This window comes from Eretmochelys imbricata, chromosome 17 (assembly GCF_965152235.1).
Source record: "Eretmochelys imbricata isolate rEreImb1 chromosome 17, rEreImb1.hap1, whole genome shotgun sequence".
Classification (NCBI taxonomy): domain Eukaryota; kingdom Metazoa; phylum Chordata; order Testudines; family Cheloniidae; genus Eretmochelys; species Eretmochelys imbricata.
In genome coordinates, this window is record NC_135588.1 from 11213624 (window position 1) to 11285712 (window position 72089).

General features: G+C 40.9%; 1 protein-coding gene across 1 annotated transcript; it reads left to right on the forward strand.

Annotated features, from left to right (window-relative positions):
• Nucleotides 1-4878: 4878 nt before the first annotated feature.
• WSCD1 (WSC domain containing 1) lies at nt 4879-46819 on the forward strand. Its single transcript, XM_077836798.1, has 8 exons — nt 4879-5305; nt 13312-13426; nt 16260-16444; nt 27045-27166; nt 38585-38762; nt 42405-42569; nt 44604-44804; nt 46467-46819. The coding sequence occupies exons 1-8, from the start codon at nt 4879-4881 to the stop codon at nt 46817-46819; spliced, it is 1746 nt and encodes a 581-aa protein (XP_077692924.1).
• Nucleotides 46820-72089: the final 25270 nt, after the last annotated feature.

Consider the following 72089-nt stretch of genomic DNA (forward strand, 5'->3'; position numbering starts at 1 on the left):
TGTACACGAGAGTGGATGTAATCAATATAGCTGAGCTCCCCCTCAGCGCTCACCCCTCCCATTTATCTCTAGTCCACGCACCAAATCTGGTCTGTAGGTTAAATGTTTGTGAAACTCTTGGGAAATCCATCTGCAGTAAATAAATAACAACAATAAAAAGCTTCCCTCTTAGTCAACTCAGTGGGAGCTGTGCTGAGCGTCTTTTAGATTGAAGTTGTTCTTCTGCATATGTTAGATGTCTTGTGCGTTCTTTGCATGCTCAATAAACAGGTGGCAAACATAAGGCTAACTCATGGCTTTCCATACTGGTGGGTGGAAAGAGAGGATGCTGGTAGTCCCTTTCCAACAGTGCCCTGACACAAGAGGCAATCATAATGTGGCTCTTTGTGCTCCGAGTGGAAGAGCAAGGCCTGCTAGCACTACCAGCGGCACTGCATAGCCCAAAGGGGTTGAGTCTGGCCAGACCCTTCTCCCCAGACACCTGATGGGCATCACTAAGGAGCAAACATGACACCTTTTCGAGGCAGGTGTAGCAGGTATCGCTGTTGAGTGAACCACCCTCGGTGGTCCTAGATACATTGGACTTGGATCCTCTCCCACTGTTTTACACAGCTTACCTAAATATGGAGTGACTCCATTGAAGTATGTGGAAATAGAGCAGTGTAAAATGATTTTAAGTGAGAGCAGAACAAGGTGCATTATACAGTGTTTGGGCACAATGCCTCCATCCATTTGCACTCAGCTTCTACAGCTGCTTCTAGCCACCGCCATTTTCCAGTGGATCTCAGAGCCATGATGTAGCTCATAGGGTGTTGCATTATTTCAATGCCACCATTACACCATTGCAGGGGGGGAAGGCTGGGGAAAAAAAAAAAGAGGCGTACGCTGCCAGAAGGAGACTTTTCTGTGATTAGCTGACACAAAGAAATGCAGGTGTTTACAGTTCCCGTGCTAAGGGTAGAGATAAGACACTGGTAGCACTATCCTGTTAAATATGACTTCCCCTCAACTTATTACCAGTAATACCCTAACCTTTCAGAGTCATTGGTATTTAGCACTAATCTCTGCAAGTTCTGTCCCCCTTGACATCCATATAATGGATAAAGCCTCTGAGGTTGGAAATAGGTGTTTTTTTCCCCTTTGCCCCATAAACAAAAGTGTGAATATCCATGTGTAGGTAGATAGGGCATTGAATGGGGAACTGGGAGACCTGGATTCTGCTCCAGGTTCTGCCACTGCCCTGTGGCCTTGGCAAATCATATCAGCCCAGATCCACAAAAGGTATGTAAGCCCCTAATTATCTCTTGAGACCTGGACCAGCCCGCTTTGTGCCTCAGTTTCCCCATCTGTAAAATTGGTCCCTTGTAAAGCACTTTGAAATCTTTGAATGAAAAGTGGTAGAGAACTACCACCTATTGTAAACTAAGTATTGTGCTTGTCAGAGATGTGTGTTTTATTTCTTTTCCACCCAGCAATGCATTTTATTCATGTTCCTTGAACATTTTCCGGGACCTTGGTTTGAACCATTTTTCCTAATGATTACTGGAACTTTTTTCGAATATCAAAGAAAACCTTTAATTAAAAAAATGGGCAAAAGTATTGTGAATATATGAAAAAAATCTATATATTCATGTCTCAGTTGCTAAGAAAAAAGATCATAAAAACATTTGACTATATATGATTGCAATAATCATTGCCTTAATAAAGAGATCATAGTATTGAATGCTATAGCATGTTAATAATTGCAGTTATGAAAATCTACATTATGAATAGGCTTGGAAGGATTAGATTTATTGGTAAATGTTGGTAAATGTCAATTTTGCTGCATACACACACGGAAATGAAAAATATTTCCATCAATAATAATAAAAATTTATAGATGGGCAAAATAAAAAAAAAAGTGGGTTGAGATCTTAGAGTTTAATTTAAGGATATGTACTTGGTATAATTTGACATGTGATGTTGACACTTTGTATTTTAATAGTTATAAAGCTTTAACTTTTTGAATCTCAACATCTATTAAAAATTATCTGACCCCCCCGATTGTCTCACCCCTCACAATTTCCTGCAACTGTGAACATTTAAATCAATGAAAATAGGAAAAAATGCTTACAAAACAATTTTGCACAACTGTGAAAATTTAAATTAACAAAAATTCTTAAAGAAACATTGATATTATCTATCAAAATTATTAAAAATATTAATTCTGACAAGCCTTTTTATGAATGGACTCAGACTTTTGTGGATCTGGGCTGATGTGATTTGCCAAGGCAGAAGGAACCATCATGATTATCTAATCGGACCTCCTACACACACCACCTACTCCTGTAATGGGCCCATAACCTCTGGCTGAGTTACTGAAGTCCTCAAATCTTGATTTAAAGACTTCAGGTTTTCAGAGAATCCATCATTTTCTCTAGTTCAAACCAGGCAATGACCAAGACCCCATCCTGCAGAGAAAGGTGAAAAAGCCCCCAGGGTCTCTGCCAATCTGACCCAAAGGAAAATTCCATCCCAAGCCGAAATATGGTGATCAGTTAAACACTGTGTGTGTGGGCAAGTCCCACCAGCCAGACACCAGAGAAAAAATTCTCTGTAATAACTCAATGCCTTCTCCATCTAGTGTCCCATCTCCAGCTGTTGGAGATATTTGCTAATAGCTGTCACAGGTGGGCCCCCCATTCCCTTGGGAAAGCTGGTCCAGAATATCACTCCTCTCCCGGTCAGAAACCTTGTCTAATTTCAGCATAATTATAAGAGTAATAATCTGCACTATGTAATTATTATAAATAATCTTCTATTAATCTCAGTATTTATATAATCCCATTGTCATTTGAGCACTCAAAGGTTTTGATCAAAGATGTTAAATAACTTAATATTAAGGGTCAAATCTTCAGCTGGTCTCAATCAGCATTACTGAATGGAGCCATGCTGATTTGCACCAGTTGAGGATCTGGTCTTAAATAGTTTATCAAATATGATGTGTCTTTTGGAACACATTGAATCTCTCAAAAGTTTGTCAGCTGAATTATGGATGTGAGCTGCAAAGTTCCACAGTTATTATTGGTGAGAAAATGAGAACTGCTTGTGAAGTTTGACGTTTGAAGAAAATGAAGATATGAACACAGCAAAATCTTACCCCATGTCTCAGATGCTACTCAGCCCTGTGGGATTAAGAATTGGATACTTTGGTTTTAAATTAAGATGACCTCTCTAAATCAGGTCATCAAAAACCTAGTCAGCCAAATCTGCAAAGTTGGAATGTATTGACCTTTTTTCCTAAACCCAATCTGCTATTTAGGAAAAATAGACTAAAAGGGGATTGGACAAAAAGAATAGATGGTCAGATGAACTGTAATATCGTTTTGAATGAGAAAGGTTTACCTTTCATTGATTGGTGGTTAATAAGCAAAGAGATTACACAACTAAGCAAAAAGAGAATGAAGGAGAAATTTTACATGATCATATATGTTTTAGCAAGAGGCATATAGAAGCATCCTCAGATATTTAATCAGGAACTGCAAAGTGTGGAGGAATGCTATGAAAAGAATGGCAGATGAGTGGACAGCAAGTTTCCTTGTCCTGATGCTGGTTTGGAGGGTTTCTGAATGCAAGTTAAACAAGAGCCATAATATTTTCTTTTCTGGAACAAACTGCATCTTTTCTCAGTGCTTTCATGGTTCTACAGAAGAGCAATTAACCAGGAACTCAGGCAACATATGGCAAGATGCCCATTTTTATTTGTTTCAGAAGGTTAAAGGTTACCTAGAGCATAAAAGAGCTTTTTCTTGCTTGGACAATCCCGTCACTGTGTAGATCAGCATAACTAACAGCCTGGCAAAGCCCCAAAATAGTCTAGAAATATTTGGAAAACTTTAAAAGAAAATATAAGATTCCATTAAATTAAAACCTATACATATATACATACTCCCATCCACACCCACTCACACAAAAGGTACATAGAAACATACACTAGATTGAAATTAGTGGAAACTTTAGCTTTCTTTTAAGTTTGCAAGGCACAAAAATACACTCTCTCTCTCTTTCTCTCTCTCTCTCTCTATTTATATACTGGAGCTATCCTTCCAGCATAAAGCCTCATTTTATTGTGATTCATGGAGATTAAGAATTATTCTCTTATCCTTTGAGAGCTGATGCCATTTCGTTTTTCTTCACCATACACCCACACTGCTGTTTTCTTCTGATCTAGATTTGTAGCTTAGCTACTGTAACACTGAAAAGAAAGTATCCAATAATATCTTCCTATAAAGATGTCTATATTGTGACTACCTGGTTCCAGTCAGTAACAAAGACCGGAGATGTCAGCTATTTACCAAAGGAAATAAAAGGACTTACTGTTCCAAACATCCTGAGGAGACTATTCTAATCATGCAGGTGTTTCGTATACATTTCAAGTTTAAAATAAAGAAAAATGTAAAATTAGAAATCTGTAACTGGATCCTTTTTAAATCAGTCATTGTACCAGGATTATTGTCTTTATATGTTTAGCTAAAATAAAATAAGGGGGAAAGAACTCGACATGGTAAGTGTTTGCTAATGGGATCAGAGCCAACTTTATTTTTCTTCATATTTCAGGTTTCCTATCCTTTTGGAATGTGATGTTATAAAGTGCAACTGGTCACAGTTATGGAACTGTTCATAAGTTCACCTGAACCAGATCAGCTGCCCAGAAATCCCACAGTTCTATGGATATAAAGCATGATGCATTGTAGTTGCTGTTGCTACTGAAAAAGACAATTTTTATGGGGGAGGATACATTAAAGTGATGGGATGAACTTATGGGAGGAACTAATACAATTTCAAACAGTGATTCCAGGGCCGTTCTGAAGGTGTGAAGTGCCCAGTTTCAGTAAGGGTATGGCCAAACCTTTTTTCAGACTACAGAAATTTCTTCGGCGGACCCAGTTTCTGCTCTTCTTTCTCACAGCAGCTTACCTAATGGCTGGCAGCCTTCTCCTATTGCAGCGATCCCGCTTGGTTATCCAACAAGGCACACGTGGGACCTCGAATATTCAGGTCTCACCGGTTTCCGACATGGTGATAGGAGTCGGAATCCTAGATACCAGAACAATGCAAAACCCTCGTTTGAGTTCTAAGCTTCTGGTGGACATGGATGTGCTCCATGACCCAACATCAGATCAGAGGTACGGGCCACGGTGGCTAATATCCCGGAACTCAGAACTGAGACAGTTAAGAAGAAGATGGTTTCACAGGTTCATTAATGAACAAGAACCCATGCAAGCAACGGGATCTAAGGTGACGCAACATACAGGTGAAAACAAAGGTAAGGGCTTTTCCCAACTTCCATTTTCTGTCACGTAGGACTTTGTTTCAGGCAAAGATTGATACCGTTCATAAGCATGTGAGAGTTATTCTGACTCCTTCCAAGAATGTATTTCTGTATTAGCTCTTGAGCATTTACAAACCATTTTATACAAACTAAGTATATGTATGGTTTCAGAGGCTTCTAAAACCGTGTTATTCTGTATCAGTAAAAACAATGAGGAGTCCTTATGGCACCTTAGAGACTAAATAAAGGACTCCTTGTTGTTTTAAGTATATGTATAACAGCCCAAAATATTTAGGATTCTGCAATCCTCACTTGTTTGAGTAGTACCTTACTCCAAAAGTAGTCTCACTGAATTTAATGGAACTTCACAGAGATAAAAAATGCTTCATGTATGATTAAGGAGGTCAGAATCTGGTCATAAATGAGGAAATGGTTACAAGCAGTGCCCCAATCATAATCCAACTCTATGATTGAATGTTCCTTCATGTATGTAAAGCTGTAGATTCTCCTATGTCTGTCCAAATATACGGCTGCCAATGCAGCCTTCTGTGAATGGTTTCTCGGGGTTGGACTGTATAGCGCAGATTTATTTTATTCTTCCTTCAAGCAAGTGGAGATGAAAATTATTAAATTGGTTTTCTCCTCCCAGGATCATCACGAAAGAACAGAAAATCCTGGAACTGATTGAACTCTTCCTGGGTATTAGAAGAGTTTGCTGGAACATAACAACATGAAAGCAAACTGAAAGGGGAATGTACATCATTGCAGCAATGCTGTGAATTAGAAGCCAAAGCACAGGGTACAAGATTGTGTGTTTTCACCTCACGGTTTAATAATAGTCTAAATGGAATGTCATCAGATTGATATAAACTAAATTCACCTCACGGTGAGCCTGATTGTGCCACCCTAACTCATGCTGAGAAATACATACATGTGCTGCCCCATTGAATTCAGTGGGGAAACAGGCATGACCAAAGCATGAGTTAACACAGCAGAATCAGGCCTTATATTTTCTCTTTTTGTAAAACACAGACTAGTCTCCTTGGGCTTGATTGTACCTTTAAGGCCCAGCCTGGCATTTGGATCAGTGCAGAGCTGCACCACCACAGTGAGGGTACTGGAAACCACTCTGCCTCTCTGAGCTCCCTGGTGCATTGTGGGAGTGAGTGCAAACTGCTACTCCCCTTTAAGGGGTACAGGATACTCTCCCCATGTGACTGTCTGGTTCCACAGGCTGGTGTGGCATGGAGGGAGGGGAAATGGAGCCTTGTCTTGCTGTACTCTCTTCCCCACTTTCGGGCACTGTGTGACCTTGAGGAAACCTTGCACTCTCTCTAGTGTGTGGAGCTGCTATTCTAGACAGTCTTAAAGAAGGCTTCACAGTGGGATGAAGGCTCTATACTCCCTCCCCACACATTACGCAGCCAGAATTTCATAATCGCGAGCCTCATTTTTAGAGCATCCCCAGCCAAAGGCTCAGGATGCGGCCTGAAAATTCATAGTAAAAAGTCACAATGATTTTATATAGAATATCAACATATAGAATATCAAGTTAGGCACCTAACCCTCACTGGTTTCAAAGGGAGTTAGGCTCTAACCTGCTGAGGCACTTTTGACAATCCCATTAGTTTCCCATCTGCATCTTTTGGAGCCTAAATATCTTTGAAAAGCTGAAAAACCTATTAGAGTACATGGGAAGACTCCCACTGATTTCAGTGGGAGTTGACTGTAATATAGCCAAGGCCTCTACAAAAGAACAGGTTAAGATGGATTCAGTCAGCTGCATTAAAGACAGTCAGCCTTAAACAGATGTAGGGCAGGAGTAATGTGATCAAACGTGCTGCTTCATTCTGAACAAGCTGAAAGTGATAGGAAAGCCCTGCTCATAAGACCTATCAGGGAATTACAATAATCAGAAGGATTTGAGTGTCTGGTACCAGGTCACTACAGGATAAAAGAAGAGCACAGCCATTATGTGTACCATTATATGTTGAGCTCATTGTAGTCATCTGTAGCAAGTCCAGTAGGACGCTGTAAAAGTGAATGCGAGTTTTCAACACCCAATGACAGGGAGCCAAGTCTTGCCTAAGTATGTGGAAATAGTGGCAAAGGCTGCCACAACAACATGACATGGGTACTAATGACCCCATCTAAACTTCACTAGCTTTAGGCTGAACTGGGAAAGGCTGTGGTCTTCTGGCATGTTCCCTGACCAATAAAGACCTAGAGGAAAGGGACTCCAAATAACTAGACGTCACATTACCAACATTAATCAACAATATGAAGAGCATGTAATCCAAAGAAATAATATTGTCCAAAATTTTTGTCACAAAAAGATGCCTACTGGCTGCGCCCAATGTGGACATTTTTTGAAACTGAGACAGGAAGTTATGATTAATGGTGAAGAATAGATGGATCGAAGTATTGCAGATGGAATTCTCAGGCTCACGGAGAACCAGATTCTAACAGGACTCAGGGCTTTACAGAGTAAAACTTCACAGTTAACTTGCTTGGGCGGCAAAGATCATAAGGGTTTACGCAGTTTAAATACCATGGAGTCTAAGGGCATGTCTACACTTACCGGTAGATTGGCACTGCTGCAATCGATGCAGCGAGTGTCAATTTAGTGGGTCTGGAGAAGACACGCTAAATCGATGGGAGAGCACTCCCCCATTGATTTGTGTACTCCACCTCCCCGAGAAGCATAAGGGAAGTTGATGGGAGACACTCTCCTGTCGACACAGTGCAGTGTAGCCACCGCAGTAAGTGGATCTAACTACGTCGACCTCAGTTACATTCTTCATGTCACTGAAGTTGCGTAAGTTCGATCGATTTATCGCAGTAGTGTAGACCAGCCCTAAGTGAGATTCAGCAGACTGCACTGTGTCCGTAGACTGTGGACTTCAGACCAACAGAAACTCCTAGACTAGCAAGAAACACAAAGCCAAGCTATTCCTTACATGTCTTGTGGTTGACTCAAACTTGTGACTGACCTGAGAATGTACCAAAACACTTAGGAATGAATCAATTTTTTTTCAGCTAATAATTCTTCTCTGACATTGGTTCCCACATACTTTAATGTACTTCTGTCCAAAGGATGATTGTTGGTAAGAACCAACTGAGTCACCTGGGAGATTAGTATTTAACAACTCAAAGGATCTCTTTTTTGATCGTAAAGACAGTACATACCCTGCTTTTGCTCACCCAGTAGATGACTGGTGATTTAGCAAGGCAAGGGCACATCCAGTACACGGGCTTGACAGGTTTGTTGTATCATGTGACGAGATTTGAGGGGAGGGGAAGAGACCTTCATTGAACAGGTTCACATTATGTTCACTTCATCCAGATTCCCTGTGATTTGTGCTTTCATGCTGCACATTTTTACACCCCATATAATTCTGATGAGTTTCAAGGTTCCCTCTGAAATAAACCTGATTTGCTGGCTTTGATAAATGCTCACACGCCCCATGACTTAAAGTCTGGATGGTGGAAGAAGCTATTAAGATGATAGCTCTGATTCTCCTCTCACTTACGACAGCTGTATGCTGTTCTAGCTCTCTTGACTTCAATTGATTTGTTGCAGATTAGCTCTGGTGCAGGTGAAGAGAGGGCGAGACTGATTGGAGAACTGAGAAAGGGTGGCCTAACGTGTAAGGTGCTAGCTTGGTAGTTGGGAGATACTGGTTTATTTCCCTGCTCCACCGTAGACTTCCTGTGTGACCTTCAGCAAGCTACTTAGTGCCTCAGATCCCCATTTTACAGATTGGGAAAACAGAGGGGTGCTGTGAGGATAAATACATTAAAGATTGTGAGGTGGTCAAATACTACAGTAACGGGGACCATAGAAGTACCTAACATAAATAAGTATCTAAGGTTTGCTACCTACACTCACCAAAGATTTGACTTACTAGCTATTCAAATGCTATGCTTGAGCAGTTGTGGGGTGGACACATCAGCTAAACATTTGAGCAAGCCCACATGCTATCAGTATGAAGCCAAGAATGGAGGTGTATACAAATAAAATAGCCACTTTAAGGCGATGTGACATTTTATTGAAAGGAAATCACTGTGTGGAGTTGAAACTTCAGCAGGCATTATAATCACTAAGTATTTCATTATATCTTGGAAGGGATCCATAATGAAATAAAGAGCCAGTAAGTTTACTAGGAGAGGGGGAAAATAGCACACTCTATACATGGAAAGTTTAATTTTTAATTGATAGTAATTTCCAAAGACTTGTTAACAATGCTGTTATTAATATGGTCACTTCATGTACATTTGAATATTCAAATGATGAATATTCAAATGTGCATAATCCAGTGAGCTACAGCAATAAATAATCTCTTGGCTCTCTTTCAATTCGCAATTATAACATCAGCAGGGCACTAGATTAATGGCTGGTACTGGCATCGGCATTAACTAAGTTTATGGATATTTCAACATTAATGTATTTTAATGTAATCATTTGAAGAGCTCATAGTTCAACAAGGCCAGGATTTACAAAGGATCGTAAGGGTAAAATTTTCAAAAGCACCTAAATCCCATTTTCAAAAGTGACTTAGGGCCAGATTTTCAAAGCTATTTTGGTCCTAAAAGAGTCAGATTTTCAGGGCAAAGAGGGATTTTCAAAGGAAAATTAGGCTATGGGAATTATCAGTTATAAATCAATGGGAGTTAGGCACATAATGTACTTAAGTGCTTTTGAAAGTCACGCTTGGCACCTAGCTGCATCTAAATACCTTTGAAAATCTGGCCTTTAGAGCCTTTGAAAATTTTACCCTAAGGAAATAAGGCACCCAGGACGAGATCCTGAAAAGGATGGGCCTAAAACCCATATCTGGGCTGGAGCACCTACTGAGATATGGGCCAAACTCACTTAAGCACCTTTAAAAATCCCAGTCTGAGTTTCTTGAGCAACAGTTTGGCCATTTAGATTGTAAAGACACCTTGGTGTGAAATTACTGTCAACACAATACACCTGGATCATTATTTTAAAAAATAATTTTCTGAGAGGGAAATTTTACCCTGGTGCAGAGAACCAGCGAAAGGTCTGCTTTCCTACTAAGATCATCACAGCATCCGTGATGCTCATATAGTCTTATTCAAAGGATACAGTCTCCTCAACTTTGGTAGGGCTGGAAAAAAATTTGATTTAAAAGGGGAAGGCAGTGTCATGTTGTGTATAGGATGCTAGATGTGGTTCTATTCCCAAAAGGGGGTCAGCAAAATTTTTTGACAAAACTTTTTTTGTTTTTGGTGAAAAAAAATATACATATTCTATATGAATCTATAATCGTTTGTGTCTAAACTCCACCCCCAATAATTCCCCTCTACAAAATCAAAACATTTTGTTCTGACATTGTCAAAACAAAATGTGAGGTATTTTTTTAATTCAAAAATGACTTTGTTTCCAAATTCGTTTTATTGTTTAAAATGTTTTTTTTTTTGAAGAGCTCAAAATCAAAACAAAACTTTCTGTTTGACTCAAAACTATTTTTCCTCCCCAATTTGACAGAAATTTTGAAAACTGTCAGATCCGGGTCAACTCAGCAATGCCCCTCTCACTCCCCCTCCTCATTTTTGTGGAATTGCCAGGTAACTGAAAAATCAGTTATTCACACAGCTGTAATTTACAGCTTTGCCACTGACTTGCTGCGTAACTTTGGACAAGTCATTCCACCTCTGTTTCCCTCCATCATCCTTAACTTTCTTGTCTATTAGGATTCTAAGCTCTTCCAGGCAGAGAATGTCTCTTCCGGGTATTTGTACAACACCTATCACAATGTGGCTCCTAAGTATTACTTCTAATACAAATAATAATAAATCGTGTGTGGCTGTGCAGTAGAAGATATTTCCAGCTAATAATAATGCATATTTCTAGGATACTTTTTAAGAGATCATATGGCTTCATCGGAAATTATTGTCCCATTTCATGTTATTCCCCATTTGACAGACGTTATCACTGAAACACCATTGCATTCTAAGGTCATGTGGGCTGAGTGATCATATAAGTGAGGATTAAGGCAGATATTAATAAGTAGATAAGAGAATTATAGGAGTCTTCAGTGATGGAAATTACTCATAGAGGCTAGAACCAGGTATAATTTACATTAACTTAGATTCTCTTACGCTATCTCTGTGTTTGACATGAACCCATGTTACATTTTCAGCAGCAACTGGTGGAATCAAGCCCCTGAAGTCAAAAGGCCCCATTGAAATATAAAAAATTCTTATTCCAGGTGCATAACTCACATCTCATTAACAGCCTTTTGTGGGTGTTTATTCACAGCTTGTGGATTTTCTAATTGCATGTTTGCAAATTACCAACGTGCAGTTCTTTGAAACTACTGTGGTGTGTGTGCCATTGGAATGTTGGATTTATCTTCTTAGCTCTGAATTCTCCATTTGACTCTGGAGTAACTCCCCCCACCCTGTAGTTTTATTTATTACTCTTCAGAATGGTTTTTATCAATTCTCATCTTATTTTCCCTTCCTGTCTATAGATTACCTGATACTTGTATCCTCTAATATTTATATTTTAATAGGAATCAAATTCCAGAATCAAGTTTCCTCTCATCCTTTATACCTGATGACTCCATGTACCTGAATGACTCCACTGTACATTATAAAGCCTCTTCATATTTCTTCTGGTGTGGAATTCTTTTCCGTATATCACAGGCTACACGTGGTTTTCATGTAGTCTGTTACTGACATCAAAAAGACAAGATGCTTAATATAGGAGATAGGCTAACTGAAATATTTTGCTTTCAAACGCTAAGTAACGCCAGGTGTATTTCAAAGGTCTCAATAACAGCGATGGGAGAGGAGGTGTGGTTCAATAGCATCGACAGACAGATAGCTCCATAGGTAAGGCTAAAGTTATCTTTCCACTACAGACTGAGTTTTCAATACATCCCTACCTATTTCAGAAAGAAACTCATCTTCCTGACACTTCTCACATCTCATTTCATTCCAGGGTAGAGTTTTTCAGGGAAGATTTTTAACAATCCAAAAAGGGTTTTCCAAGTCATGGTATTTGTGGAAATATACTTTCCCTTCACTCTGAACATTTTTCCTAACTCATTTTGTTGGCTTGTCATAGGCCATATCTTGACCAATTGCTGCAGCTGCTCTGAGCTGGTCTCCTGGCCCAAAGCCGCTACAGAGCTAGCTTACCTGGCTAAGGGGAATCCCAGGGAGGCATAAGGGCCAGTATGGCCAACACTATTCCCCTAAATAGGTGGGCTAGCTATAGAAAGAAGGTGGAGTGTTGTTGCACTTTGTGAGTGTTACTGTGGCTTCTGGCTGGTGGGGGCTGTTACAGCCAGGTGCAAGTTAGATGCTGCCATAACTTGCGCTGGGGGCTTAACTTGGCCCTGGTCTGGCCCCAGGAGGGATGCAGGATAGGCTGCATGGAAGAGGATATAGGGTACTGGGAACATAGATGGGGCAGGGGACAGAAGTTGTGGAGGTGTGATGAGGACTCAAGACAGGATGACATAGAAAGGTGGATCAGGGATGGTGACCAGGATGGATGGAGGGCTCTGTTGCCATGGGTGATGGACAGAAGGAACTACAGAAGGGAGTAAATGAGTGTGCAAGGGTCTAGGAAAAACATCAGGATCTTATATTTTAAAATAATGTATGTATATAAGTTTCCTTTTCTCTTACATTTCCCTCCCCTGTCCACTCCCCACATACCCTACCAGATATAACCCCACCAGCATTCACAACTATCTCCTTGCCTTTCTGTGGTGAGCCCCATCCTGACTTTGCCCCATCTCACGCAACCTTAACTTTGCCCCCTAGTAACAAAAGATTTCTTAGGGGAGTTGAATGTCAGCGCGACTAGTCTACGTACCAGCCCAGGCTACCAAACATATTGCTACTGCCTGAGCAAACAGCAAAGCGCCACGTATAACTAAGGGCCTTGAATTTGCAGTTGAATGTTCCAGAACGTAAGATTATCTCTAACTCTTGTGCTATTTCATGTACTTTAGGCACTTACGTTGGATGCTTCAGTGATGATTCCAGGGAGAAGACATTGAAGGGAGCTGTGTTTTATGACTTAAGAAAAATGACAGTATCTCATTGTCAAGAAGCTTGTGCTGAGAGGTAAAGAGAGATTTTTCACTGCACTTTCAACTGTTCTCTGATAACAAAGGGAATTTAGAATTGAGTTCACAAGGGGGAAGCACGTGCATATATTAAAGAGGAGACAAACCGTTTTGAAAAGGTTGTTTACCTCATGCCTCCAAACATAAGGTTGCTTGGCAACACTGCAAGAAGGGGACTCTTTCACCTCTGCCTAACCACAGAAGGAAAGCCATTTTGGGGTCAGTGTCCTTCCCCAGAATTACATGGGAAATGAATGGAGAGTGCAGGAAATGTTAGTTGGCCCAATTTGTGGTCTAAACTGTAACCTGACCTACATACTTGTGCATGGGGAATAAGAGGGGGGTAAGAACCTTGGGTCTGGGTGCAAAGCTACTCCCCTGCTTACCTCAACTCTGGAGCAGGGGGTCAGAATGTTGGCTCTGCCCCCAGGCTCACTGGCCAGATTAGCTGAGCCAGCATGTGGGTCAGTGGTAAGAATTTATGGCAGGTATAGGCCTGCACTTCTCCACCAGCCTTTCTGCTCCCAGGGGCAAAAGGAAGGTGTGTCTCAGGCACATTGCTTCCTAAGATGCATCATCCCAGGAGTACCCTTATGTGCTACCCATTGTTCAGGGCAATGCCTACAGTCACTGTGTAATCATGAGAGACTCGCTCTTGGGATATGCTAATTCCTCTAGCTGTAGCGTTTCCGGTTAGTGGGGCCTCACAGAGCCCCCTTATGGAAACTGGTGAGACACTTCCTGATTCAGGGGGACAGCTTGGAGTATTGGAATCGTTGATCTTGCTCAGTATTTAACTTGGTGCACAGGGGAATTATACTCCAGAGCAGGTGCTCACACTGGACTCAGGAAGCAAGGAAAATAAACCCCGCATCCTCCGCAGACAGGTTTGTTCACCTGTACTCATGTCCCCACCTGGAGCCAATGTAAACCGCAGGCAATCAGCACTTCTACAAATCAGGCCATTTATTTAAATGTTGATCTAGAAATGTAGGAACCAACTTTTGGTGACCAAGATTGAAAACCTTTCCTTTACGCTTCCTAAGCTGCATTTGTAAAAATGCACAATAATAGACATGCCAAAAACAATCTAAATAGATAAGGCAGGCAAAGAGTGAGAGAAAGGAATGGTTATTATCCCCATTTTACAGATGGAGAATTGAGGCACAGGGAGATTAAGTGACTTGCCCGAAGTCCTAGAGACAATGTGTAGAAGAGTTCGGAACTGAACCCAGATCCCCTGAGTCCCAGTCCAGTGCCTCAACCACAAAACCACCCTTCTTCAAAGCTTATTTAGTATTAACTTTTAGTAATGATGATTGCGATTACACGTATTAAATGACATCAGGTTACATTCAGACTGGAGAGAAGCTGAAGAGGCAGATACAATAAATAATACTGCAAGTAATAATACAGCTCTGCTTGAACAGCAATAGGGAATTAGCCATTAACTCTTACATTTCTTTTTGGTGCGGTAAGTGGGAATCCCTTTACAAGCAGATTCTTGTTTATTGATTCTTGTTTGAAATATATTTAAGAATAATGAGCCAGACCTTAAGCTGATGTTAATCAGCATAGCTCCAGATCTCACCTTGTGTTCTCACAGCTGTGTGTGTGTGTGTGTCTGTCTGTCTGTCTGTGTCTCTCTTGGTGTGGGTAAGAAACTCTGAGTGTGAGAGGTTTCAGAGTAGCAGCCAAGTTAGTCTGTATTCGCAAAAAGAAAAGGAGGACTTGTGGCACCTTAGAGACTAACAAATTTATTTGAGCATAAGCTTTTGTGAGCTACAGCTCACTTCATCGGATGCATTCAGTGGAATGTGAGAGAGTTAGAGAGACTTCACCTTAAGAGACAAAGGCTTTCTATTTGTATGGCATCATTTTGTACTACCAGTTAAACTACATCCCTTCAAATTTTAACTTCCATACACCAAGCCATATGTTTGAATTTTTAACAGACACATCCCTAATCAAAGCGGATTGCCCTTTCATATTTATTTTTGAGTTTTCTTATTTTATATAGCAACTATTCACTGAAGCACACTTTTACACCTTGAAAGAGACAGCAAGCCTTTAATCTAAAATTGAAGTAATAGCCAGTTCTTTGTTTTGACCATTTGAAAGTTCCTTGACTGGATCAAAAGTGGCTCCTTTTAAAGGCTAGTCAAGATAGCTTCAGCAATGGAGTTTTCTCCTGTGCTGCTCTAAATGGTCAAATACTTTACAAAAAGTCGCTGAAATATTTTGGCTCGACCAAGACCCATCTCCCCTGGAGCTGCGATGCCGTCACATCGGGCATTCTAAACTGGCCCAGACCTGAGCAGTGCTCGGATGAGAAACCTCCAGCAAACACGGACGTGTCAGGAAATGGTGCTCTGGTTCAGTAGGAGACACTCCTGAACCAATGCCCAGCATAGTCTTAAGGGCACTGTGCTGCTGGGGTGTCATTTGGCTAAGGCATGAAAATGAAGTCCTGGGAAAATATCACTATTCATATTTCCGTAGCACTTCTTTAAAAAGCAGGAGTATTAAAAACCTGAGTGCACTGGCCAAACTGCCTTGGAGACCTTTGTATTCTGCCTAACAAAATTCCCTGTTTACTTTCAACTGGATGTGTTATTCTGCACTTTTTGCCTATCACTGTTGTGCTGTGCTGTTATTCACTTTTTAACAGTTGCTGCCTTGCTCTCCAGAGTTGTCTGCATTTCTTGGTGGGGGTGGGGGGTATTGTGCATAGTTTGTATATATAAGTTTCCCAAGTTTGCCAACTGTGCAGAGGAACTTTGGAATACAAAGGGTCTAGCTGTATTCAAGGTATTGTTTTCTTCCTACAGGGCTTATACCTATGCTGGCTTGGAGTATGGTGCAGAATGTTACTGTGGGAACAAGCTCCCCATAATGATTGCAAAGCAAGAAGAGTGCAACAATGAATGTAAAGGAGAGAAAGGTTCCATCTGTGGCGGGGTGAACAGGCTGTCTGTCTACAGGGTGGAGGAACTACGGGCAGGGGCCAAACGACGTAAGTAACATAGCGCTATTTGATGAGTATTTTCTCCCAACAGGGACAGGGCATTCAGCATGCTGTCCTGAGTGATGTTCATCCCGCAAACAGGGCGCATCAGACATCAGTGGGAGGGCGGGGGGAGAGAATTATCATTCCACCCTCCCATCCTGCTCCAGAGAATCCTTCACTGGGGTTTTAAACATGGCAAATAACAGAAGCATCTTTGCAATGTCAGCTAAGGGCATGAGCCCATATCTTCAAAGTTACTTAGGCAACTAATTCCCGTTGATTTCAGTAAGAGTGAGGTGCCTAAGACTTTGAGAAGCTAGGCCATGATGTCCACTTATGGCTGGTGCCAGTATCTGGCTCAGCTAGGATGGTCGTTCAACTGGTTATTTAGGAGGAGCGTGAAGCATCTGACTCAGTTGCATCAGAGTTGCTACACAAAGAGTTTGCGTAACCATGGGAACCAGTAAAATATAGAGCATTACGACTGTCACCTCAGCAAGAGTTCATCTGCAAAAAAAAACAGTCTTGCATTCATTATCACAGGGCAAAATGCAGGTGTATTAGAAATTTAGGAAACCTTATATTTCTTCTGCCATTCGCTTAAGAGAATGCATGTACCATTCTAACCCCAAACTGTCTCTTAAACAAAATCAATACATTTCTGTTTCCAGTGGTAGAGGAATATGCCTCTGTCTCTTCTAGATGAGAGCCGGTAATGATATGACACAAAGATTTGCTAGTTCCTAAAGGACACCTATTCCCCTAATAGCTTGAGTTTGGGGGAGTTTTGCCTAATTTTGAGTCAATTCTTATTTGCTGTTCAATTAGGATTTATCATGGGAGATAAAACAGATAGACCTTCAGACCAACATAAACCACATACACGTCTAAGCAGCTAAACAGTCTTTACTTCTACAAACCTTCTGATTCCTTAACGCTGCTATTTGCTGGGAACAAAACAACAAAGACCTTAGATTGCATCAGCATATATGGTGAAAGAGGAGTCAAGATTTGTACAATAATGCACACTGCTATACATTAATTATAAATCACAGGTACACAGACCTAAATTGCTCATGTCAGGCTGACAGGCACATTGGCAAGTTTCCCAGGATTTGCATCACTGTTTAATTCTGAATTGGGTGTGTGTGTGTAAGAGCCAGACTGTGATGACTTTGCTCACCTTGAGTAAGATTCTACTCTGTGAATGGTCCCACTGACATCAGCAAGACTACTGGCCAAGTAAGATATTAATTAAGGTAAATAAGGATAGCAGAATCTAGCCCTGGAAGCTCTGTGGAGTGAAGTGATCTACGGAATACGGTCCACAAAGCAGATACAGGGTATGCTCCTGCCCCCTTTCCCACTCTTTTGCCTGTAACCTGGCCCAAAGGGTCAGTGGTAGAGCAGGTCCAAACGTTTCCAGTGGAACAGTGTTCTGATCGGATAATGCTGGTTTGACAGAATCAAAACACAGGAATGTGTCGACTGTATCTAAACTTTCCATGGAAACCAGGCAGGCTGGCAGGCCAGCCTCCTTAGTTTCTCATCAGCCTGCAACTCAGCCCACGAGGTGGTGGACAGCTGCAATGCCAGAGTCCCCAGACTCCCCAGCAGCCAACCTGACGGAGTTTCTGTATTCCTAGCCTCCGTTGGCCACCCAGCAGCTCAGCTGGTGGGTTGCCTGAGCTCCAAAGGTATGTCTCCCCTGCACACTAAGCCGGGGTCTGTGAGACCTGAGCCTATGGACTCCGTGTTGCCAAGCCTGCGCTTGAGCATCCACACCATATTGTAAACTTGGGTTTAAAATTGCTGGATCTGGGTCTTGCAGCCATGCTTATGTGTCCATAGTGCTCTGTGCACACCTTCTGACTCGGGTGTGCCACTTGCACTGTAGCCACACTGCAAAATGACTGGGCTTGGACCTGAGTCATAGCAGGACTTGATCCTCCTCCCTCGCAAGATCCCAGGACCTGGGTCTTCAGTGCTCGCTGACCCAAGTAAGACCGATTTGTGTGTGAACGTAAGGGGGATTTGGGGTCAAAGCTGAGTCAGAGCCTGGGCTTAATGCGTAGTGTAGACATACCCCAAGGCTCTCTAGGTTGCCCGGCTCCCAAGCAGCACAGCTGGCTGCCAGGGCACCAGTGTGCCAGCCTGGACTCTTTTAAAAAAAGTCCATTTTGGTTCATACCACTGAAAATTTCACATTTCCAACATTTCGTTCTGATTCAGAATTTAAAAGAATTATGCAAATGTGAATTTGTCCACTGGCTGGAAGTCAGTCTTTATCAAGAGAAATATTTTCACCAACATGGTCAAACCAAGGTATCTAAACTTAGATGCTTAAAACTCAAAGGAAAATAATAAACTAGTTACTGATTAATTGCAAGACTGATCCATCCACCATTGATAAAGGCAGCAGGAAAGTTGGTCTGTTCCTTCTTTCGGTAAAAAAATACATTACTGGAATCCACTTCTTTTCAATGTTGACTTTGCTTTCTGATGGTCAGCTGGGGATCACTTCAGTGGCATATTTATCAGCATTTATAAGTAGTCAGTGCCAGTGAAATTCACTTCTTTGCAGAGGTCTATGCATCCCTTAAGGCCTCAGAATAGGGCTAGTGTGATTTAAGGGATACAAAGGCCATCTGCTGGCCCTCTGCACTTAGATGAATATTATATAGTTTAAGTAATATCATATGCCCCTTATGCTGGAGGAATTCTTATCTGTGAAGTTAGAACCATATCCTGGCCTTTTTGTGCCATTCAGAAAGGAGAGGCTCTGTCCTGCAGTGTAGCTGCAATCCACAAAGTGATCATGGCTCCTGTCTTTGGGGGGGTGTTTGGTGCAAATGGAGGCACTAGCATGATGCTCTGGCTATGCAGAGAACAGAATGTAGAGCCTAAGCTGGGATGCTGGATGGCATGGGCCACGGCTCTGAAGCGGCACTGAACAGTTTATCTTGGGTGCTTGACTGGCTGGTTCTTGCTCACATGCTCAGGGTCTAATTGATCGCCACTTCACTAGATCACTTCATTCTACAGAGCTTCCAGGGCTATATTCTGCTGTCCTTATTTACCTTGATTAGTATCTTACTTGCCCAGTAGTCTTGCAGACTTCAATGTTCAAAGAGTAAGGTATTACTCAAGGTGTGCAAGGGGATCAGGGAAGAATCTGAGGGGTCACAAAGGAATTCCCCCCCCCCCCGGTCATATTGGCAGCGATCTTGGGGGAAGTTTGCCTTCCTCTGCAGTAGGGGTATGGGTCACTTGCCAGGATTTTCCGGGTATCTCTCACTTAATCATTTCCCTGTCAAATACTGACGCAGCTCAGTCCCTTCTATTCTCTGCCTGCGGTACCTAATAGTTTAGTGTTCTGCGCGCTGCAATGTTCTGGTCTCATTTTAGTTGCTGGGATTAGTGTGCGGGGTGGTGCTGGTGGCCTGCGATATGCAGGAGATCATGATCTAGTGGTCCCTTCTGGCCTTAAACTCTGGGACTCTAAATTACAAGCTGGGTCTCAGAATTCATTCATTCAGAATTCAAAAGCATGAGCACAAACAAGTGAGGCTCTCTGTGGTTTGGAATCACCACTCTTTTTCCCACTCACTTTGTTTGGGGGAAGGCTTTTGGAACAATAGGGGAGTGTGACTGCCTTTTGCACAGATCTTATATAAAAACAGAGTACATATCAGGCTGGGGGGGCGGGGGGGGGGGGCAGGAGGGCGCTTGAGAGGGCTTCCACCCATCCGTTGTGTTCCTTTGCAAGACCTCCTGGGATCAGGTATTTCAACAACTGCCATCTTGACTGAGTCAGGGCCCTCCAGAGCAAAAAGCAGCAGTCTCTACAGCTTTAAAGCTCTATACCTCGAGCTTGGCTCTGTTACCAGTGTGCAGCTACAGCTAAACACAATAGAGCCCATCATTTCCCTAGGGGCAGAATTTGGCCATCTATTTATAGATTTCTCCCTTGCAAATCAGGAAGACTAAGACAGAGCAATGCAATATGTTTAAAATATTATCTGTTGGCTGTGTACAGAGCCCGCTGCTCTCTGGTCCCTTGAGAATGTAGGTGGAGGCTGCTGGAGCTCTGGTCCAGATCAGATCCGATAGGATTCTCCATATGTTCATAAAACGTTTGTTTCATGAATCAAGTATTAATGTGGGAAGCAATGAGTCTTTCAGGAGCGTCATGGGCAGCAGGGAATCTTCTATGCTTTTCTTTTTCTTTTTCTTTTCTTTTTCTTTTTAGTGCTGGGCTCTTTGTAACAGTCTGATCCTAGGGAGAGTTCTTTCTCCCCCTGCTTGTTATTTGGCTTGCACGTTTCTTGAGGAGCCCCACGGATAGGACAAGGCCTTCCTGCAACGTAGCTGGTATTATAGCTTCTGTTAAAGTTACAGGTTTCAGAGTAGCAGCCGTGTTAGTCTGTATCTGCAAAAAGAAAAGGAGTACTTGTGGCACCCGTGCTACAAGTACTCCTTTTCTTTTTGTTAAAGTTACAGTTCATCTTGAAGGGTATCACTGGTCAGAGGAACAAAGAACTATGGCAGAGGACCACACAGCTCAGAGTGCGGGTTGCTGTAATGCTTTCTAGAGATGTCCAGAAATGTAAGTCACCGTTACCCTCTGCCTCAGCATAAAAAGGATCAGCTGGTGCTAGACTGTGTGGCAGCTCCCTACCAGCCCAGCAAACTCTGTAGGACTCCACCTGTCCTAACTTCAGTTTTCACGTTAACCCTTGGTGTACTTCAGCTCCCAAACGCTGCAGAAGCATTTCCCTGCCGCATCCAGCCCCTCACTGGTTGCTCACATAAATGATCAAGTCCACTGCCTCCAAAGAGACAGAATATACACACCAGCTTGCTGGCTCGGCTAAGGATGCACATCTCACTTGAATGTAATGGCACTGAGACGAATTTATCATATGAGAAGAATATGTTTAGTAACAGATTTAAGTGATAATAGAAAGAGATAATAAAACAAAGGTACAGTCACACTTCCTCATGACTAAAACTTAACTCAACAGGCTACAATCCTTGACTCAGACAAGTTTTTTCCTACAGCAACCTTTCCATGTCACCACCCCATAGGGCTGGGTATCCACCATTCATACAGTGCAAAGAGCAGTGACCTTTTTGTTCCCTCAGTAATGGATAACAAAAGGGTTCTTTCCTCTTCTTCTTCTTATACTGTGTACCTTTGAGATGTATTCTTTTGACGCATATCTCCATATAAAGTTCTTCTCCCTTGCTGTTAGTGCTAGTAAGAACATAAGAACATGTGACACCGATTTTTAAAAAAGGCTCCAGAGGCTATCCTGGCAATTACAAGCCGGTAAGCCTAACTTCAGTACCAGGCAGATTGGTTCAAACTATAGTAAAGAACAGAATGATCAGATACATAGATTAACATGATTTGTTGGGGAAGAGTCAGCACAGCTTTTGTAAAGGGAAATCCTGCCTCAACAATCTGTTGGAATATTTTGAGCGTGTCAAACACGTGGGCAAGGGCAGTCCGGGTGATAGAGTGTACTTGGACTTTAAGAAAGCCTTTGACAAGTCTCTCACCAAAGGCTCTTACACAAGGTAAGCTGTCATGAGAAGAGGGAAGGTCCTCTCGTGGAACAGTAATGGCTTAAATGATAGGAAACAAATGATAGGGAGGGCAAAGGCAGAACAGGAGCCACATCACAATCTCTATGCCACCAGAAGATCCCTTGTCCTGAGGTGATCCTCCCATGGTCGGCTTTCTTGGCGTGAGACCCATAATCCATCAATGATGTAGGGGAAGGTAGTCGTACCACAATCCAGAATTGAGGCCAAAGTCTTTCCACCAGAAATGATCCAATGGCCTAATTCAGGCCTTCTCTATTCATGCCCACAGGTTTTATCCTACATATACTGGGGTAAGGTCTGACAGCACTACTATTTATAGGGAACTGTACAGTGTAATTGAGCAAAAGTCAGACCGCAAGCACAAGAAACCTTTATTTTGGGGTCTGAAGCAGAGCTGCAATTCACAGAATAGCCCAATCACCCCCTCCAGCATTTGCGAGGCAATTATCAACCAGAGTCACCCTTCCCCAGACAGGGGTACTGGAGTGGAAGGAATTTATACCTCAGCCGGTGTGAATCATTACTGATCTAGACCTGCTAAGGATCAGGACTATAATGTATTACACCTCTGATTCAAGGAAACATTTGGAGCCAGATCTCAGAGCAGATCCTGGTTGCTATTCACCAGCTGAAGATCTGGCCCCTAACAGATTTGAATAGAGTGTAGAAAAAGAGCAAGTGAGAGAGTTTCAGTTTTGACCGACTAATTCCCCTTCAGTGCCACCTTCCAGCTATGATGTCACCAAAGGTCGGGGACTTGTTGTGGGGTGGAAGTTAGTGCAGGACTGGGGAACTGTTCTTGGTTAGGGGTTCTGTTTGGGGCCATGCAAAAAGAGCTAGAATATCAAAGAGGCCTGATGGAGATAGAGGAGAGGATTGGTGGGGCATGGAAGAGAAGGATGGGATGGGGATGGGGGAGCTTCTGGTTGGTTCAGATGGTGGAAAGGAGGAGGATAGGAAGAAGGAAAAGGGAAGAGTGAGAAGAGACACATCAAAATGTGTGGCACAAATCAGATACGTTTCAGATCAGCATGTGAACATTCTGATCGTCCTCATCTAAACTAGTAAGACTTAATAGGTTTGCCCAGTTCTAGCCTTATAACATACAGGCACGTAGGATGGCTGTTCTTTATAATCAGCTGGTCTGATGCACATTGGCATGTTCTCGTAGTGGGACAGCTCTGGGGGCAACCACCAAGTCATCTCGTTTGTACAGTGCTTAGCACAATGAGGCCTCTGCCTGCTCTTCTAATATACCTAGTAAATTATTATACCACTGCAGTAGATGGAGAAATAGTTATCTTGAGCTAGTACTTTGAATTGGATTGGTGGGGGTTGGGGAGGGAAATCAGAAAGGAATTTCAGCAATTCCTGTCTTTACCTCTGTCATTCTCTAATCTCTAAAAAGAAAAGGAGTCCTTGTGGCACCTTAGAGACTAACCAATTTATTTGAGCATGAGCTTTCGTGAGCTACAGCTTACTCTGAAACATCTCTAATCTCTGTCTTTCTTTCTCTGATGTTCTCCCTATATCTTTGCCACCTCCCTCCTACCTCCCACCCCTTCCACCCCGCATTTATCGATGTATGATTCTCAGCAGTGCCATGCTATACGGGACTGAAAGCGGACAATGTGACAGGGATGGTGTGTTCAGATCACATGATAAGATCATCATTCACTGAGCACTGGTATCCTATCTAACCAAGCAGAGCACATCAAAAGCATGGCACAGAGATGCAGCTTCCTTACTGGAATAAAATAAATTACTTCTAGGAAACTTTAGTCCCAACTCCTCTCAGATAGCAAAACTGTTGGGGGTGGGGTAAATTGTCAAAGCTATGGGGCAGGGTTACATGGCCCAAATTATGATGAATTGCTTGGAAAATATTCACTTTTGTCTTGGGACAAATGGGGTGCTTATGAAATTGAAGTGAAGATGTGACATGGATGAGGGAAGATGCATGTATATGTATAGAGAGATCTAGCAAGGGATATGGACTCGATTTGTCTTTAAATGCAGCAAAGAGAACACAGGTTGCTGTTGGAGAATTAAAGACCCATGCTGGACCTGCACCTCTTCTCTTGCTGGTGTAGATAAGCAGTAACGTCACTGAACTCTAATATTAGACCCTGCACAAATGTGCACGAGATCAAAGTCTACCATAAGGGTACATTCATCTGTGCAGGAGCCAGACTGTCTCAGGGGCTGATTCAAGGCTGTGGAATGAACTCCCTCAGAAACTGAGGACCATCACAAATCTACCCACCTTCCCCCCCCCCCCCCCACAAAGTGCAAAGTGTATTTCTTCAACCCATCTTCTCTCGTATAAACACAGAAGTGTGGACATTTAAAAATAAACACTAAAGCTCCACCACACATGCAGTTCTCCTGGGGCGAGGATGAGAGAGAGAATGAACCACACGACAGATCTTGCTCATGTCACTTAGTGCTCTAATGGGACGGGCTCATCTACGCCAGTGTTCTGAAAACCTGCATAGGACCAGATCCTTTGCCTCCTGTAATCTTATCACGTTAGTGTGTATCCTGCTCCTGCCTGTTTTACTCCTTGTTTCCTTATTCCTGTTGACTATATCTTGGACTCCACTTTTTTTTTGGCACACTGAGCTCATTTTGTTCCCCCCTGAAATAAAAACAAAGAAACAAAAAGATACTTTTTGCCTGAGGATTTCATAGATGGCCAGTACCCTTTGAACATGCCATTTTCCCATTCATTTCTCCCAGTAGTTGGGCATCCAAATCCTGGAAGTCACTTTGAAAATCTCAGCATTAAAAAAATAATCATTCAGTTCTGCGAACAAAATGGTTACCATGGCAAGGTCAGCATTTGGCACCAGATACTGCAGAGTGGTATCTGGGCTAGCATAATGTTTTCTCATATTTAAAATAGGGAGATGGCTCAGTGGTACATGATGCTTTTAAATGGTGATCACTAGATGTGTATCATCAAGCTGTTGAGATGCCAACACAACAGTTTAGCTTATCAAAAAGAAGATCAGGAGGTGACTTGATTATGGTGTAAAGCTACCATGGAGAAATAAGCTCCTGGTGAGATAATACTGGGTACTAAAGGGCTCTTTAATCTAATGGAGAAAGACATATCAAGAACAAAAGGCTGGAAGTTAAAGCCAGACAAATTCACATTGGAAATAAGGAACACATTTTAAACAGTTAGAGTGATTATCGCCTGAAGTGATAGATTCAAATCAAGACTGAATGCTTATGGAAGAGATGCTTTAGTCAGACAAGTTATTGGGCTCAATACAGGGTAACTGGGTGAAATTCTTTGGCCTGTGCTATACAGGAGGTCAGATTAGATGGTTGAATGTTCCCTTCTGGCCTTAAAAATCTATGATTTTATGCACAAAAGATTTTATGAGACTGAAATGATACCGGCAGTGTGGCTTCTTCAGATCCCTACTGGGAAACAAACACATCACCTTAAAAATCGCATCTCAGTGATTACATCTCTGATTTCTTCCTCCCACTGAGAAATGTAAAATTTTAGGGTCCAGATTCTATTTGCATATACTCCTTTGTCACTGAGGAGCAATTCCATGGAAATCTGTGGATTTACTCTGAATTCAAACTGGTGTAACTGGTTTCAGAGTAGCAGCCATGTTAGTCTGTATTCACAAAAAGAAAAGGAGGACTTGTGGCACCTTAGAGACTAACAAATTCATTTGAGCATAAGTTTTCATGAGCTACAGCTCACTTCATCAGATGCATTCACTGTAAAATTGAAATCTAGGCCATGTTGCAAGACAGTCATATGTATGTAATCTCTTCAAGGCCCCAAACTACATCTCCTATTAGTTCAGTCCAATATTAACTATATTTGCCCATTTACCATGATTTTTGTTTTTGCTTTTTTGGTAGATGCACTATTGCCTAGTTGATAGAGCACTGGACAAGGACTCAGCAGACCCGAGTTCTATTCGCAGGTCTGTCACTGGCTTGCTGAGTGAGCTTGGGCAAGTTGCTTCACTTTTCTGTGCCTCAGTTTTCCCATCAGTAAAATGGGAAGAATGATATTTGCCTCCTTTGTAAAGTGCTTTGAGATCTAGGGTTAAAAGTGATGTAAAAAGTAGGTACTGTTGTTATGTGACTGGGTTAGTAAAATATCATTACTTTCTGTATCATCATCATTCACCTTCTCAAAGAGTAGAAAAGCCAATTGCATGACTAGGCTAGTATATTTCCAGGCCAACTTTGCAAAGGGACATTTGTCCCTGTATGGTAAGTGGGATGGAACACTACACTCTAAGTACTAGCAAGACTCAGGGCCAGATTCTGATCTCAGTTACTCAGCTCTAAATCTGGGGTAACTTTACTGACCTCTTTAGTTACTGAGCATTTACACTGGTGCAATGGAGATCAGAATCTGGTCCTCAAGACTTCAGCAAAGAGCATGCATTCTCCCTGAATGACTTGTAAAAGCTGAGTTTAGATTTTGAAGGCTGCGGTGAGCTCATCTGATCTGAAACGAATGCAAGTGCATGGGAAGGGGGGACGTCTTCATAACTGAACAGATGTGCAGAAAGGCGGGTCCCTAAAGGAGCTTCTGAACTCATTTAAATTCCATTTCTTTTCTGGTGCAGATCATGGGAAGCTTTGTAGATTTTTATCAGGGCTTTTAAGCCTTTCAGGGGAAAAATGTCTTCAAAAGAAAACTGGGGCTTGCAAACAATAGGAATGGCCTCCACCAGCAGAATTTAATTTAAATTCTTCTCTGCAGCCCTACTTTCAATAGTTAGTATAGGGCTAAAGGGATGTGTTCCTTTCAGTGTAGCAGGACTTGCGATACATTTTCCTAGTGTCTCTCTATTTCTCTTATTTCTAAAGTACTCTGAAAAACCATATATATGGAGAATTTTCTTTAAAGATTCAAAATGAATATTGTCCTTTGTGATAGTGACAGGCTACTATGGATGCTGTTTTCTCAAGAGAAACCTATTTCATGTCCCTGCAGGGAGGAATGTTATCTATCGAGGATGTTTTAAAGCTCCAGAAAATTTAACAGTCACCTTTCCAGCCTCTTTGATACAGCCCAATTTGACGGTGGAGATGTGCTCTGAATTTTGCTCCAAGAAAGTAAGAACAGTTCTCATTTCACTTTTCTTTGTGTGTGCGTGTGTGTGTGTGTGTGTGTGTGTGAGAGAGAGAGAGAGAGTGTGAGTGTGACTTAATTTATGAAGTAAATAGAGACGCTTAGTGCCTTTGGAGCTGTGGATTCAAAAATTAGTTTCCAAAGGACAGATTTCTTCAAAGGAAGCTCACAGTGGCATACCCAGTCTAATTATTATTGCTTATGTGGGGGGGAGAGGGGGAAAGGAGAAATCAGAATTCTGCCACTAAAGATGATGTACACGGAAACCAATCCTAAGTGACCATCCAATGGGCCAGCAGAAAGTCAATATTGTATGTCACATTACTAACAAGTACAGACCCGAAATTGATGCTAAATAGGACAAATTCTTCCCTTAGAGATTCAAGTTCAGCACCTTGTGTGTTCATTGTGCATATTGAATGGAAGAATTACATCCAGTTGTACCTCCCTCTACACTGCTTTGTACCTTGTGGGCCTGATTCTGATCTCAGTTATACTGCTGTCAGTCACCCGTCACACTGCAGAACTCACTGGAATTACAGCAGTATAACAAAAAAGAAAAGGAGTACTTGTGGCACCTTAGAGACTAACAAGTACTCCTTTTCTTTTTGCGAATACAGACTAACACGGCTGCTACTCTGAAACCTAGCAGTATAACAGTAGTGTATGGGTGATCAGTATCAAGCCTTGAGGGCCAGATCCTCCACTGCTATAAATTTATACCAGCTGAGGATTTCGGCTTCTGCGTTGCCATCTGCACACCTTTAAATAATAAACAACAACAACAACTAGTAGTATGAATGGGGGAGAAATATTATCTGGTAGCATTTTACACCAACTGTGCACAGGTGTACGGGAGTGGGTCCAAAGTGTCCAAAATAATTTGGACGACAATCTGATCATCATTGCTTTGACCTTATTTCCCTTTCGCACCAGCCTTACCGAGAGGTACCTCCGCTAGCTACAGTGGTGTTACTTAAAGTTTACCTGAATGGGAGAAGTTTAAGTTCCACTTTGAGTCCGGGAATGATTCTCCACTCTTTTGTGTCTTGTGTGACCATTTTTACAGTTGTCCAAGGTGACTACAAAGGATCTGATCCTCATTTACACTTGGGGCTTTAAAGTGGATGTAGATTATGTTTATCCCCACTTAAAGGCCCCTTTGTACTGCCACAGTGGTGTAAAGAAGCCAGAGTAATTGATAAAGTGACTATGAGCCTGATTCTCATTTACACTAAAGACACTTTGCATAGCTCTGGCAGCATAAAAGGAAGTGCAGTGCATTTACATTCACTGTAAAACCCCTTTACACGGCCAGAGTGGTGTGGAGCAGCCTTAGTTTAAATGAGAATTAGGTTCTACTACTGTTGTAACTGAGGCCTAGTCTACACTCAGTTTTGTTTGAGTATAACAGGTTAGGGGTGCCAGTTTTTTTACTGAAATAACTATATTGGTACAACCTCAAGTGTGGATTCAGTTAAACCAGCACAAAGGTTCCTTATACCAGTAGCTCATTCTCCTTTTCATATGAGTCTAAAGCTATACTGATAGAAGCACCTTTATACTGATATAATTGTGTCCACACTGCAATTAGGAGGGGTGAATGCAGCATGTGTAGACACGCCAGCTTTGATCTAGGTAGCTTGTTACAACTGCAGTGAAACCACACAGATGTTATCAATTTTTTTTTTTCAGTGTCCCAATTCTTTGGTCAAAGTATAGTTAAGGTCCAGACTCCATAGAAAACAAAACAACAATAATGATAATAAGTAAATAAGTTTTTGTGGTCCATTCAAAAGCATCTGGCAGTCCAGATTTGGCCCCCAGTCTGCCTATTGACTACTCCTGCACAGCAGCATGGGCTGTACAGGAGGGGCCAGGATCCTGACTGGGTATGCACTTGAGGGACTATGCTATCCTGCCACAGCTTCACTGCTATTATTACCAAAGGTACCTAGATCAAAGCTAGCTCAGGTCTGCCTATACAGGTTGCAGTCACACATCAATTGCAATGTAAACATACCCTAAGGGGATTGTACTGCCCCTATAATGAAATAGTTAAAGTGATTCCACTTGTGTGTTTAAATAAACCCTGAGTGGAGAATTCTGACTTGGTAACATCTTACACCCACTTTATACTGGTGCAAATGACCACACAGTGGCTAATAAAAGTTCTGCTACTTATTTATTGGCCTGTAGACTGACAAAGGGCATAAGAATGGCCCCACTGTGTTAGACCAAGGGTACATGTAGCCCAGTGCCAAGTGCCCCAGAGGGAATGAACAGAACAGGTAATCATCAAGTGATCCATCCCCTGTCACTCATTCCCAGCTTCTGGCAAACAGAGGCTTGGGACACCATCCTTGCCCATCCTGCCTAATAGCCATTGATGGACCTATCCTCCATGAACCTATCTAGTTCTTTTTTGAACCCTGTTACGGTCTTTGCCTTGGCATACATCCTCAATCGGCTCGGTTTACATCTGCATAACTCACTCCATTGACTTGAGTAAAGATGAACTGGTGTAATGGAGTGGAGCATTTCGACCAGGCACTTTCTATTGAAAGGAGGTCCTCCCCCCACACCCCAAAGTTGGGTTGTATCTTTGCGCAGAGGAAGATTCATTTTGTGATCAGATTTAGCCTAAAGCCACCCTCAGATGACATGGAGTAAACCAAACATTCAATTAATTTGTCTTCTAGTAACACAAAGTGATTAAAACTATTAAGGCATGAAAAACAAATCTTCATAATCACTAGGTAGAGTAATTTTAGCAGCTTTTATCCCATGATGGGGAGTGGGAAGTCTTTTTCCAGTCAACATATCCTTTATGCCACCTCCTCAGTTCAATGTGTTTCGAGAAAATGCCACTGAAGCGTTGTTCTGTGTTAATTAATTACCATAGTATGTGTGCGTGCATATGTAATACTGATATAAGGAGTATGTGGGAATAAGGGGTAGAGCAGAGCACTGAATTGAAGGACTCCTGGGTTCTGTTCCCAGCTTTGCTCTTTTTTACACAGGGACACGCAGGGAAATCAATCTGAACTACCTAAAAGTGTGAATTTTAAATGAATTCATTAAACCACATTAAATCTCTGTGTGGACACTCTTATTCTGAATTAAAGTGGCCTTAATTCAGTTTAGAAGTGAATTAAACTAAACCGAATTAAGACAACTTTAATTTGGAATAAAAATGTCCACACAGGTTTAATGGGGTTTACCTAATCCACTTATGAGGTGTAATTATTGCTTGTCAATTTCTGAGATGATTGTAGGGAAAACCCTGGAGAAGAAAAGTTATCATCATAAAATGCACTCAAACACTGATGCCTACATTTTCACAAATGACTGATGATTTTGGATGCTTCTGTTTTTGGGACACCTTAAAGGGGATTGGTTTTCAGAAAAGCTAATTCATGAGTACTTAGTTAAGATAAAGTCCTTAGGGACCAGATCCAGCTCTCACTGAAGAATATGGGAGGCTTTCTGTTGACTTCACTGGGAATTGGAACTTGTCTTAACTCAGTAAGATAATAGGAACTGGGCCAGGTTTTCATCTGTGTAAATCATCATAGCTCCATTAGCTTTATTTGTATTCCATGAGAACCCATTCAGTATCACAGCCCCATTGTGCTATATGTTTGTATTGCGCATAAGAATTTTTCCCTGCCCAAAGACCTTGCAATGTAAAATAAGCAGAGATTTCTATTTCAGGGGGACAGCTAATTTCAAGGTATTTTCCTTTTTACTCTTAGAACAGGCCAGTTGATAGAAAGTTGCTAAATGATGTTTGACTTTGTTGCAAAATGAACAGGCTTATTTTCAAACAAATCTCAAATCAGCAGCTGCACTTGAGGGATTACATTTTTCAATGATGGACACTGTCTGTCTTTGCACATTTTTGTGCCTCTCTGTGCATTTTGGGTAGTTGCAACTGTGTCCCCCTGTCTCAAGGAAAGCTGCATCAAAGATTTAGCTGTGATCAGAGTTGAACTAATTATATATGCTTTTGATCTCTCAGTAATTCATTAATTGAATGGGTTTATAATAAAAAAGAGTTTGAGAGGCTAGGGTTAGGATGCATTTATGTAAGTGGTGAAGAAAATGGTGTAAGGAAGGCAAACAAAAATAATTAGAGCTGTTTGCAGCCTTATATTATGTCTTTGCGTTAACTAGAAAACCAATTTTAAAGTGCCTGGGCATTGATATTAATGGGACTCTGGTGCAAGTAGGCGACTCATATGAGCAGTGAGGGCTTGCAGGCCCTGATCCTGCAAATGTTTACATAAGTAGGAACTTAACATAAGCTGCTAGATTCTGCCATTTTGGGGCATGTCAGGTAGTAACTTACTCTACACAGGTGAAATCCTGGCTCCACTGAATTCAATGGCAAAACTCCCAGTGATATCAGTGAAGCCAGGATTTCACCCCATGAGCCCAAGAAGTTCCATTTGTTTCAGTAGAATTGTGGGTGCAGTAAGGCTGGATCCAGCAGAGTACTTAAGCGCATGCCTAACTTTAAGCATGTGGGTAAGCCCACTGTCTTCAGTGGATCTACACTGCCATAGCACTGGAGTAAAGCAGCAGAGAATTGGGCCCTTTGAACTTCAGTGGGACTGTTCACATGTTTAAGTTTAGGCACGTGCTTAAATCCTTTGCCAGATCAGGGGCTGTGTCACTATGAAGGGGAGATTGACAGAATGGGGATGGATTGTAGTTGTTGATTAAACAGTAAAGAGAAGTCATGGCTGAATACATTATTTTGCAATCATTCCACTTTCTGCATAAGATATGCACAAAATCTGAATAATCAGGAGGCTGAACATAAAGAGTTGCAGCCCTTTGCACTCATGCTTGGACTCCTGGTGTGTTTCCCAGAACGGTTGCTGGGCTCTCAACGAGTACAGTACATTTGCTGAAAATTGTTCACTGATGAAGCCAGCTCCCTGTTTTTTTCCCTTCCCCGACACATGTTGAAGCCAAAAAGGAAGATTATATATTAATTTTTATGGAAATAAGCTCTTAGAAATTCCCTCCAGGATTGAAAATTGCTCTGCATTTTCAGAATCAAGTCATGTTGCTGAAACCTTAATGTTGTAAATAAAGTAACATTATTATCTGAAATTCTCCAGTCATTTTGAAAATGTACAGAGATTTGACAGTTTAATATACGTGATGAAACAAAACAGTTCAAGCAGTTGAAGGGGAGATCTTCCTTTGATTTAAAAATTGCCAACATATTAAAGTCAATGGCATTGAAGGAATGGGGAAGGAACTCTTATTATCTTGGGTTCTCTTTGGGGCTGGCAAATGTGCAAGAAACTTTAGTGAAAAATGCAATGTGTATGTTGAGATTGGCGACCAAGCCATGTTTTCAGGCTAAGCAAGGCAGCTCACATTTAATGTTGTTGGGGGAGCGATTTCTGAAATGTGGTAATTGATTGGCTTGACAGTTTTTTTCCATTTGTTTACAGGCCTCATTGGGGCTGACACGCCAGCTCACAGTATGAAGTAGGGGTGAGAGAGTAAAACCCTGTTTGTGGTTTTCTTAGGAAGAACCTTCACAGAGAGCCAAATTCTACACCCAAAATGGGCATTTGTGTTAACTTCAAAACTGATGTTAGAATGCATGAGCATCTGTATTCCAGCCAGTGGGAAAGCACTGGTTACGCCATCCTGACACATAGTGATGCAATCACAGAGTGGGGCTATCAGGAGTGAGAATGCATTAACTCAACAGCTGCACTGGAAGATATCCTCCTGATAATAAAAAGATGAGGGGCATGTCCATCCTTTCCCCCAAGGGTAGCACCTGTGCTCACACAGCACAGACTATTCCTGTTAGGAGCACAAATAATAGGCACGGAGGCTTATATGTTGGTGCTGTATCTGGGTCAAGTTGAGTATGTGCATAAAGAGAGATCATTACTCAGTGAACCCCTGGCACTGCTCCAGATAGCTCCTTTGCTGCTTGGAAGTCTTTAGGAAGATTTCTCCCTGAGGATCTAGGGTTTCAACACAATCCCCCCCCCCCCCGCTTCATCCCCCTTACTGGATACAAATTCTCTGATGCATGTTTACGCACAGCATACTGGTAGAATTTGGCCCATTCACTAGACACAACTAGCGGAGGTACCAGGTACATTTAGCCACAGGATGTAGGATTCGTTCCAAGTTCTACCACTTGTTTGCTGAGGCCAAAGCTCCACTGACAGCAGAGAACCCTGGGAAAGTCACTGAGATACAGATATAGAAAGAGCAACAAGAGGAGAACTGGGCTTTTTGTGTCTTGCACTAGTTTGAAACACTGAGCCTAGTTCACCACCACACTGTACCTTACACACCAAACCAGAGTGGCAGCATTTCATACTTGCTTTGTTGTTGGTGGAAACAACTGCAAAGGGGACAGAGGATGGTGAATCAGGACCATTTGCTTAGCTTTGCTTACACTTTTGCAAGCTTTCCATAGGTGCCATCTTGCTAAGAAAATGATGAAATTTTATTCTAAACCAAATTAGGAGAGGAAATTTATGATTTTACCTATGCTGAAAAGCTGCAGCTCTGTTTGCAAACAGAAATGGGACCATTATGCCCTTGGACTGAATCTGCAAATACTTTTTCACAATCTCATCTCTCACTCAGTAAGCAAATGTTGGTAGTTTGGGTACAAATAGGGCACACATTGTATTTGACTCCTTATCAGAGGCTAAGCACTGGGGAAGAGCAAGAGATAAGCTACTCAGCAGTTTTGTCTCGTGCTTCCATAGATGAGAATCAAGATGATTTTTTAAAGTCATTTGCTAAAAGTGTAAAGATAGATTCAGTGGAATTCAACCCTCTGTATGCTTGAGCAACCCTTTGAACTTCTAATAAATGCTTGGTCGTCTACATTTAGCTTCCCTGCTGCGTGCACGTGCAAATACACCCACACTTCATGCAAACATTTATTGGGACCCTGTCTTTAAAAGTTCTACAATGTCACTCTTCTATGGTAAAAAGGGGAAAACTCAGATTCAGCCATTTTGATTCTATATGCGCGTGTTCAGCAATGCACTTCAGCACATACTTCACTTTAACCACGTAAGTGATCACATCCTTATTAAGAAGAGAATTTAAGCATGTGTTTAACTTTAAGCTCCAGCTTTAATGCCATTGACTTCAACATGTGTTTAGATGCATATGATACACATATAGTGAGTCTAATGCACCAGCTTTATACCAGTGTAAATTCATTGAGGTCAGCGTTTTACTCCTGATTTACATCAGTGCCAAAGGAGAATCTGGCCCACCAGATTCTTCATCTCTTCCAGAATCCTTTGGATAGTATTTACTTTGGGAAAGAGGAGCTGGCTTCTTCTTCAGATCTGAAAACCTAGCACTAGTCCTGGTCCTACTGCCCTTGCTCCTTGACCTCACCATTACATGATGCAGTAAGAAGCCATACGGCTTTCCCTTTCTGCTCTGCCTGCTGGCTAAGCTTTGTAGCATTTCACCTATTCTGCCCATTCCCCGAGAGGGACTGCTGTGCTGACAATTCAATGCATTGCCATTAGAATTGGTTTAAAAATTCCAGTTTTTAGCTGGAAAGTTCCATAGGGAAAAATGCTCTCATTTTCATTGACATTTCCTACAAATTCTTTCCAGGTTTTTGGTGAAACACTGAAGCCAAAAACTGAACATGTTTTGGAAAACTGTTTTTGGTTTAAATGTTCCATATTTTTGGGGGCAAGGGGAATCTAAAGTTTTGGGTTTCAGTTTTTTTCATTTAAAAAGTGGAAAATGGCATAAAAAACGCAATTTTCCCATGAAAATGTTGGCTTTTCACTTAAAAGCCATTTTTCTTCAAAATTATGTTTTCATGGGGAAAAAAAATCAGCCAGCTGTAATTGCCCCTTCGCCCCCCGATGAAAATGTGGCTTTTGACAAAGGGAACAAAATCAGCCTTTACAGTCACATGCCTCAGCACACCTGGCCTATTTAAATCCATTTGTTCAAAAGGCTATGAGCGCCTTTTCAGGAACAGAAGCACTTTGCAGAGGGACTTTATGATAGGAGGTTCTTCTTAACATTGCAGATGTTAAAGAACAACACATCAGTTTAATTCTTAGGCAAGCATTGGCATAATTCCTCATTCCAGGAACTAAAGGATTTCCATCCTTGTAACAGTGAGAGATATTCACAGCTATAATCCAACAGGCTGTATTAGCATCCATATGGCAGGTGTTAACCCTCGTGCCCAGAAGCAACCTTAAGACAGGTTTCCAGAAGAGTTCCGCTCCTTTTTAGATACCTAAATAAGGGCCATATTTTCAAAAGTGCTAAGCACACAAAAGAGTGGCACTTAATTATTTAGTTTCCTGAGCTTGTGTTTATTTATAAACACTATGCAGTCTCTCCTCCCCCTGCCTCCCATTTTCATATCTAAAATTAAATAAATATGCAAAACCAGAAAATTGCCAATTCCCATGTGCAACCTTGCAACAATACAAAGCTTTGTCCTTGCATAGTGCCTGTGATCTGAAGATCTCAAATTGTATTGCACTTGCTAATTAATATAGCCTCATAGTCCCCAATAAGGCAAGTATTGGACCCATTTTACAGACAGGAGCACAGTAGATGTTCATGTATTGATAGATTGTAAGGCTAGAAGAGACCATTATGAACATCTAATCTGACCTCCTGTATAAAGCAGACCATAGAATTTCATGCATGTTGTGTTACCTACAGACAGTGTCACCAGTGATGGAGTCAGGATTAGAACCCTTCGGTCTCCACCCTCAAACATTGTGCACCAATTCCTGCACTGCAGTCCCTCTCTATAAAAATTCCTAGCATTTCTGTCCCAAATGTGCATGCCAATAGAAAAGTTTTTAAGGGGAAAAAATATCCAGTTTCAAGACCGAGGAGTTATTTTATAAACAAGAGTCCAAAAGAATATTTTTAAAAGGATGAAAAATGGGGATGTTGTTTAAATGGGGAGAACATTCATAAACTTATGGTTTTTCAAGCTCTCCCAATCCTTCTGCTCCATTCACACTTCCAAAACTAAATTATGTTGTTATAACCCTTCCCAACTGTGTACTTAAAGCATGTAAAATATACATCACTGTGTTCCACTAGCTCTGTGCAGTGAAGTAATCTGCCTTGTTTTAGTAACCCCGGTGAAGTCTATGGGCCTGATTTAACATTGAATCCAACCCAGGATGTGCTGTCATATGGAAGGGAAAAGACATCAGGGATTTTTAACAGATCTCAGGGTCAGATTTTTAGGGGCTCAGGACCCACAACTGGGATTAGGTTTTCAAGCGAGCTCAGCTCCCATGTAAGCATATAAATAAATGGCCAGATTCTTAAAGAGCTGAACTCTTGAAAATTTTGCCCATAAATATCACCCCCAGTGCTCTGGGGCGCTGAGAACTTTTGAAAATGTGACCCTTATTTTGGTTCCTAAATAGGAGCTGAGCTCTTCTGAAAATCTGCCCTCAATTGCAGGTGCACTTAAAAAAAAAATCTAGTCTGAGCTTCTTTAAAATCTGGTTCCTAGTATCTGGATGTGTTGTTTAATTTTATATATCCCCAGTCACACTTTGATAGGAGCATGGTAGGTATTGACCCACATGGTTAATGTAGTGTCATATTTTCAAAAATTCCCAAGTGACCTAGGAGTCACAGCCCCATTTTTCAAAATGATTTAGGGGTGCCTGCAGAGTTTAGGTGCCTACAGGGTTAGACAGCAGTTGAGCAGGAGTTTGGCGAATGCCTGTAGTGCCTAAATGTTAGACGTAGTCCCTCTTGTGAATCCCACCTTAGGTGCTTAGGTTTCCAACATTAAAGTCTAGGTGCCTAAATTTCAACAGCTGGCCATGCGCAGTCACCTGCGTCCTGACACTACCAAGCAGCTCAATGCCTAACTCACATCTAAGCCCTGGGATTCACAAACAAGACGTTCCCCTGCCCATCTTGCCTTCGGCACCCCGATCCAGTAGATATACTTTAAGAGAGCCATAAAGTAAAATTGCAGTATGAAGTATTTATTTCAAGGGCTGGTCTACACTGAAAAGGTACACTGGCCTAGCTACATCTCTCAGGGGTGTGTAAAATCCACACTCCTGAAAGACATGGCTAAGCTGACCTAAGCCCCAGTGTAGACAGTGCTAGATAAATGGAAGAACTCTTCCGTCAATCTAGCTACTGTCTGTCAGGGAGGTGGATTATGGACAGCAATGGGAGAACCCCTCCCTTCACCATAGTGTCTACACTCAAGTGCTACAGCAGTGCAGCTGTGCCACGGTAGTGTTTTCATTGTAGATGTAGCCCAAGACACAAGGGAAGTGTGTGTCAAAGGTGCCCATCCTGCCTCTTTAACAATGACTGCATATAACTGTGAATATGGTACCATAGATCTCCCACTGGCTCTGGAAACCCTGATTGAGGTCCATGTGTGCTGTTACTTCAGTCTCTTTGTCTACAATGGTGTAAACATTTCTTCCTACTATATTTTTAACAGAGTTTGGTGTAAAACTGATTGCCTTTGTTTTTAAATGACTGTTTTCTGCTCATGATTCATCAGCTTGGGAGATTCCCTCTGAAAGCTATACAAAATAAACACTGTTTGGGCACTCAGACATGTGAATGAGTCAGACTAGGAGATATTCAGTTCTTCATGGTCTTCCATCGTTTTTGTAAATGTATTTAGCATTTAATTCATCTAAATCCCTGCTTTCCCCCTTGATCCCTTTCCTGAAAACAGAATTCTTGAAGTCCAAGGACAGTTTTCTTCTCCACGGGCTCTATCCTGACAATTGACCTCAATGGTTATTCAATTTTGTACTTAGTCTGGGCTAGATCCTCAGCTGCTGAAAACCAGAATAATGGTGCTGATGTTGATGTGGCTATGTTGATTTACACCAGCTGAGGAGCTGGCCTTTGGAGTCTTTAAATGGTGGATGAATATCTTTCTAAAAAGTTATGCTCTAGTTCAGCAACAAATTATTGGGATTAGTAATGTTGACTTTTATAGTAAAGAACATCATCATCCTCCACTGTAGGAATTACCAGATAGAATTCTATGGCCTGTGTTCCACAGAAAGTTAGAGTGGACGACTATAGAGGTTTCTTCTGTCCTTAAATTCCATAAATTAGTAGTAGAGATGGAATGTGTTTTGAATCTCCAAGTTCTCAGCAAAACCATCAGAAAAAGATTCAAAAACTTGTCCTGAGAAATGGACAACAGGTCTAATAGTGACATAGGTATGAGATTTTTAGTGAAAACAAATATCGCTTTGATCCTGACCATTTACCCTTTGAAGATATAGTTTTTGCTTTTATATTAGGAGTGTCCTTTTAGGATTGTTGATGCCATGGCATTTGCGTTCTGATCTGTTTTCTTTCTTGGATAGGAATTTCCCTTGGCAATCATCGGACGGCCAGAATGCTACTGTGGCTATCCCACAATGCATTTCACTCTTCACGACAGCGTGGACAGGTTGTTCTGCAGCAGACTGCAGAACGTCAGTAGTATGGCTGAGGTGCCAAGAGAAGAGAATTACTATCATGTCTATCAGACTCCAGTACAAGGTAAATGCCGCAACTCAGCAAGAGCCCCCGGAAGTCAATGAAGCTATGCCTGTTTACACCAGGTGAACATCTAGCCATAGAGGAGTTAGTGCTAATATCCAGACCACATGCTGATTTGAATCACTGCAGCCTGTCTATACCTAAATTCCCCATGCAGTTTTAGTTGTATATGGTAGTCTTTCACTTCCTTTTTACCAAACTAATGTGTGATTTTGTCAGGCACTATTGAAAAATGGATCATTTTCGAGCCCAGACATGGCAGCATTTCAGTGGTAAAGTGGTTCCAAACTGCTGTAGGATTCTTTGCTGTGTATGTGTATATAAACATGTGTGTTAAGTAGCATTAACATATATGTTTTATATACACACTATCCATATGTGTAATATAGAAATTAACACAACATTAACACTGTTTTATGTGATGTTTACAAGAGTAAAATAGCCATGCAAGCAAAACAACATGTTATGGACACAACATAATCAAGTAGCGGCTTTTGGAAATCCCCGGCCTTAAAAATTCCTGGACAGTTTCATGGGCTTTTGATTTTTCAAACAACTTTAACGAAACAAATTAGAACTTTTCCTTCACCCTAAACTAAAACTACACTGATTTCGTGTTGAACTTCAATAAACCTCCTTTCAAAGGAGAATTTCAAGGATTTTTACAATGAATGAAGCCTTACAAAGCCCCTGTGGGTGTAAGTAATTATCTTACAGATAGGGAAATTAAGGCACAGAGCTTAGCCTGCACTTAAACACTATGACTAAGGCCAGAAGGGACCACCGGATCATCCAATGTGACATGCTGTATCTCACCGACCAGCAACACCACCCATCACCTACACACTGAACTCAGCCACCGCCACCACCCCCCCTTGCCCAGAGCCAAACAATAGCTATGTGACAGTCCAAAATAGAACCTAGACTTCTAGTTCTGTGCTTTAACCACAAACCATGCTCTCTCTGGCTCATACATATTGCAATTATAGCTGCATTAAAACCAATGCTACCAGCATTTCTAATTTACTTGAGACATCTTCCTCTAAATGCTCATAAGCATCTAGAAGTAGGTTGGTAACATTGACAATAAGGCTTCAATCCAGCAAATCACTTAAAGTTAACTGGATACTTAAGCGCATGAGTAGTTTCACTGATCTCCGTAGTACTATTCATAGGCATGATGCTGAGCATATCTCTAAGAGCCCTGCTGGATAGAGGCCTAAACTTCTGCTCATAGTCCATTTTCACCAACACGTATCAAACGAAGTAGAGTAGGTAAGGCCCACTTCTGAGCATTTATTGGTTCACACCCCTATTGGACTGCAGCCCTCTGAACTGATTTGAAAATCCAGAGATTTAATTGCGCACATTTCAAGATATTTGGAAGTTCAAGTTATTTTGAATCCAGCAGTTCAGGCTAGGAATTTTCTCATTGACTTCAGCCAGAGCAGGATCAGGGTTCCAAATATGAACGCTGAATACTTCAGAACATGCTTTGATTTTAGAAATCACCCTAGGGAGGGATATTGGGGCACCCTCCGTGCTGGATCACGTGCAGGCATTCGTCCACAGCAACTTTTAAATGGATGGCACTGCCTGCGATGGGATAAGGAGCAATGTGCAGCATTTCTTCTTTCTATTCATTAGAGATGACCATACATAGCCCCTTCATGGGTTATGCTCATTCCCTGTTCTGAGGTTAGGCAGGCATTAATAAGTATACGGATATAATGCCAAGCTCTCATGTCGCACTTTTCACCAGTAGCTCTCAAAGTCCTTTACAGAGGAGGCCAGCATCTTTATCCCTGCTTTACAGATGAAGAAATGGGCATGGAGAGGCAAAGTGACTTTCCCAAGGTGGAGACAGGAAGAGAACCCCTACCTCCCGAAGTCACTGTGGTGTGGCATCCACGAAGGCACACGGCCACATATCCGTAGACAATGCCACTAAAGTTGTGTAACGATTGTGAAACCCTTCAGTTCCACAATGTAAGATGTCCAAACAGATTCTAAAATATAACGAGAGAAAATAGTTCATCGGCCACCACTCTCTGTTTTAAAGTTGAATCCATTTCATGTGAACATATACATAGTCAGGGTTTGATCCTTTCTTCTGAGTGAGAAACGCTCACCCTAGACAGCTGACCTTACCTTCCACAGCATCCCTTGTTCTGTGGATTGAATTTTGAGGCTGCCAGGGGCCCTGTTTGCAGCAGATCTGACAGAACATGCTTGTGAGACAGGTTACACCCAGCCTTTTTGAAGTGCCAGGAAGCCTAATTTCTTTTGATTTCCATTTCAGCACAAGCCTCTCAGGAAGGATGTGAACTGAAGTCTGAAGCTTAATCCCTGCCCTTCCTCCCCCCCCCCACCACATTGATTATGGCCAATTGACTAATTTTCAAATGCAACAGGAACATTCTTTACATACATGTTTACAGGTAGAATGTGGGTTTTAAGAGACTGCCTTGAGTTAGGAATGGTGCATCACTTCCCTGCCCTATAAAGAGCCCTATACAGACAAAGACACAATCTTGCCTAGTGTTGTTCCAAAGCGGGTGAGCAATCTGCCTCCATCCCACCTTTATCATTTGCATTAATTTATGGCTATTTTCTTTGCAAAGCACTCAGATGATCCCCTGGGAGATAGCAAAGGGTATGGGACATACAGTTACATATGTAAGGCCAGATCTTCAGCTGGTATAAATTGGGATAGGTCCATTTTCGTATGGAGCTACACTGAGCTACACCAGCTGAGGCTCTGGCCCATATACTGCAGATAGGCAAGTATGCACTGATGCTGCATGACACATGACTGTTGGAGGATTAAGTGCCAAGGATGCATCATTCTGTAATGCTGAACCTGCTTCTGTAAATGGAAAGAGCTACATCTTCTACCTGTGGTGCTATATTTTTTAGTGATGCTTCTTTGCAAGCAGTGGTCCCGATTCCCTCCCCTCCCTCAAAATGTACCTACATCTTTTCTCTCTGTACATTATTCTGTAAACAGACATCATAGTCAGCAACTGTCACCAAGATGACATTTACACAGGTACAAAAAGAATGACTGTGGCTGTCCTGAATGGCAATTATATTTTTAAAACACAGCACATGCAATCTGTCTTGACTGCAATATTTTAGCACTGCTTTTGCGACCATGAAAGGCCTTCAAAGCATGGAATATTGCTTTGCTTTTGAAAATCCCAGGCTAAGAGGTTGAATTGAACTCTAACTTATAGGAAACCCCTCCTATTACAATGAGACACTTGATTCACACATCTAATGGCACATTCAGGCAGGCAGTGAACAGCCAGCCTGCCAGGCAAATAGCAGTTAACAAAAACATGCATCCAGGGGCTTTTATTAGAACCTGTAGGTAGGTACAATAATTTCCTGCAGTTCTAATAATAAAGCATTGCTTAACATGACGTCAGTCTCTTGAAAGCCTCCTGTAAAGATAAACTCTTTGGGCTTTTCAGGCTGAATTAATTTTGAGAAGTATCTGAATCACAACTGGACTCAAACTGATATCCTATGGTATACATAGAAAAAATGAAAGCAATAAACCTTGTAATCAGTAGCTGTCAGTAAAATTAATAAGAAGGCACCATGCTTACAATGAAATATCTTCTGTACTTACAGACACCCGATGCACAGATAGGATATTCCTCACTACCAAATCCAAAGTATTTGTTGCTTTGTCTAGTTTTCCTGGGGCCGGGAATACCTGGGCTCGTCATTTAATAGAACACGCCACTGGATACTACACTGGAAGCTATTACTTTGATGGAACCCTGTACAACAAAGGTATTGTTGTCGGAGACACGTGAAAACCTGAAGTCAGCTTTAAACATGCACGTTTACTTGTCTCGACATTTGTTTATAATATTGATAGATGTATTTATTATAAAAACCTGTGTTAAAAATTAAACACATTTGGAATTTGAGAGTACCAGCCTTTCATATATATTGTACAGTGTACAGAGACTGGTTGAATAGTATACATAAACCGATTCACATACATTTTCAAGAGTAAAAACTTGCTCTGATTTGTGGGGTCACATTGGGTAAACTATGCAAACTTGAGCATCTATTATCATCATCCCTGTGTGTGTTTCTCTCTCTCTCTCTCACACACACACACACACTGTCTCTCTCTCTTTCTCCCCTTGCCCCATTGTCAGAACAGGCCCATAAAAAAATTTTCAACAACAAATGAGCTGGATTCTTGGGCTAAGATTTTCAAAGGCACCTAAAGAAGTTGGGCCACGATTTTCCAAACTGACTAGTGGCTGTGGGCCCAGCAAAAGACAAATTAAAGGGCCCTAAATTTTTTAAAGTGCTGAGCAGCTGTCTTCTGAAAATCATCTTTAAGGTGTCTCAAGTTGGGCACCCAAAAATCACTAAAGAAAATAATAGAATGATAGAAATGTAGGGCTGGAAAGGTCCTCAAGAGGTATCAAGGCCAGGCTCCTGCACTGAGGCAGAACCAAGTATACCTAGAACATCCCTTACAGGTGTTCATCCAACCTATTCTTAAAATCTTCCAGAGATGGGGATTCCACAACCTCCCTTGGAAGCCTATTCCACAGCTTAAACTACCCGTATAGTTAGAAAGCTTTTCCTAATAGCTAACCTAAACCTCCCTTGCTGCAGATTAAGCCCATTACTTCTTGTCCTACCTTCAGTGCACATGGAGAACAATTGATCACTCTTTTCTTTACAACAGCCCCTAACATCTCTGAAGGCTATTATCAGGTCCCCTTTCAGTCTTCTTTTCTAAATGATTTAACATGCCCAGGTTTTCTTAACATTTCCTTGTAGGTCAGGTTTTGTAAAACCTTTTATCATTTCTGTTGCTCTTCTCTGGACTCTCCCCAATTTGTCCACATCCTTCCTAAAGCATGGCACCCAGAATTGGACACAGTACTCCTGCTGAGGCCTCACTAGCCAGGACCCAAGACTGACTCTTGCAGGACCCCACCAGATATGAATAACTGACAACTACTCTTCAAGTACAGTCTTTCAAGCAGTTTTGCAACCGTCTTATAGTAATTTTATCTAGACCACATTTCCCTACTTTACTTAGGAGAGCATCATGTGGGACTGTACAAAAGCCTTACTAAAAAATCAAGATATATGATGGCTCTTACTTCCCCACATCCACTAGGCCAGTAATCCTTTCAAAGGAGGAAATTAGATTGGTTTGGCATGATTTGTTCTTGACAAATCCATCCTGACTATCCCTTACAACCCTATGATCTTCTAGGTGCTTATAAATTGTTTAATAATTTGTTACAGTATCTTTCCAGTTATCAAAGTTAGGCTGAGTGGTCTATAATTCCCTGGGTCCCCTTTGTTCCCATTTTTACAGATCGGTTCTGTGTTTGCCATTCTCCAGTCCTCTGGGACCTACCTATTCTCCATGAGTTCTTGAAGATAATTGCTAACCATTCTGAGATTGCTTCCACTAATTCCTTGGCCACCCAAGTCGCATTTATTTACAATTATTAATGTTGTGGTAGTACCTGGGAGTCCCAGTCATAGACCAGGACCCTATTGTGCTAGGAGCTGTACAAACCGGGGGGGGAGGGGGGGAAGGTGGTCCCTGCACCAAAGAGCTTACTGGCCAAGGAAAATTAAGAATTAATAGTCACATAGCTGGTCATTGATAGAATCAGGAATTGAATTCCAGACCTCCTGACTCCCGATCCAGGGCTCTATCCACTAAGTTACGTTGTTTCTTGTAGTTGTTAGAATTTTTACACCATTAGAGGATCTTGTTTATAACATGAAACCTGAATTTTTTTAAAACAATGAAACCCTCACATTTTAAAACAGGTTTTAAAGGAGAAAAAGACCACTGGAGAAGCAGGAGGACTATCTGTGTAAAAACACATGAAAGTGGCAAAAGAGAGATTGAAATGTTTGACTCCGCCATCTTGTTGATCAGGAACCCATACAAATCTCTAATGGCAGAATTCAACAGGAAGTGTGCTGGCCACCTGGGATATGCAACAGATAGGAACTGGAAGAGTAAAGGTAACATGCCAAGCCATTGCTAACCAATGGGTGTTTAAAATGGCTTTCAAACAATAAGGCTTGAAAGTGGGGTGCTATGGGTGTTGCTGGTAGGGCAATGCACTGAGGGCCTAATCAAAAGCTCATTAAAGTCCATGGGAGTTTTGCCACTGAGATTAGTGAACTTTCCATCAGGTCCTAGGGCAGAGGGAGGCCCCCAGAAACCTCAGATCTGAATTTTGGAGGTGGTTAGAGTCTTAAACCACATCATCTGTCACAGAAAGAGAGCACAGCCCCAGGACTAGCACAGCACAAAGGATAAGCAGCCTGGCAGAGAGAATTTCTCTTTGCAGAGAAATCCTGCACACAACCCATTTAACCAGGCTGTATGCTGTGCTGAGGATTTCCCCCGCAGTATCTAATAGGTGAGATATATTAAAAAGATTAGTTTAAGATCAAGGATATGATGGAACAGGATTTGTTGGGATACATTTGTATGCATTTTACAGGCATTACTGTAGTACAGATTAGTAATAATAAGACTTGTTGACCGTTACTCAGAGCCCCAGGACATGTTTTAAAAATGCAGCCACCATGCTTCATTTTCCTTTTGATACTTTCAACTAGCAAAGCAAATGACAACTTTAAATTCCCCACTGAATGCATTGCTACATTCATACTTTACCATGCTAAAGAATTCAGCATGGGCTTCTCCTTTTGTATATCCTGAGCATTAGAATAAGGGATGGGCAAACTGCACAATCCCTGTTGGAGGTTCTCCAACATTGTATGTTTCTATCCTGAAACCCTGGTTCCCCCTTATCCCGCTCAACCAAGGACCATGCGTTTACAATCTCACAAACAACACAAATGATAGGAGTGGAGTGGAGGCACTGGGTGAAAGAGTTACCTAAGATCAGGCACATTAGTGGTAGAGCTGGGATTAGAACCCAGATCTCGTGACTTCCTGTCCAGTGCCCTCTCTATTAGAATCACTCCTAATAAATAAATTAGGAATAAAATAAAATAGGAATAAATAGGAATATTAGGAATAAAATAAAATAAATAAAATAAATCGCTCCTAGTAAATAAATGTGCTGCAGGTTTCAATATACCAGTGTATTACTTGTGAAGAATTAGGCAAAGGCTTTCTAGTTCAAGCAGGAATTAGCTCAGTGAAGTCCTATGGCCTGTGTTATACAGGTCAGATTAGATCATCGTAATTGTTCCCTGATTTTTGAAAATTTTATAGATTTCCTCCCCACACACACACCCCTTTCTCTGCTTCTATTTTTCAACAAGTTTTCTAAGCAACATGCAAACTCAGCAACTTTCATATTCAGACCAAACACACAGAGTTAGTGGGGGGCTGAAACTAGAGCTCATTTTAAAAACAGAGAACATTTTCCACTAAAATGTTTAAAATGTAAATGAAATTTCAAAAATTTGAAAAAAAAAATCATCTCACCAGCTGTAGGTCAACCTTAGGCAAAAAGAAGTCAGCCGTCCCTGACAAACAGGACAAATACTGCTCCAATTTATACTTTTGCTGCCCCATTCAGCAAGATCAGATTTTGCCCCATTCTATTGCTGCCCCAGGAGAATGTTTGGGAAATTATTAAAACACAGTGTGGATAAAATCTAATATTTCCCCCCCTTCCCATCTCTTTCCCCAATGTACAGAATGGCCAGACTTTGTCAACAGCTACGCCTCATGGTGGGCCTCTCACGTCTTAGACTGGTTAAAATATGGAAAACATCTTTTTGTTATTCACTATGAAGACTTAAAACAGAATCTCATCCCCAAGCTGAAAGAAATGGTGGAATTCCTAAACATGACGGTGACAGAGGACCGACTGCTCTGCGTCGAAAACAACAGAGATGGGAATTTCAAGCGGTCAGGTGCTAGGCAGAAGGATTTTGAACCGTTCACCCAGGAAATGAAAGATCTTATCAACAGCTACATCCTAACAGTGGATGAAGCGCTGAAAAGAAGAAACCTGACAGGGCTGCCAAGAGAATATGTTCCAAGATGATATCCCAGTTGCAGTTAGCTGTGTTTTTAAAATAAAATAAAAATAAATAAATACGAGACCAGAGCTTTATACCAGCAAAAGCAAAGATATTCTTGGAGTCTGCTGAGGAATGCAAATTCTCTCCACTCTTGGATGTTCTTCAGGGGCATTAAGTGCTTCAAAAGGCAAACAATGAAGGACGGAAATTGGGTTATAAACCAAGGAAAAAGCTATTAGTGTCTGCCTATGTGTGTCCTTCCCTATATAAACGGCTACAAATTTAACAGTTTTGCACTGCTAATTCTGGAAAAGGATTCTTCTTCTCATCCTTTACTGCCTACTAGCAATACCTGTCAAGAATAACTTGAGATTTTGCAGTGCTTGATTTGGAAATTCATCATACATATGTATGGAAAACCCTCAAAGGTGATAAATATTTTCATCCAAGCTTTTAAGTAAGTTAGTTGCTTTCTTTTTAAAAATTTTCCCCTCCCATCTCCTAAATTCTCTAGTTGCCAACCACTCATCCCATACATCCTCACATTAGACTTTTGTTTGTGTGCAAGGGAGAAATAGAAATATACCTGCAGTGAACACTTCCACAGAGATATGAATGGTCAGATAAACCTTGTCTAAGGCTCACCTTAAATACCTAGGCTTGGACTGGTCCACTAACTTGTCAGAAACTGCATTGTTGCATGGTAGATCTGATTCAAGACTGACCTTGGTTTTCATCATAATATGGACTCAAAACATGTGCCAGAGGAGATATTAATATAATCTCCAGGAAGGAGGTGCATCCTGTCTCCAGCTTGCCTCCAGCTCTTTGGGCTGGAATCAAGGAGAGTGGTAGGTCTCCCTTGGTGGTAGGATATATAGCCCCATGCAGAAGGGGCCTGAGCAGGGGAAAGAAGGAATTTCCAACAGGAGAAAATGATGATTCATTATAAAGGGATGGGCAAAAAGCTCCATGATATCATCCTGCTCAAACCAGCCCCGAATTCAGAGGCATACCTCAGGCTTGGTAAAGGCCCCATTGTATATTATATCCTTGCTGGGTTGAGGAAGGGTTGATGAGATCAAGAGAAGAACAAAGCATTTCATTTCTGTTACGAGTGACACTCAATGCCTGAGTGGGAACCCTTTGTCTTTAAGTTTATGGTCTCTACAGTCGGTCTTGTCACTGGGCCTGGTGTGCCATTTGGGCCCAAATCACAGCTTAGCTGTGTATAGTGCTGAAGAGTCAAGAAAGTGCTTTTCTATTGCAAGGATAGTGGCCACAGTCAAGTGATTAAAACTAATGAGTTGGAGGATGGGGAAGGTGGCACTGGCAGCCATGGGAGAACAGAAGCTCTATGGGTGAGCAGTGCTGCTAGTAGACATGGTGAGTGAAGAGGACCATGCAGCGTTCTGTCACACAGCATGCTTGTTGGCCTCTTAACAGACAAAAAAAGTCCCACCTGGGTAGATTCACCCCTTCCAGAGGTCTAAGCTCTCTAGGTAAAGACTAAGCTGCTCACTGTTGTCCTCAAGAGCCATCTCCAGCTTTACTCCCAACCTCTTAAGGGCTGTATTTACAGTTAGCAATGAAGTAACTTTTCCTTTGAGACAACGTAGGTCCAGTATGTAACTATGGTTGTTGTACCCTGAAAGGTGGATGATTTTCCAGGTTGGGATTGGGGGTGAGGGGGTTAATTCCATTATGCTTCCCTTCAGTGTATTACATTTAATTCTTGAACACATGCAGCAACATCACACCAATTAGCTTTGTGCATTCAGCTAAGAGCCACCCTCGGTATCAGCAGGAGTCACACATGAAGCTCAGAGACATTTTATCACCCTACATGCTTTGGGGCTAGGCCTGGAAGGTTGTATTACTCTACAGTGTATTTGTTCATGTTAACTTTAAAAAATTCCCCCGAACCCCAATGGAAAATTAGTTTTAATAAAAAAAAATAATAAAACAGTTTATATGAAGGGAGCTGGCCCTCCTTTGAGTATGTACCATTGATGCTTTAAAAATATAGTAAATCAAGCACAGTCTGGTCTGTATCTTTTATAAGTTTTCCTTGTTTGTGCTCTGCATGCAATTGTCTTGTTTCTTTCTTCCTTCCTCTGAAGAATTGCTCATTATCATGAAACTAACTACACAGTAGTCCCATCTCAGCTGGAACCAAAAATGTATGGAGACTTTTTTGCTTGAGTGAGGAGAGATATTCTGGTATGAAATGGAGGAAACTGCCCACTATGTGCCTGCTTTTCCACTCTATTTCTGAAGTTGACACCAGTGTAACTTCCATTAATCTCAGGGAAGCTGTTTGTTACGTACACCAATGTGAGAGAGTTTACGGTGAAGCCCAATAAGTCTAATTCTCTTCTCACTTACATGAGTAGTAAATCATAAATGAAATCAATGGAACTATGCTGCTGCAAATCCAGTTTAAGGCACATGGAGGATGATAGAGAGAGAAGAGTGTCCCTGGACCAAAGAGATTTTCGAGGCTCCATTCAATTCTAATTAGTTTTAAGTGGAACCCAGGTAACCTTCAGTATTTTACTCAACAAGATATGCTAAAAGAAAGTAAGAGTTGTCTTTAAAACATATACCAATAAAGATATGGTGGATACAGATAGATCTTTGAAAGGCTTTCCTCCTATCTTATAAATTAGGAATACAGTAGTGCCCAGAACTCTTGGTCAAAAGCAGGGCTTCATGGTTCTAGATGCTGCACATACAGTCCGAAAGTGAGGGAGAGGAAGCATTTCTAGATAAAATTTTCATAAGCACCTAAGTGACGTGGATCTTACCTTTCAGGATCTTGGCATAAGTTCCCATTTTCAAAAAGGGCCTAGTTTCCTTAGGTGCTTTTGGAAGTTATACCCACTATCACATTTTAGGGATGGAGAACTGACAGATACAGAGTGTGTCACTTGCCCAAGGACTTTTATTGATTTCAGTGCTCACTGGATCAGACCTTCAGTACATCCACAGCCTTACTCACCACATAATAATTTGTTTCAAGCAGTGGGTAACTAATACTGCTGATGAAAATCCAAATAGGAAGCAGTTATGCATACGGAGTATGAACAATTCAGTCTGCGTGCACCAGTCTCAGACATTAATGAGAATTGGCTTCATAGATCAAAAGGCAGTATATAGTCCCATTTTACTTCAGAAATCCTAAATCTTCTCTGTCCACCATCTCACTAGCTTTTTAGCTAGAGTGGCGTTTACCCAGAACATGGGTACAGCAATGTAACAAAGGTCATATAATTTTATTTTAAACTGAGGGGCCTGGCAGCATCATTTGAATTAAGATTATGTCAGTGTTTATTTTATAAGCCATGTTTGTAATAGCTTATAACACAGCTATTTTCGTTTACATCAGGGCAAAAGAACACAACAGAAGTGATTAACCTAGAAGCAATAATAAAAGACTGATTTAAAATGTGTTGGTTATGAGAAACATGGATTCCATATAATTCCAGAAGAGGGAAGATATTGACACTTCTAAAAAATTATGAACACTATACAGGGTCTTCATTTCAGTGCATATTGATTTAGTCGACCACATTCTCCAATGGTGTCATAAGGTGTCGGCAAATGGAAAGTGGACGTTAAGACACTAAGAAGTCAAAACGGTACCATTTTATGCCCACTTTGCAATGAGTGCACATGGTGCAGGGCAGTGAAGAATCTAGTCTATAATTGTTTAGGCCCCAATTCCTCAAGCTGGTCTGCCCAGGCAGACCCTGGTGTACACAGAAGCCCCCTTGATTCCAGTGGAAGGCAGTGTTGACCAGTGGATAAAGCACTGCACTGAAACACAGGAAACCTGGGTTCTATTCCTAGCTCTGCCCCGGGCCTGATGTGTGACCTTGGGCAAGTCACTTCCCCTCCTTGGGTCTCAATTCCACAGCTGTAGAGTGGGGATAGTGATACTGACTGCCATTGTAAAGCAAAGGTAAAGTTCTACTAATGACTATTATTCTTCTAAGGCTCTATGATGCGAGGCAGATTGCAGGATCAGAGCTTTAGAATGTAATGATCCCACTCAAGGTACAAGGCCAAGAGGAGATAAGAACAGTGGGCTCGATTCTTGTTTATACTCCAGGCCTGATTCTCTCTTACAACTCTCTGGCAACACAAAAGGGCCAATATATTACCAATGAGACTCCGAGCCAATCAGTTGCCAGTGGAAGTTTTGAAGGTGAGTGGGTGGGATTGTTAGTTTTAAAAACACTTTCATCTTTATTTTTATTATTTTCCCCAATATTTTATTACCACTAACAAAGCAAAGAAAAAACCTGCATCAATTTTTGCAGAAACTGGCTGGAGAATGTATATGTAGTGCAACTATACTTAGGCGCACACACTAAATTTTTCCCTTTATCATTGGTTGAAGTCACATGTGAAGAGGCCCATTTGCAAATCGTCACTGAAGTACCCAAATGAATATTTGGCACCCACTGATAACTGTTTGGGCTTCAATATGTGGGATTTATTCATTGAAGTTTGGCCCCCAACCCTGAAAAACTTGGGCTTCTCATGTGTACAAAGTTACTTATATGTTTAAGCCATTGCAGATTTGAGGTTAAAATTTGGTGTGAAATTAAATGTTAGTGGATTCCTTCTCTAGCTGTGCATAATTTTTTTTAAAAACTGAAAAGCATTTGGATAATTTCAATTCTGTGCAAGTGAGGAAGAATAATAGGACAGTTCAAAAACTCTTGGAAGAAAGCCGTTCAATTATGTGAGCATGTTGTAATGAAGTCTCAAGCTGGCTAAAATTAGATCTTAAAGAGTATGAATATGCAGTAGCATTTTGCATGCCAAAGTGGGTTTGTTTTCCAAAAAAAGTAACACTAGCTAACTTAGGACCTGCCTATACAGGGAGCTATTCCTGATTAACTATATGGTGAATGCTCTGTGGAAGTGATTCAGAATAAGGCACTCCTTTTCCAGAATTAAAGTATCCACGCGTCAGTCAGAAATAGTTAATCCCCTTTAAATTAACACCACACCATATTCTGGTTTAATTTTCCTGTGTGGACCAGCTCTAAATCTTACTAGACAGACATATATAGTGCATTCTCCATATTTATCAGTGGATAAATTAATTTATGCAAAATATGAATTAAGAGCATTAAGACCAAATGTAAAGAACTGTTCCTGCACAAAAATACATTAGCACCTTGCACCAAAATGCACTTTTTCACAAGTGCAGCTGGCATGTCATTTGCCAGTCTCTAACTAAAATTTCTGAGTTAGTGAAGCTGGACAGGAGAAACAGCATTTATCAAATGAAGGACCCAGAGGCTCTCCTTTTTACTATTATTATTTTAAAAAGTAGCAGCAAGCAGGGATTTGTCAATCTGTGCAATGAGTTGATGCATTCATGCATCTCAGACAGTGTTCTACAAGGGTATCATGCACTTATATTTTTCAGACAGCATTATGTGCTATGAAATTATTCACAAATATTACACTGCTCTGTAGAATCTGAAAGCTGCCGTGTCTAATGAATAAGACCCAGCCAGTGCACCTTTACTCAGCGTGGGCTCGCTTCTTTAACTCAGGTATGAATCAGAAGTAGCTCTGTGGAATTAAGTGGGCCCAATTCGCTGTTGCTCTGCACCTTGTGCAGCCATGTACACTCTTGTAAAGTGAGTATAACAACCTATCAGATTAGCATGATGGCATTTTGCACTGATGTGAACGACTACCCAAGGTGAAGGGCAACAGAGAATTGAGCCCAACTAGGGTATGTTGGCATAAAACTGGTGTAAGTGAGAAGAGATGGATAAGGCCTCAAGTTAACCTGGCCTTCCTTCCCTGGACCCAGGGTTACAGTTTTCTCTGACCTCAGTGCAGGTAAAGATTTAAAAAAAAAAAAAAAGAATCAGTACAGTCAGCAACTGAGAAAGAAGCTACCAAATAAGATCTGTATAGCCTATTGACCACTTGACTTTTTACTCAAAGTAACATTAGTGCGTAACATACATAGGTGTAAATTCAATCATCAGAATTCAACAACTAACAGAAAGGATCCATTCTGGAGAGAGAGCAAAAAAATCCATGCAACAGAAAGACTCCCATTGACTTCAGTGGGCTTTGGATCAGGACTTACAGAACTCAGACAAAATGGCAGCATCAGATGCAGTTGTCTTCTGCATCTCACCCTCACAAGTATGCACCAGCCTTGGCTTAGGGACCATTGATAAAGTTCTAAGGGTCTACTTAGGGATCATCTCAGATGAGTGAGCCCTCTCAAAGGTTACATTAACATAAGAAAAGGGCTGAAAACCATGCAGATGCAATTTTCAGTTCACCTTCAGCAATGCAAAATAATGCACTAAACCTAAGCTCAGCAACCAGAATCTATGTATAGTACAAATGCTGTATTATTCATAAATTGAAGATTCCATAGGTTTGTTCTACCCCAAAAACTCTAAGATGTGAACGTAGGGCCAGACTCATGTGTACAACCTGCCTGCCCCATGCCAGTTCAGTGATGCAAGTCAGCCATAAACCTGGCAAAACCAGTCAATTAGGATGTGTTTGCAGCTGCTTTGCAACATTGGAGTGATGCAAAGAAGCCAGAGTGTTTTGGATTTGAATTACTTGATTTGCTTTCTTTCTATCAACTTCAATGAAATTCATGAAGCTTACAAAGAAGAACTTTCTATTCAATTTTAAAAAGCAGGAAGCAACCCTAACAAGGCAGGTTTTCCCATACTCTCCAAGCTCTAGGCTTATTATTTTGGACCTTAATTAACCAGGATGTTTTAGTTAGAAAAATAGGTGTTTATGCCATAAAAAACTATGCTGATGTTCACCACACATTCTTTCCTATTTTGTATTCATAACCAGCCTATTAGAAGTAACAACACGCATTCAATTCCCCGAGCTCTCAGATTTTCCTCAGGAAGTTAAAGCTATGATGATTCATAAGCAGAAAAGTAAACACAAGCTCTATATGAAAGGAAAAAAGTTTCAATTTTTTTAAACAAAAGTTGCAGCCATAAATGCTTTCAAAGTAAGCTTCCCTCAGTCAAATTACAACATCTTGCCCATTACTCTGTTAAGCTTCAGTTTAGTCTGGAAGCAGAGTTGTGAAGGGTTTGGGTCACATCTGTTTCTGAGTGTCTTCGTTTCACATTGGATCATAGTTTCCCCCATTCTCATCTCTAGTTCAGACTCGGATGGACCCAAGAACTGCAAGCAAAACTCCAGCCATAACCACTAAGGCTGACCTGGCCTTGTACACATTTCTAATGATTTAGGCCTAGTCCAAATCGCACTGGCTCCGATTACAGCCATTGTTGGCTAGTCACACATTCGCAGAGATCAGATGTGAGTGGTCGTGTCTAGGGCTTAGGCCTGACTCCTCCAGTGGTTGGACCAGGAGCCAATAGCCAGGAATAGGAGCCAAAAGGTCTGTCATAGGCCAGATGCCAGAGCCAAGGGGCAGAGCCATAGTCACGAGTCAGGAATTGGAGTCAAGAGTCAGAGCTGGGTTACCTGAAGTAAGGCAAGGCTAGGCCAGGCCGGGGCAAGGCTTGGTCTGAGACAGGAGCTATCAGCTACTGCAAGCCAACTGCACTCATCAGGTTGCCAAGAAACTGGCTCTGCTGCAGGCCCTGATTCCTGACAAACATGTACCTTAGCATAGACAGATGTAGTTGCTATTTGCACCACTGTACTACAACCGAGGTAAGCTCCACGCCTACAAATGGAGTGCAATATAGAGTTGGGGGTTGCAATGCTGCAGCGACACCAGTGGCAGGTCAAGCAGGCTGAAATCCAATGTTAAAGCTGTAGGACAGCTGTCAGGACAAGTTCTTGCCAAACCAAGCTCTTGAAAGACCAAGCCTTTGGATGGACCTAGGCTGACTTTCAAGCATTTAATGGAACTCAAAACAAAGTGAATATTGTTTAGTTTGGCTTTTATTGTGTTTATTTCAGTATGGCACTTCCTGTGGGGAAAACAGGAAACAGCAAACTCCTGTACATGGCTTACCACCTGCTAACGCACTGCCTGGGAACAGTGTCATTCTATTGGTGGGAGGGCAGGACTGGGTATCTCGACTTTTATGAACCACACTTCCCAAGAATCCCGCAGTTTGGGACTCAACCAGGATCAGGGCTGCACTTGGCCTGTAGCCTCCTCTAATGGACCAACATTCTCTGTTACAGTTCTTACGGAAGGAAAACCAGGTAAGTTTTGCAATGTTATGTTTTGACAGTGATAACCTGACTCTGCCGACATTGCAGAGGATGCATAGTGGTTTCGTTTCATTTTGAAATATTCGTCTTTTAAAATTTATGTATGATGCTAGTTGCATCCTGCCGTGGAACCTCTGGGAAACCACCTAAGAAATGTGACCTTTGGGAAGATCCTGCAAACTCTGAGCTTCAAGACTTCTCCTCCCTGTCATCACCAGCCTTCATATTTAATTCCAACTGTTCCGTGCTGCCTTATTAATTTTCCATTAAACTCATTTCTGTTGCAATCTATTATTCACTGTTAAGTCCAAGCTACTACTCCACTATAGCCACATTAACCTCCATAAAATAATTAAAGGCTGGATTTTCAGCAGGAGACCTTGTGTCACCTCTCTGGAACCTAATATGTCTTTCAATGGCATGGATTATAATGAGATGTTCAAATATAGAAAATTGAGTTACTGCTTGTTTCAGTTATGACATTTATCCAGCTAGAATGATCCTTTCCTTCTGACCTTGATAGTTGAGAGTAGTCTTTAAAGGAAGCTATCCTTTTAATCTCTTATTTTATTAGCATTTAATTACTGTAACAAATTTTCAGACATACAAATTCTATAAGGATTTTAATTCAATTTTCCCCCCTCAAAGTACAATATGACAAAGACCAATATATTTGTTTGAACTTTCTTCACATTCAGGATTAGTGAAGCATTTCTATCTGCATATTTGTTCCGTTGCCTCCCCTTATGGCACCTGTAAAATATATTCTATTTATTTTTAATTAAATGGTTTCTAGTGTCGGGACTTGTTCATAGCTCAGTACAGTCCATTTCTATCTACTAAGTTTCTCACTAATTCCACTTTACTAATAGAGTAACTTTCATAGTATGTGTCCAGGAAAGTGAGAGAACCACATCAGAAGTTGAATCATTTCTAAATGTGTGGCATGATTGCTGTTAATGGATCGTTATTTTTGTCCAAGGCATATTACATCTATCCCACACTCCCACAAATGAAAAGATATGCAATTAAAGTGCATTATAATGAAATGTTTTATGCAACAGAACTGTTACAGATCCAATTTTTTTTTTAAATATTTGTATTTATATGATCAATTTTTACTCATTTTTTGCATTTCTTATTTAAACCTCCAAGCTTTGTCTATTCTCTTATTTGGACCATATGCTACTCTACCTTATGCAGAACAAATAAAGATAGTCAACATGAGACTGAAAATTCCTTATGGGTGAAGTGAACCCCTGTGCAAAGGAGCAACACAAGGTGCATGCAACGTTTCAGCATCCAAAGTAGGCCTTACATTAGGTGCAAAGACTTTAGTGCTTTGCACTGGGATGAATATCCCCTCATGTGATGAGGGAACCACTTGTCACTCTGTAAGGGAAGAATAAAAGAACCTGTGTGCATCAAAGCAGCTAATGTGATATTTCCATAAGGGATTCATGCCAGACTGGCAGTGAAAGCTAAAGATCCACAACTGTTCCATGGACTGGGTAAAGGAAACTGTGCACAGGAGAGAGCTGAATCAATCCCCCTCCCATCCCACCCCAATTTGGAGAGTGAACCAAGAAAGCCAGGGGGAAAAAAAAAACCTTGTTTGTTTCTCACCAAAACTGAGCTCTCCATTTCTCACCAAAACAAAAATAAATTTTGTTATGGATTAAAAGAATACTAGAAGTTAACTTTTTAAAAATTGTTATTGATCCTTTTTGTTTTTAAGTTAAATATAGCAAAATTTTTAAATTAAAAGCCTAAATGTTTAATTTCAAAATAGTTGAAATGAAATATTTTGACTTTTTCAGGAGGAAAAACAAACAGAACATGACACTCTTTTGGCCAAAACCACTTCATAGCTTTGGTGCATCCAAAAGACAGTTTTTCAGTGACTTTACTATTCACCAAAAACTTTTTTGCACAGCTCTAATGATAATGGTAGGAGGCCTTTCAATGTGTAGCTCTAGTGTATTATGATACACATATGAAGTCACTATCCTATTTGAACATGTTCCGTCTTGTGGTAAATACTAAGAAAACATTCAAGTTACTTTATATCACTCAGAGAGCAAATTCAAAGAGAAAAACTGTTTAAATTTAAACTAGTTATTGACAGAATGTGCCGTTTGCATGGACTTAAAAAAACAGAACAATTTAGCAGATTGTTCCACCCAACTGTTATGTTCAGTAAAACTCAACTTAGAACAACTCAGTCCTAGGGGCAGTGGAGAAGAATGCTGGTAAATGAATTTTTGTTCAACATTGTATCCACTGGGTATGAAATATCCAGACTCCCTGGAATTTGTTTAATATCACCAGAAAGTCAAAAGCGCCTCAGTCACCTGAGTCCCCTGTGGTTTATTGAACTGGAGGGAGGAATGGTGTTTAGTCAGATGAAACCTGGAAAGCCCAAGGTATCATTTTCATCCAGTGTAAGTCAGAAGTAACTTCACTGGAATTGATGGAGTTCTGCTCCCAGTTCCTGCCCACTTTGGGTAAGTAAATATGAAACCCACGATAGTTTTCATAAAATTAAAACCTTGCCAATACCCTTGGCCAGAGCTCCTCCTCCCATGCCAGTGTAGCATGACTGCATCTGGTTGTCCACCTGGTTGCATTTTGGTGGTGCTGTTTGCAGTTAGCACCTTTCATCCTGATAACTGCTACGTTATTGCAAACTGTAGTCACTCTTCCATCAATGTGGTATGTCAGGAGAAATACCCTTTTTATTCAATGACTGGAATACAACTAGTTACCATAAAACCACTGCAAAGACAGAAGAAACAACCATAGCTTCTTTTTCTTTCTGGTGTTGAAAGTTTTCATTAACCTATAGTGCTTCTAAAATGAAGCACTTAGCATTTTCTTTGTCAAATTATACAGCTCATTTCATAGGAGAAAATTTTCATGTCACAATGGATAAGAAAACAGGTAGGGAAATGATTTAAAGGAAGCACCTTGCCAGTGACAAGAACATTTCCTTGAGATGAAGTAAAACTCCATCCTTCATGAAGCATCAAATATGCTGGAAAATGAACCATATCTTGCTTGCTGGCATACTTTAACAGTTTTCCAGAACGTCATTTTAATAAATGCAGGCTTGTGAACGCATTTTCTTTAACTGTATCCCTTGCAGAAGGGATTGACACTATGGGCCACATTCATACAACTTAAGTAAATGGATATACACTTGTAACGAGAATCTTGCCCTGTGATCACAGAGGGTTGTAATTTGTAGACCCAGCCTATCCCTGAAGCTAGCGGGAGAACAAGCTAGTCCTTCCTGTCCATTTAGAAAAGGGCCCACAGCTCCTGGCACTGAATGCAGGCCAAGTGTGGGGAACTGTTCACCATGCACAATACTGAACTGGGGCCCAAATCTGGCAGAAAGATCACTCTTTCAAGGTCACTCAACAGGTCAATGGCAAAACAGAGAAGTGGGTTCTATTCCCATGCCCTAAAATGAAGGCCTAGAGTATTAATATTCAGTCTCTTAAGTCTCTGGTCATTCACCAACACCAGAAATTCGAGGGTGTCTTTCACATAGAAGAAGGAGATGTTCCCCATCTCTATCAATTTCTCAGCCCCTTATCTCAAACACATTGGTCAGCCTTGTTTTCAGAGCTTGCATAGTTCAAAAGGCCTCCAAACAATTCTGCTGAGAAGAGGACATAAGGATTGCTATGTTTTAGCAATGGTTATGCTGCATGATTTTTTTCTTTTAATACTTCACTATATAGAACTTTGTTTTCTTAGAAATGTCTCTTTTTCAGACATTCATTTAAATGGATTCTACTGTACCTGTTTTATGCCTCTTCATTCCAACAGAGTTTAAATTAAGCTTTGAAGTTTGGTGAGAAATCCCATCGGCATAAAACTTCAGTGCTATTTCCTGAGTACGAGGGAGTTTAAGAAAAAAAAAAACAGCTCCTCTTTTCTTACTTTGTTTTCTACAGCCTGATCCCAAAATGGCTGACTTTGAAAATAACCTTAGCACCTAGCCTTATGCATTATTCATGATACTAAAACATGTAAATATGGTTTCTAAAAGGTTAAAGTAAAAAACTGCTTTCCTGCACAGGTCACAATTATTTAATATTCTGACACTGCCGCTTACTTCGTGAATATACAAAAATATACAAAAAAGTGACCTAAAAAGCATATTTCCCCCCCCAATATCTAAGATATAAAGATTGCTTGAAAAACCTGGAGCTATAAATCTGTGTAAGATTTATTTTTAAAAAGCAGGGGGGGGGAACAAAACATTAAAAATCCATTAGAATTTTGTAGAGCAGTTGGATTACCATTTAATAAATATTTAGGCTGCTAAAAAGATCAGTTTGTTATATTTTTCCTGTCATGATTACAGTCTGCGGGGATTGGGAAGAAGTAGGTTTTAGCCTTCAAGGGGAATCGTTGCAATTTGTACAAATTATAAAAATGATACTTTTTTTTATGACAACAACCACCAGGATGCACCTGGGAAATATCGAATATTCATGAGCCTAGACAAATTTAAGTTTGCCTTTCCATATACTGTACCTGGTGTGTGTGCCAACTACCTTACACAGAGAAACAAGCAATTCATTTAAGTTTCACAGTATGGCTATGAGTTCATCGAAAAACAGCCTACTGATAAAACAACAGATGTGTTTAATATTGGGGCAGTAGAAATAAATTATATGAGAGCACATTGGGTTTATTGTAGGTAGATTTATTCTCTCATCTCTCTCTAGATATAGCTATCTAGAGAGAGATGAATTAGCACACTGAAGTTCAATACTGCAGACCCTTATTTACATGAGCTGTCCTTAGTCAGTTGTTCCACTAAAATCAACACATCACTGACAGGCATTTAGATACCATGCCGAAGGGCATGGTATTAGAATCTAAATAAATAGCAAGGACTAGTCCCATGAGAAACTCTTTACAGGAATAGGATTGCTGTACTTCAGTGAGGTAGCCAAAAGTGAGTGTCATGTGAGTGGGTGTGCCATATAGCATTCCAAAGTCAATTCATTCATACTTCGTAATCCCCATAATGTACTGTGGTGAAGATGCGGCAGCATATCTTTGTGATGCAACAGGTCTTGGAACAAAGTGAATGTAAATCTATTTGCTCAACAATAGAGCTGAAGGAGTGAACAAAGTATTACTTGAGTGATCTCTTGCTAGGTATCATTATAGATATCATCTTTTTCAGCCACTGGCAGTGACAATAAACTGTGTTTAGTGTCCTAAATTTGATAAGAATTACAGAGCAGACAATATACTTTCAGATACATGCTTAACTTCCCCAGTTCTCTGTTTGACACAAAGTACTGCAAATGCAAAGGAAAAAAGCAAATGTAAACTTTTTGTGCACACAGGATTTGATCCAAATCAATGGTAGTCCTTTCATAGATTTTAATTGGGCATTGTGGGCATTAGGCCCACAGCCTAATCTGTTTGGTGAATTAAAGGTATAGGACCTGAGTCGACTCTTGATTATGTTAGTGTAAATCAGACTGACTGTACAAGGAGTCAGTTGAGGAACCCAAGTGTAAAACCAAGTGTGAGAAGAGAAGACTCACCTTCGGACAGATGCTCTGAAGCTGTATCATTTAATCATGCTTTAAAGGCCATATTGCTCCATTGTGACCTCAAAGAGAAAAAGCAAACTCTTAGTGACAAAAACATAAACAGGAACTTCCGACTCAAAGGAAAGTGACTTTGTGCATTCTGGAGACTGTAAAAGTTTTAGTGGGGTTAGCATAAGAGAATGATAAAATTTATAGCAATACTTTGATCATATTTTGATTCTACCAGAGGCATCACATATTGGGTGGGGGAGGGGAAAGGGGAAGAGAAGAGGCAGAAAAATAAAAAACAAAAACAAGAACCACCACCACCACCACCACCAAATCACTGTTCGTTAGCTTATCCCTGTTTTCATCCGTTTTCTAAGAAATACATTGCTGACCAGATCCACAGTTGGGTGGAAATCAGAATAGCTCCATTGACTTCAATAAAGTTATGCTGAGGTTTGATGTAGTAAATTGTTAGGGATGAAATTCATGCCCGCCTCCCACACACACCAAGCAGAACAAGCCCCAGTTAAGCATTATTCTGAAGATTTAAGCGGTGCAGAAGGCCAGCATAGTCTATTGACAAGAGTGAATTTCACCTGTAATGCATTAGATTCTTCAGCACACAAAAATTATCCCTGCCACACTGCAGTCACAAAAACCCTTGCAGCAGTAACACAGGTTATCAAAGGATCCATTGCTGTTGGGAAGAAAATGATCAGTACCATGTTAAGTGGAATTTAGATGGTACAGCACTTCAACCTGCAGTAATCTTTACAGGTAAAATCCCTCTGAAAGCACAAGGTATAAGATTTACAATGCAGTTGCACATGGACTTCCCTTTCTAGCCATTTAGGAAGATCTTCCCTGCCTTCCTTTGGAATAGTCTCTTCCTACTGTCTTCATTTGTCTATATCTTGAGGTAGGAGTTTGAGACCTCCTGCCTGGGTCATCAACAGGATTTGAAGCCTAGATCTTCTGCCCACAGCACACTCCTATACCATCAAAGCCAAAGGAAGAACTCAGTCAGCTGTCAGCAGTAGTAAGTTTTTATCCCTAAACTGGGCTATGTGACACATGCTGTACCAGGATGCACATATAACCCACACTTGTATCAAAGATCAGGCCATCTCATCGTGGACTAGATGGATTTGATTAACCCATTGTCAACACTTCTTAAGTCTTTGCCCTTTAAATACAAGCCTCTCTGCTCCTCTATAACAACATCTCAGTGATTTTTAATATCATGCATGCAAGATCATTCATTAGGAACAAAAGAAAGATGAAGGAAAGCGTAGGTCCTGTACTTAGTGGGGAAGAAGAGCTAACCATGGACAATATCAACAAGACTGAGGTATTCAATGCCTATCTTGCTACAATCTCACTAAAAATGTAAATTGTGACCAGATACTCTCAGTTAACATTAACAACAATGGGGAAGGAATGAAAGCTAAAATAGGAAAAGAAGCAGTTAAAGATTATTTAGATAAGTGAGATGTATTCAAGTGAGCAGGGCCTGATGAAATTCACCCTAAGGTATTCAAAGAACTAGCTAAAGCAATCTCATAACCATTAGCAATTATCTTTGAAAACTCATGGGAGACACGTAAGGTCCCAGAGGACTGGAGAAGAGAAAACTTTGTTCCCTGTTTTAAAGATAGGTACTAAGAGCACCTGTGGAACTATAGACCAGTCAGCCTAACTTCAATATCTGGGAAGGGATTGGAAAAAATTATTGAACAACCAATTTTTAAGCACCTAGAGGATAATAGGGTTATAAGGAATAGCCAACATGGATTTGCAAAGAACATATCATACCAAACCAACATAATTTCATTCTTTGACAAAATTACTGGCTTACTAGATGGAGGGAAGCATTGACATGATATATCTTGATTTTAGTAAAGCTTTTGACACACTCCCACATGACCATCTCATAAGCAAACTAGAGAAATGTGGTCTAGAGGAAAGTACTATAAGGTGGGTGCAAAATTGATTGAGACACCACACTGAAAGAGTAGTTATAATGAGTTTCTGTCAAACTGGGGGTAGGGGAAACATAGTGAGGTTCCACAGGGTTCTGTCCTGGGACTGGTACTATTCAATCATTTTACTAGTTACTTGAATGGAGAATATGCATATAAAGTTTCCAGATAACAAGCTGAGAGGTGGGGGTGTTGGTGGGCATTGCTAGCACTTTGGAGGACAGGATTAGAGTGTAACACAGCCTTGACAAATTGGAGAACCTGTCTGAAATCAAAAAGACGAAATCCAATGGAGACAATTACAAAGCACTACAGTACACTTAAGGAGGACATGAAACAAAATAAAACCAACTGCACAAGTACAAATGGGAAATGACTTGCTAGGCAGTAGTACTACCAAAATAGCGGATCACAAATTGAATGAGTCAACAATTGATGCAAAACAAAGGCTAATATTCTGAGGTTCATTAACAGGAGCATTGTATGTAAGACATGGGAGATGACTGTGTTGCTCTACTCAGATGGTGTACTGTGTCCAGTTCTGGGCACCACACTTTAAGAAAGATTTGGACAAACTGGAGAGAGCGTCCAGAGAAGAGCAACAAAAATGATAACATTTTTAGAAAATCAGACTACTGAGGAAAGGTTAAAAATCTGAGCACATTTAGTCTTGAAAAAAAAAGAACGAGGGGCATCTGATAATCTTCAAATATGTTAAGTGCTGGTACAGAAAGGATGGTGATCAATTTTTCTCTATATCCTCTGAAGATAGGACAAGTAGTAATTGGCTTAATCTGCAGCAAGGGAGATTTAGGTTAGATATTAGGAAAAACTTTCTAACTATACAGTTAGTTAAGCACTGGAATAGGCTTCCAAGGGGTTGTGGAGGGTTTTAAGAACAGGTTAGACAAATATCTGCCAGGGTGGCCTAGGTGTACTTGGTCCTCTCTCAGCGTGGGCTGAAGAGGGAGAGAAGTGGGGAGAAGGATTACATATCTTGTTGAGGTCCCTGCCAGCCCTAAAGTTCTATTATTCTGTGCCTTATTGCTAAGGAAGTTGGAAGTTTCTGTGACAGCTTTAATTTCATGGTCTTCTTGATTGGGGAGTTTACAGTGAGATTATGTTAAAATTAAGCATGATGAATTTTCGACTTCCCGGATGAAATTTAGCATACATTTTCCTAATACATTCTCTCCACAACAGCTTGAATTCTCACCCACCTAATGGCCACTCTGAATAGTTTTTTAAAACGGATCAGCAGTCCTAGTGCTATGAACAGCTTCGTAATAAAATGTTCATGGTTTGTGAGTAAAAATAAGTACAGGAATAATACTCTCTATATAATGTGAAAGTACTGCACATATTCTCAGCTATACCCACACAAGCCAGGATCAGGACAGGACAGCAAAATATTTGCAGGCTTGTACAGTTTCAGAAGTTCAACTGTAGATCTGACTAGAACAGTCTCACAGCAGAAAAACTGCATTTAAATGATATGGAAGAACCCCAGGAAACTCTCATCCTCAAACACTACAAGAATATAAGACTATAAGTAGGATAACATTAGCCCTTCTCTGATTAAAAGAACAGTCTTTGCTTTGGCATTGGCACGCACATCCATGGCATTACTGTAAGTGCTAATACTTCACTGCAGAGTTCCACGCATGCTGTACAATATCAAAGGTGTAATTCTGCCTATCAGAACTGGTACACTATTACTATTGTCATTACTATTATAGATACCAAACAGGGCACAATTATACTAGGCATTGTCCAAGCACATAGGGCCAGATTTCTTTTTTCAAATTCAATAGTACCTTACCCAATGGGTTGTTCCACAGAAGCCAACGGGACCACTCTCAGAATAAGATGCTAATCCACATGAGTAAAGACCAGTAGTAAATAGACAATCCCTGCCATAAAAAATATTGCCAATCTAAATGACACGTACGAAAACACTTAAAGTGAGTTAGTGCCAGAATTTAACCTGATAAGAAACTTGTGTAGAGGTGGAGACATTCTCTTTATACGGGCCTCATCATGAGGTCCTTACTCAAGCAAGCTTCCCTACTGAGTAAGAAATTCATGGCCGGGCTCGAAATATATCACTCTCATGGATATATAGACAGACTTCCATTTGACAAATATTCACCAGCTGAGAACAAGATGTGCTGGGGGATGGAAATCCTGGCAGCCCACCATAACATATTATGCAAGATATTCCCCTCAGCCTACAGGATATTTTCTAATGCTTTGTTCAATGTATCTTAAGGTTGTGAGTTGGTGTGCTTCACCAGTATCTGCGTGACTCCCAAGTTAATGAAATTGGCATAGCCTGGTCTCTTATAGAGATCATGGCAGCTTCAGTTCTCCTTTCTCTGGTTCCATCCCATTTTAAGTGTACCAAGTGAATGGGTAGGTAGCAAAGATTAGAGCTGGCTGGAAATCTTGCACCAACATGTTTTCTGGGGTTATATTTGTTTGCTGGAAAAAGCCTGTTAGTTGAAACAATGTTTGTACAAAAAGGTCAGTTTCAATAAGTCTCCTGAAAATGTTGGAACTTTTTTAAAAAAATTCTCCAAATCAGAACAGCCTATTTCAATGTTTTCTAACCAGTTTCATTTTTCAGTTAGAAGTTATTTGTATAAAGATCAACATCAAATGAAACATTTTGATTAATCCAAACAAAATCAAAAATCTGATTGGGTCATCAGTTCATGAACATTTTTGGAATTTTGACTTTTTCCCATCCTAATTTGAGATGGGAAACATTTTCAAAAGTCTCAGAGGAAAGGAAAACCATTTCCCTACCCACCTCTCCTGAGGATACACATTAACCTGTTATATTATTTGATCTTATAGGCTTCTCACAAGCCCCCCAAAATTGTCTTTCTTGTTTCCTCTTCAAATGTAATTTAGCTGGACACATCCCTTTTTGTATTGACAACTACACAATAGGCTCTAAATCTAAATGATCGTTTTCAGTGTCATTACTGCATAATTTGTGGGGTATTACTGAAACAAAATTGTAGGTTCCTGGGCTGTTTCCCCAGCCCAAGAAAGGCCACAACAACACCCAGAGTCTCATTTAGGCTCTTCTCTGAGGGTATGGTCCAGTCTCTAAATATAAAACTTAGATAAAACATCAAAATAAAGCAATTCCTCTGCTTACCAGAGGATATAGCTCCCAAAGATTTTCCCCTTTGCCTTTCTCCCTGCTGAACAAAGAATACTCCCTCCCTCACAGGTACCCTACTTCAGCACCCACTGCAAGAACCTATCTCCCTTTCCCACCTCCAGCTCCTTCTCAGTTGAGCTACTTCTGGCTTTTATAATCACTTGATCCCTTCCCAGCTGGGTCTGATAACTGAATGGGGCTGGCTGGCCAGTCCCAGGCCCTTAAGGTGGCAGACCACCATGTAACAAAACCACAGGTAAAAGTGCAATGCATGTTGGGATTCTCTTTTGTCTATATCTGCCTCTATGGCTCCCTGTCAAAATACAGGATACTAACGCAGGGTATGACTGTGTGTAGGGACTTATGTAGGTCAAAGGGCATGAATCAGGGATTTTGTTTGCACAATTTTGGATGCTGAATTAAAAAAAGGGGGCAGGAATTGCATTGTGACTGATTTTTTTTTTAAATAAAAGTTTAAAGAAAACAAACTTTGTAGAAGATTGTGACGAGATCAGATACTACAGTAATGGGGGGCCATATATGCACCTAAGGGTACAGCTGCACTGCACGCTTCTTTCAGCAAGCATGCAGAGAACATACATAGATATAAACAGCAGTACAGACGATGAGGCACAGCTTACGTGAGCAAAGACACGTCTGAAGTCTCTGGGTATGTACCTGAGTAGATACCTTCCACAGTTCTCTACGCACCCAAGCTGCATCTCCCTGTCTACACTGCTGTTTTTAGCAGTGTAGCATCCCATTGGCTTTCCCTGCTGCCTCCTCTCTGCCAGAGCCTTTCCTTGCCGCAGTCACCGACACACGTCGCTACAATAGTTTCACTGAAGCATGCAGTTACATGCCGCTGCCGCCCCTGGTGTATAGTGTAGATGTAACCTAAGATACATGTCTCATTTCAGTTGACGCAATGACAAACTGGGAGCCCCATTTGCCCATTTTAGTAGAGTTGGCAGGAGGACACCAATTCTATTTCATGTCCAAATGGCAGTTGCCAAGTGGAAAGCTGAACTTTTTGAGTGTATCTGGCTTGGTGGCTAGGGTGCTTGCCTGACCTGTGGGACATCCAGGGTTAAGACCCTGCTCTACCTGATTCAGAGCAGCGATTTCTCACCCCAGATCACTTGGACTCAGGCAGAGGAGGGACTCGAACCTGCACCCCTGACTACAGCATTTGAGGGAATCTCCCCACTCCCCCGCCGCCAAACCAATACATCTTCCACCAAACAATGTGTGTAACTGAAAATCTTCCAAGCAGGTGTACATTTTAGTAGAAATATGAGAGACTGGATACAGAGTGAACCATCATCTCGGCCCTAAAAGGAGTTTCCTCCACAGCAGTAGGGCAGTATGTGGATTAACAGAGGATGCCACTCTTTATGGTTGTCACAGTCTGGCACATTTCTTCGGCACTAGGAAAAAATGTAAAAGTCTCATTTTATCTACATAGAAATATGTATCTAGATATAGACAAATATAAAGGGAATGTATATTCCATACACAAAGACCAGGCATGGCTAAGTGAGTTGGGAATTGGCTAGAGGACAGTTGTACAGTACAAAATGACAGTAATGACAGATATTTGTTTCAGTAGATATCTCTGCACTCTCAGAAACCAGCTAACCTGGTGGTAGCCTATCATTCTCGTGGATGGAGGGTTATGGCTAAGAAGAGACAGCTGGCACTCTGCAGCGTAGGCTTAGCCTGGAGTAAGTGGAAGGTTTGTAGAGGACACAGCTGGAATCATACAGCCATAAGTTTGACAAGGAGTGAGGAGGTTTCCCACTTTTGGATAATTGGGTAACAGTGAGATCTCTAAAAAAAAGGAAAGGAGTACTTGTGGCACCTTAGAGACTAACCAATTTATTTGAGCATAAGCTTTCGTGAGCTAGCTGTAGCTCACGAAAGCTTATGCTCAAATAAATTGGTTAGTCTCTAAGGTGCCACAAGTCCTCCTTTTCTTTTTGCGAATACAGACTAACAGGTCTGCTACTCTGAAACCAGTGAGATCTCTATTAGTGACAGGTGAATCAGGGGTACAATGGCTTGAATAAACACTCAACTTTATTCATGGCTTGTGGCTGCAAATCTTACAAGAACAGACTGTCACTAAACTTCTGGCATTTCTTGTTTCGAATCAGCCCTTACTAATAGTTGTATTAATTGTGGACTGTTTAAATTGAAATAATTTATTGCTATCTATCATATTTGTTTAGCTATAAATTATGAGAAAGGACCCAGCCCTTCAATCCCCGTGAAGTTAATTTTGTGGTCCACAAGAGAGCTTATATTTGATGGTTGAGGGTCTATAAGCTGCTATATAGCTGGCTATATATTTCAGCTGGGATGAAATCAGTGGAGCTTCAGTGATTTACAGAGGCTGGAGATCTGACACAGTATCTTCAGTGTTTATTTTAGCGGGGGTGGGGGAGGGCATCATGCATTTCTGAAACAACTTGAACAATGCAGGCTGGGTATTATTCATTTCTAACCCATCTGATGGTAGAAGTGAAAGTTGAATCTGTAACAACTTAAACTATCTTGCAAATTCTATATTAAATCTTATTAGATTGCTGAAATTTCCCACTACAAATATATTCATGTGATTGATATTTTTAGATGAAATCAGTCCTTTTAAATTCCTGTTGTGGCTGGTTAAGCATATAATCATAAAAATATAAGGCTGGCAGGGACCTTTAGAGGTTATCTAGTCCATCCCTGTCATGTTGAGACAGGACGAAGTAGGCCAAGACCATCCCTGACAGATGTTTGTCTAACCTGTTCTTTAAAAGCTCAAATGACAGGGATTTGACAACATCTGTTGGTAACCTCTTCCAGTACTTAACTATCTATCCTTAGATATTAGGAAAACTTTCTAACTATAACCAAAATCTTCCTTGCTGAAGATTAAGCTGATTACTTCTTATCATACTTTCTGTGAACATCACGAGCAACTGCTCACTGTTATTGTTATAACAGCCCTTAACAGAGTTGAAGATTGCTATCAGCTCCCACCTCAGTCTACTTTCCTCAAGCCTAAACCTGCCCCCTTTTTTAACCTTTCCTCAGTGGTCATGTTTTCTAAGTGTTATTTTTTGTTGCTTTCCTCTGGAATCTCTCCAGTTTGTCCACATTTTTCTTAAAAGTGAGACACCCACAACTGGACAAACTAGGAATATAAATAGCAGGTAAAACAAGTAACCATTTAATCTATTGAAAGTCAATCGGTTAAACGTTTTACAGGGAACAAGAGGTGCAGGCTCTGCTGGTGTCCGGTGGCAGCAGCCGAGCCCCATGCATGGGGCCAGCAGTCGGGACCCCGGCGCACCCAGGGTGGCAGCCAGGACCCTCAGCGCATGCGAGGGCAGCGGAGTTTAACTTATCTGGAAACGACAAGGATCAAGCTTATGGGTTAGCCGGTTAAACTTTTACATCCCTAGCACATACTACTCCAGGTTGGGCGGCACTTTTTAAATGACATTGGATAAGTTTGGGAAAAGATGAATACTTCTGAGTCCAGCACTATTCTGCTGAAATGAGGGTCCCTTCTACATATGGATACCTCAGATTACGGGTAGCATGTTAAAGATCTTGCTACTCTTCCTGGACTTATGCACAAACCCTAAAAGCACACTTTGCTTTACTCTATGTTGGTGTTATGGCTCCAATCACTGGGCAACTCCCAAAAAGTTAATCAATTTACCTTCATAATGCCCCTGTAAGGTAGGGAAGTATCCCACTTTACACATAGAGAACTCAGGCACAGAGATATTCAGCGACTTGCCCAAGGCTATACAGGAAATCTGTATAAGAGCTAGTAATTGACCTCAGATTGCCTCAGGCCCAGTCCAGTGTCTTAACCCCAAGACAATTCTCACAGGTTAGTGGTGTGCAATTATTCATACATTTGCTATATCTGGGGAGGACAGTGCCATTGATGGTGATAAGCATGTCTATCATGCCCCTGGTTAAGTAATGATGGAGGAGGAGACTTTTTGTGATCCTCTTGAGTTACACAGAATGAAAGGTGGTGAAAAGTCAGGGTGTTTCCTAGAAAAGCCATAACCTAACTCACTAGAATCAGCCTATTTCTTCAAGTTAAAATGCAGAATTTCAGCTTTGTACCCTAAAAAATACTTTATTTTTTTATATTAGTGGAGTGGAAATCACTTTATCGTTTGCACACTTGCAAGTTACCTTTAATCCAAGCCATGAAAAATTGAAATGTAATGGTGCTTTTGAAAGAGCTATGGCTTCCTCTTACATTTCATAAAAATGAATCATCATTGAATATGTATAGAACAAGCTCTCGGGGAGAACAAAACTTTTCCCCCACTGAAAGGCTAGGCAATAAATTTTAAAGATACCTAGTATCAGATTATAAATTTCTGGTCAATCCAGCCAATTTAATCTGCACTGAAGGCAGTGGGGGGTGGGGGGTGGGGGGGTGGGGGAGGAATCAAAATCAAAAATATGACTAGCTTCTATTTAACTAATATCTCAAATATTAACTAAAGATTAGCTAGTAGTCAGGGATAACAGCACAAAATTATCCTAATAATGGCTTTCATTCCATTATTTTGCTGCTAGAAAGAGATATTGATTAGAAACTCTTGGAATGGAACTAATTGAATATTTGAGCAAATTTAGCAGCAACTGCTGAGTTATAAATGTAGACACAATGTTAATTTTGAAATCATTCCAGAGATGAGTTCTGGATGCAGGCAGAAAAGGCCCACTGCTAATCACACATTCAATTAACAGTTGGTTAACCACTGTCAAGTTTTTTTTGTAAGTATCACATCACAGGAGAGTTTTAAGGACAGATCTGAAGGAGGACAATGAGGTATCTTTGTACACATTTATGGGGCAATCCTTCCCCACATGAGATGCAGCATGAAGAAGTTAGCTTGAAAATTTTGGCTTTAGATCAGGCCTAAAGTCCTTTAATTGCCTTTTCCAGCTACAGTAGCTTAGTTTACAAACAATGAATACATTTCTTTACAAAATTCCTGTTCTTATAAGAAATCAAGGAAGAAGAGTGAACAGGTTTTTAATAGTAATTTATTTCAACGTAGGCTTTAAACTCTCAATTTATATTTGTCACTGACAACATTTGGATTAATCTGTTGCTCTGTGTTTCTCTCACTGCTGCAAATCCCTGAAGGTTAAGGAGGAATTGATATACATAGAGAACTGAATCTCAATTAATGCAGGCTCTCGCTAATTTTCCAACACGTAGCTAAGAAACATTTTAATTTGCCACTGTTTCCTCATTGCCAATCCTCAAGGGGAAATACTTCTACATATTCATTTTTCCTCAAGTCTGTATTTATCACTAAAGATGCTTGCAATCTACATGACAGAGACAACTAACGCCTGGTTCTCCCACCTTCCCCAAAGTAAATATTTCAATAAAAATAGGAAGCAATTTAAATATTAGCATGAGGCTTCCAAATGGATATAAATAATGCCCCAGCTGGTCCTCAGTCAACATTTTTAAAGGGGAACATACAAAATTAGCCAAACAAACCCAAAATAGATACTGAAATTATGCACTTAATTGTACAGTGAACCATGTACCAATATTGTTTCCTTCCATTTTAAACAGACAGCATATTTTAAAATAAAGATAGAAAAAACTGATTAAATTCATACCCATAAGATTGCTGGTCTATTAATCACATTATAAACATCCTCAGTGCTTGTGAAGGGTATAAAATTGATCCACACTGGTAGACTGTACTCCTAAGAAACATTAATGATAAATTTCATCACTGTGTAGAAGGCATCACATATACACATCAGGACAGCTCTCCCAAGTACCCTGAGAAATTATTCCAAATGATTTACACCAATCACTGAATACAGTCCCTCAAGAATATTCGATTCTGGTGGCCTACTTTTTTAGCAAGCAGGGCTTGCAGTCTTCAACAGAGATTATTGACTTACTGTCCTAAGCGTTAAAATCAACAGCCAGCAAATCATATGACAAAGCACCAGGAGTAAGAGTTAAAGGAACTTTAAATTTTTTTTTCTAAAATAACTGAATCTCTAAAGCATTGATTTCTTGGCAACAAGAATTATTAAAAAGTTTATCATCCTTCCCTATTAAAATCTTGACCTCTATCCTGGCTATAAGCTTTCCTTCAGTTAAAAGTCAAACAAATGAGAATGCTTTGCTTCCAAATTCTTTGAGAAGCTCCTTTGATTAAATGTAAGATACAGTTTTCCTGAATTTCTTGTTTCATCGAGGTCTCGTTTGTCAAACTATTTACACCTCTTTCCTGAGCTAGGGAAT

Coding starts and splice junctions, on each gene's coding strand:
- WSCD1 (XM_077836798.1), top strand. CDS start 4,879: ATGGCCAAACCTTTTTTCAGACTACAGAAATTTCTTCGGCGGACCCAG. Junction 16,445..27,044: donor ACGGGCAGGGGCCAAACGAC/GTAAGTAACATA, acceptor ATGTCCCTGCAG/GGAGGAATGTTATCTATCGA. Junction 27,167..38,584: donor CTGAATTTTGCTCCAAGAAA/GTAAGAACAGTT, acceptor TTTCTTGGATAG/GAATTTCCCTTGGCAATCAT.